The 66,329-nt window shown below is 42.7% G+C and overlaps 1 protein-coding gene and 1 pseudogene across 3 annotated transcripts; one reads left to right on the forward strand and one right to left on the reverse strand.

The window, feature by feature from the left end:
• Window positions 1–35,119: 35,119 nt before the first annotated feature.
• On the forward strand, window positions 35,120–37,895 carry pnpla4 (patatin-like phospholipase domain containing 4). 3 transcript variants are annotated; one of them, XM_023973030.2, is made up of 7 exons: window positions 35,120–35,268; window positions 35,596–35,796; window positions 35,912–36,006; window positions 36,740–36,875; window positions 37,136–37,201; window positions 37,324–37,476; window positions 37,665–37,895. In XM_023973030.2, the coding sequence occupies exons 2-7, from the start codon at window positions 35,611–35,613 to the stop codon at window positions 37,794–37,796; spliced, it is 768 nt and encodes a 255-aa protein (XP_023828798.1). In that variant the 5' UTR covers window positions 35,120–35,268; window positions 35,596–35,610; the 3' UTR covers window positions 37,797–37,895. The 3 variants fall into 3 exon arrangements, with proteins under 3 accessions (XP_023828798.1, XP_023828799.1, XP_023828800.1); XM_023973031.2 differs by having other exon boundaries at window positions 35,609–35,796; XM_023973032.2 differs by lacking the exon at window positions 35,120–35,268 and adding an exon at window positions 35,279–35,393 and having other exon boundaries at window positions 35,609–35,796.
• Window positions 37,896–39,332: 1,437 nt separating this feature from the next.
• LOC111953354 (steryl-sulfatase-like) lies at window positions 39,333–45,015 on the reverse strand (annotated as a pseudogene).
• Between the last annotated feature and the right edge of the window lie 21,314 nt (window positions 45,016–66,329).

Genomic DNA, 66,329 nt, shown 5'->3' on the forward strand with positions numbered 1-66,329 from the left:
CCGGGGCCTCAACGACATCACGGTGAAGAACCTCTACCCGCTACCACTAATTTTTTTGGCCTCCGAGCCGCTCCAGGGGACCACTGTGTTCTCCGAGCTGGACCTACAGAATGCCTACCACCTGGTGCAGATATGGGAGGGGGACGAGTGGAAGACTGCCTTCAACAAGGCCAAAGGTCACTACGAATATCTGGTCATGCCACTTGGCCTTAGCAATGCGCCAGCTGTCTTCCAGGCTCTGGTTAATGATGTTCTCCACGACATATTGAACCGGTTCGTATTTGACTACCTCGACGACATCCTCGTCTTCTCCCGCACCGCCCAAGAACACGTGCTCCCCGTTCGACAGGTTCTCCAACACCTCCTGGAGAACCAGCTTTTTGTGAAAGCGGAAAAGGGTGAATTCTATCGCTCCACCATTCGCTTCCTGGGTTACATAATCGCTGCAGGGAGTGTAAAGATGGATCCCGGGAAGGTGAGAGCGGTGGTGGATTGAACTCAGACTATGTCCAGGGTGCAGCGACAACGATTCCTGGGATTCGACAACTTTTATCACCGCTTTAACCCAGGTTTACCACACCCTGGCTTCCCTCCTGTCTGCACTCACCTCTCCCAAGGTTCCGTTCACGTGGTCCCCAGCTGCTGACCGGGCGTTCTGGGATCTCAAACACCGTTTCACCACAGCTCCCATCTTGGTTCATCCTGACCCGTCCCGTCAGTTCGTAGTGGAGGCCGATGCTTCGGATGTCAGAGTGGGGGCTGTCCTGTCCCAGCATTCTGCCCTGGACCTCAATTGACATCCCTGCGCCTTCTTCTCCCATCACCTCAACGGCATGGAGAGGAACTACGATGGCACTACGAGGCACTGGCCGGAGGGGGCAAAGCATAGTAAGCTAGGTGGGCCCTGCTCTTCACACGGTTCAACTTCTCCCTCTCCTACCGACCAAGATCCAAGAACATCAAGCCGGATGCGCTGTCACACCGCTATAGCCCCGTGGCTACACCCTCGGACCCCGAGACCATCCTTCCCACCTCGTGTCTGGTGACGGCACTCAGCTGGGGAATAGGGAAGCAGGTGCGTGAGGCACAGCGTTCTCAGCACGAAACCCAGGGGGCCCAGATAACCGGATGTTTGTTCCTGACACTGTCCGCTCCTCGGTCCTGGAGTGGACCCACTCCTCCAGGCTTGCCTGCCACCTGGGCTCCCGTTGGACCCTGGCCTTTTTGCGACATCGCTTTTGGTCGCTGCCTGCACAGTCTGTGCGCAGAACAAGACTCCTTGGCAAGCTCCGGCTGGTCTTCTTCAACCACTGCCTGTCCRTCACCGTCCCTGGTCTCACATATCCCTGGACATTGTCATGGGTCATCCCCCATCTGATGGCAACACCGCCATCCTGACAGTAGTGGACCGGTTTTCCAAAGCCGCCCACTTCATTCCTCTCCCCAAGCTACCCTCTGCCAAAGAGACCGCCCAGGTCATGGTGCAGCACGTCTTCCAGATCCATGGACTCCTGGTGGACATGGTCTCCGACTGGGTCCTTAGTTCTCGTCCCAGTTCTGGAAGGCATTCTACACGCTCATTGGGTAGTCGGCCAGCCTGTCGTCCGTGTTCCACCCCTAGTCCAACGGCCATTCGGAGCAAGCCAACCAAGACTTGGAAACAACTCTTCGCTGCCTGGTCTCCGCCAACCAATCACCTGGAGCCAGCAACTACTGTGGGTCGAATATGCCCGCAACACCCTTCCTTGCTCTGCCACGGGTCTCTTGCCCTTTGCGTGTTCCCTGGGCTATCAGCCCCCTCTCTTCCCAGATGTTTGTCCGCCGCTGTCATCGTACCTGGAAGAGAGCCCGGTCGGAAATTCTCAAGACCACCTCCAGGTATCAACGACAAGCGGACCGCCACCGGACCCTGTCTCCCCGGACAGTTTTGAAGTAACAAAAGTTTATTACAAAAACAGGGGGGCAGGCAAACGACAGGTCACGGGCAGGCAAAGGTCAGTAGTCCAGAGCAGAGTCCGAAAGGTACAGAACGGCAGGCAGGCTCAGGGTCAGGGCAGGCAGAGGCCAGTGATTCAGGGTGGTATGGCAAGGTACAGAACGACAGGCAGGCTTAGGGTCAGGCCAGGCAGAATGGTCAAACCCGGGAAAACTAGAAAACTGGAACTAGAGACAGACAGAAGCACGAGGGAAAAAAGCTGGTAGGCTTGACAAAACAAAACGAACTGGCAATAGACAAACAGAGAACACAGGTATAAGTACATTGTGGATAATGGGGAAGATGGGCAACACCTGAGGGGGGTGGAGACAAGTACAAAGACAGGTGAAACAGATCAGGGTGTGACAGTAAAGTAACAAAATGTGGAAAAGTCAAGGGATCTGCATACCTTCCTTAGGTACTATATAATGTATATACAACATATTGTCAATACAGTTGTAGTCAGAAGTTTACATACACCTTAGCCAAAGACATTTATACTCAGTTTTTCACAATTCCTGACATTTAATCCGAGTACAAATTCCCTGTCTGAGGTCAGTTAGGATCACCGCTTTATTTTAAGAATGTGAAATGTCAGAATAATATTAGAGAGAATGATTTATTTCAGCTTTTATTTCTTTCATCACATTCCCAGTGGGTCAGAAGTTTACATACACTCAATTAGTATTTGCTAGCATTGCCTTTAAATTGTTTAACTTGGGTCAAATGTTTCGGGTAGCCTTCCACATGCTTCCCACAATAAGTTGGGTGAATTTTGGCCCATTCCTCCTGACAGAGCTGGTGTAACTGAGTCAGGTTTGTAGGCCTCCTTGCTCGCACACGCTTTTTCAGTTCTGCCCACAAATTTTCTATAGGATTGAGGTCAGGGCTTTGTGATGGCCTCTCCAATACCTTGACTTTGTTGTCCTTAAGCCATTTTGCCACAACTTTGGAAGTATGCTTGGGGTCATTGTTCATTTGGAAGATCCTTTTGCGACCAAGCTTTAACTTCCTGACTGATGTCTTGAGATGTTGCTTCAAAATATCCACATAATTGTCAATCCTCATGATGCCATCTATTTTGTGAAGTGCACAAGTGTAAACTTCTGACTTCAACTGTATATATATGTATAGGGAGATATAGGGAGTGAGAGAGCAAAAGAGAGAGAGAGGGAAAGAGCGAATGAAAGACAGAGAGATATTAGTGAGACTGCAGGTCCTGCTCAATAATATCACTATCTCAGCCTGTGTGAATATGTAATCCGTTCAGTCAGTCAGTCAGTCAGTCAGTCAGTCAGTCAGTCACTCAGTCAGTCAGTCAGTCAGTGAGTGTAAGTGTGAGTGTGAGTGTGAGTGTGAGTGTGAGAGTGAGAGTGTGCAAGAGTGCGAGAGTGTGAGAGTGTGAGAGTGAGAGAGTGAGAGCGTGTGAGAGAGTGAGAGAGTGAGAGCGTGTGAGAGTGAGAGTAAGAGTGAGAGTGTGAGTGTGAGTGTGAGATGGAGGGAGGGAGAAAGGCGATATATTCAAGGCAACATAACAGAGTAAAATAAATCCACCCAATTATTCATGGTGTTTTTTTGGTCTCCAGATCCAACAAATACAGTTCTATGTGGACTCCAAAATAGTTACTAAACGAACACAGACCCATGATACATTGGTGAGATGAGAAATGCAACTTCAGGAATCAATATTCCCAACTGTGCATGCCATGTAGCCGAGATTGATATCCTGCTGATGTACTGTATATGAAATATGCATGCCTTTTCTAAATCTAATATCTCTGTGAAACCCATGCATCGTTCATTCCCAGCGCTACCTAATTTCTAGATTTGATTTTAGTAGCTAAGAATAAACATGCCTTCAGCTAGGCTAAAATCTCAATTTCTAACAGAGATCAGTGTCCTAGGCTAGAAACAAGCAAATATGAAAAGTGTAATGCATATCATTTCATCAAATCACCCTATGTCTTTCAGAAGCTTTCAAAGACGAACACATCCTTTCCCAACTTGTCATGCAAACATTTGTTGGGGAATACATGTTGTGATTAAATGTTCTATATATTCCTGGATTTAAAGGGCTGGTTTAAAAAGTATAATCAGAAGACACATTTAAATAGATGCCTGTTAATGTTTTTCCCAGGGGAGCCTATCCAAATGTAGATGAAAAGATTGTGCATAACCCTCATGCTATCTGTTTGTGTAACGGAGATAATGGTGAGTGCTGCACGGAGTCCAGTTAACAGCTTTGACACAGATGCACTACAACACATTACATAACAGGACTATCCATTCACTGTATACACTCAAGACGTTCACTACATCTATATTATGTGTCTCTCTCTTCTACACACACACACACACACACACACACACACACACACACCACACACAACACACACACACACACACACACACACACACACACACACACACACACACACACACACACACACACACACACACACACACACACACACACACACACACACACACACACTACATGACCAAAAAAGTATGTGTTATTTATGCTCGTCGAACATCTCATTCCAAAATCATGGGCATTCATATGGAGTTGGTCCCCKCTTTCCTGCTATAACAGCCTCCACTCTTCAGGGACGGCTTTCCACTAGATGTTGGAACATTGCTGCGGGGATTTGCTTCCATTTGGCCATGAGCATTAGTGAGGTCGGGCACTGATGTTGGGTGATTAGGCCTGGCTCGCAGTCGGCGTTCCAATTCATCATAAAGGTGTTGGATGGGGATGAGGTGCATCTCTGTGCAGGCCAGTCAAGTTCTTCTACACCGATCTCGACAAACCATTTCTGTATGGACCTCGCTTTGTACACTGGGGCATTATCATGCTGAAACAGGAAAGGACCTTCCCCAAACTGTTGCCACAAATTTGGAAGCTTTGCATTGGGGCAGGTTGTAACGATTCTCCTCTTCGTCTGAGGAGGAGTAGGAAAAGTCGGACCAATGTGCAGCGTGGTAAGTGTCCATTTTAATTTATTAAAACTGAACACAAAAAAATACAAAATAACAAAGTGAACGATACAAACGAAAATCGAAACAGTCCCGAAAGGTGCAAAGACAAAACAGGAACCAATCACCCACAAAACACAARAGAAAACAGGCTACCTAAATATGGCTCCCAATCAGAGACAACGACTGACACCTGCCTCTGATTGAGAACCATACTAGGCCAAACACATAGAAAATTACCTACAGAACAAAACATAGAAAAACAACATAGAATGCCCACCCCAACTCACGCCCTGACCAAACTAAAATAAAGACATAAAAAAGGAACTAAGGTCAGAACGTGACACAGGTAGCGTTCTTATGGCATCCACCAAACCCAAATTCGTCCGTCGGACTGCCAGATGGTGAAGCGTGATTCATCACTCCAGAGAACGCATTTCCATTGCTCCAGAGTCCAATGGCGTCGAGCTTTACACCACTCCAGGCGACGCTTGACATTACACATGGTGATCTTAGGCTTGTGTGCGGCTCCTCCACCATGGAAACCCATTTCATGAACCTTRTGATGAACAGTTATTGTGCTGAAGTTGCTTCAGAGGCAGTTTGGAACTTGGTAGTGAGTGTTGCGACCTGAGGACAGACGATTTTTACACATTATGCGCTTCAGCACTCAGCGGTCCCGTTCTGTGAGCTTTTGAGACCTACCATTTTGCGTCTGAGCCGTTGTTGCTCCTAAACATTTCCTCTTTACAATAACAGCACTTACAGTTGACCGGGGCAGCTCTGACTTGTTGGAAAGGTGGCATCCTATGACAGTGCCTGACCTCTTCAGTAAGGCCATTCTACTGCCAATGTTTGTCTATGGAGATTGCATGGCTGTGTGCTCGATTTTATACACCTGTCAGCAACGGGTGTGGCTGAAATAGCCGAATCCACTCATTTGAAGGGGTGTCCACATACGTTGGTATATATTGCATAAGTGTATCACTTCTCAGTGAGGCTTCCACTGTTGTCAAGTTGTTCTCTTCTAATGAAGATGAATAAACCCTAAAGCACAGTGATAAAGAGTGAGTGAGATTGAGAGAGAGAGAGAGTGTGACAGAGAGAGACAGAGAGAGAGCTTATTGAGACTGCAGCTCCTCTGCTACAAGATATCACGACACTATCACAGCCATGGGTAAATACGTCCTCCCTACAGTCTCTCACTTTTCCTTTACAAAGAATGTTATGCAGTCCTAACAACAACCGAATAGGTTCTTGAGAGCGATGCCACATGTGAAACGATTTTAGGGCCTCTGAAGAACCATATATGTGATGGTTCTTTGAAGAACCAGACAAAAACTGTAAACCAGAAKTGTTTTGGCCATCCAGGAAGGGATTTGTATATCCCTGCTGTAGGGTTTTAAACCTTGTCTGCATATTTCCCAGGGTGCCTTTCAAGTGAATTTTAGAGTTACCAGTACCACCCATGATTGTGTTTGCTAATGACAGAGAGATGGTTGCAGCATTCATTTATTTTCCATCCTGTGGCCTTTAGCAAGTGAGATTCCAAGTGAATGTATCGTCATTCAATTCTTTAAAACAATGCATATTTCATAAGGCATTTTTTTGAGGGCCTCATTTTACCCTAAGCGCATAGTCTACATGCCACATCAGGCCTGAGGGAAAAAGGTCTGTTGGGACAAAGCACGTTCCTTTGGTGAATTTGTTGAGGGAGGCCTGCATCTTCTCCCTTGATTTATGACAGGATGTGAGTTYTTAATCCCCACTAGTTCTTTCCTTCCCGCTCTACTGGTGAAAGGGGTCTGATTGAAGTTATTCATTGCATACCTGATCTGATTAATTGGATTCTTGTGGACATTCATGACAATGGCTACCACAGAATTCTGCAGCCATACACCATCCCATCTGGTTTGCACTCAGTGGGACTATAATTTGTTTTTCAACAGGACAATGACACAACACACCTCCAGGCTGTGTAAGGGCTATTTGACCAAGAAGGATAGTGATGGAGTGCTGCATCAGATGACCTCACCCGACCTCAACCAAATTGAGATGGATTGGGATAAATTTGACCGCTGAGTGAAGGCAAAGCAGRCAACAAGTGCTCAGCATATGTGGGAACTCCTTCAAGACTGTTGAGAGAATGCCAAGAGTGTGCAAAGCTGTCATTAAGGCAAAAGGTGGCTACTTTGAAGAATCTAACATATAAAATATATATATATTTTTTAAAACACTTTTATGGTTACTACATGATTCCATATGTGTTATTTCATAGTTTGATGTCTTCACTATTATTTCACAATGTAGAAAATAGCATAAATAAAGAAAACCATTGAAAGAGTAGGTGTGTCCAAACGTTTGACTGGTACTATATAAATATATATATATATATATATATATATATATATTTGAATATAACTATATAAATATATATATATATATATACAGTTGAAGTCGGAAGTTTACTTACACCTTAGCCATATACATTTAAACTCAGTTTTTCACAATTGATGACATTTAATCCCAGTAAAAAGTCCCTGTCTTAGGTCAGTTAGGAACACCACTTTATTTTAAGAATGTGAAATGTCAGAATAATGGTAGAGAGAATGATTTATTCCAGCTTTATTTTCTTTCATCACATTCTCAGTGGGTCAGAAGTTTACATACACTCAATTAGTATTTGGTAGCATTGCCTTTAAATTGTTTAACTTGGGTCAAATGTTTCGGGTAGCCTTCCACAAGCTTCCCACAATAAGTTGGATGAATTTTGGCCCATTCCTCCTGACAGAGCTGGTATAACCGAGTCAGGTTTGTAGGCCTCCTTCCTTACATGCACTTCTTCAGTTCTGCCCACAAATGTTCTATGGGATTAAGGTCAGGGCTTTGTGATGGCCACTCCAATACCTTGACTTTGTAGTCCTTAAGCCATGTTGCCACAACTTTGGAAGTATGCTTGGGGTCATTGTCCATTAGGAAGACCCATTTGCGATCAAGCTTTAACTTCCTGACTGATGTCTTGAGATGTTGCTTCAATTTATCCACATAATTGTCATTCCTCATGATGCCATCTATTTTGTAAAGTSCACCAGTCCCTCCTGCAGCAAAGCACCCCCACAACATGATGCTGCCACCCCCGTGCTTCATGGTTGGGATGGTGTTCTTCCCACTGGAATTGTGATACAGTGAATTATAAGTGAAATAATCAGTCTGTAAACAATTGTTGGAAAAATGACTTGTGTCATGTACAAAGTAGATGTCCTAACCGACTTGCCAAAACTATAGTTTGTTAACAAGATATTTTTGGAGTGGTTGAAAAACAAGTTTGAATGACTCAAAGTGTATGTAAACTTCCGACTTCAACAGTAGATGTGATAGGTAAAGTTTAAGTCGGGAGATGGTAACACTTTAAAGAACCGCTCACGTTGTGCCCCAGATCCTAATGAGTTAATTGTTACATGGTTAATTTAATCAGGTAACAATTGAACATAGTTAGTTAATTCAGATTAACGTCACGACACCATGCCGGTTAAGTGTGCCTTGATTTCTAAATAAATCACTGATAGTGTGACCAGCAAAGCACCCCCACACCATCACACCTCCTCCTCCATGCTTCACGGTGGGAACCACACATGTGGAGATCATCCGTTCACCTACTCTGCGTCTCACAAAGACACGGCGGTTGGAACCAAAAAGCGCAAATTTGGAGTTATCAGACCAAAGGACATATTTCTACCAGTCTAATGTCCATTGCTCATGTTTCTTGGCCTAAGTAAGTCTCTTCTTCTTTTTGATGTCCTTTAGTAGTGGTTTCATTGCAGCAATTCAACCATGAAAGCATGATTCACGCAGTCTCCTCTGAACAGTTGATGTTGAGATGTGTCTAGTACTTGAACTCTGTGAAGCATTTATTTGGGCTGCAATCTGAGTCTGGTAACTCTAATGAACATGGCCTCTGCAGCAGATGTAACTCTGGGTCTTCCTTTCCTGTTTGCAGTCCTCATGAGATCCAGTTTCATCATAGCATTTGATGGTTTTTGCAACTGCACTTTCAAAYTTCTTGACATTGTTCGGATTGACTGACCTTCATGTCTTAAAGTAATGATGGACTGTCGTTTCTATTTGCTTATTTGAGATGTTCTTGCCATAATATGTGACTCACCACCTGGATTCGGTCTTATGTAGCAACATTTTAAATTATGTTTTTTACATTGGATAAAAGTAGAGACTCAGATCTACAAAATGGTATATCATACACTGCATTTGAGGAGACAATGGGAAAGTAATTCTGCTTTGAAAGTTGATCAACTTGGAAACTGACTTTTGAGAAACCGTCTTTCAATGTTTTGGTACTACTATTGGAGAGCCCTTCTTTGTCTACACCCATTCAGCATTGTTCACACATTCTTAAGCCTTAGCCTCACCCATCTCCTTAATGGTTGATCCGAGCGTTCTGTAGTAACTTGCCAACTACTTCCAGACATCTAAGAGAGAGAGAACATCTCACTGAACAATACTCGCACTAGCAGAGCTGGTTAGGCTGTTACAGTATGTTATCCAGAGCGTTGATAACTGCAACTGTCTTGTCAGATTGTCCATTCGTAAATTCAGAGCGTTTCGCGTTCAGAGCGCACACTGGACGCTCTGGCCAATAAGTAGGGAGGTTCCGAAAGCTCTGACCTCACAACGACAGTCAAGCATCCAAGCTAACTGGCTAACATTGGCTAGCTACTTCCAGACACATAATGAGAGAACACCCCATTCTGACCATTTTACTCCCCCTTGCAGAGCTGGTTATCCAGAGTGTTGGTGACTGTAACTGTGCTGCAGGCAACAATTGAATTACGCTTTGTTGCCGATGTTTACTGACACCGAACATATTCAATGGGTATTGAGTGTTCAAAAATTAATCAGTTATTCTGTGCTCTGGCACACTAAGACGAGAGTCTTTTGTTTAGAAATGTAGCTATATAGCTAGCTAGGTAAACAATGAATCCCAACGCATGACGTAACGTTAGTTAGTGAGCCAGCCAGCTAACGTTAGCTAGCTAGCTAATAGTACACTAACTTGAAATGAAAATACTTTGTATAAATTAGAGTCTTTTGTTAAGACATGTAGCTAGCTAGCTAAACAATGGACCATAATCACAAATCATGATGTTACTACCCTGCATGAATCTGCAGATAGCTAACCAACCAGGTTCTATGGCTGTAACTAGTCAAGCAAATGTGTCTGAGATACGAAGAATAAGATCATACACATAACGTTTGCTAGCGACCCAGCCAGCTAACGTTAGCTAGCTAACAGTACACTTGAAATGAAACCCCTTTCTGTCAAAATTAGAAATGTGTAATATCTGAAAATGTAGCTAGCTATACCATCTTACCAGTATACATCATGGTTGGACGCATCTCCTGTCTGATGCCATGCATGATGTAATCCAGACTTGTGTTTTCTCCATCTCCTTAGCTATCARACTCGAATTCCATTGATGTCAAAACTCGGTCCTCCAGAAAGTGGAGAGCATACACATAACGTTAGCTAGCGAGCCAGCCAGCTAACATTAGCTAGCTAACAGTACACTTTGACTTGACATTAGGTTTATGTAGTTTTACTACACYATAAAAAAAWTTAAAAGCTGTGTTTGATACAATTAACTAGACATACTGACCAGCTCCAATAGATCGACTCATCCTATATGGCAGACCAATCCAAACTCATCTCTCGGCATGTCCAGCCCACTCATTATCTCAGCAAATCATGGCTAGCGGGAAGGTTGCTCCCTTTTTCTGTGGCTAAACCAACTAGGCTCATAATTGAACAATTMTATTCATATTTACAGATGGCATACAAGTTTGATATTAAGGCACATGAAAGTTCACATGTTCGAGAAGGCATTTTGATTAAAAAAATATTTTTGTGACTTGCGACATACGCCTAGTTTCCTGAATCGGGTCACATATGGACGTGGTCTTTTACCAAATAGGGCTATCTTCTGTATACCACCCCTACCTTGTCACAACACATCTGATTTACAGAAAGGTACTTTTAACAAGGCACACCTGTTAATTGAAATGCATTCCAGGTGACTACCTCATGAAGCTGGTTGAGAGAATGCCAAGAGTGTGCAAAGCTGTCATCAAGGCAAAGGGTGGCTACTTTGAAGAATCTCAAATATAAAATACATTTGTTTAACACTTTTTTGMTTACTACATGTGTTATTTGTAGAACAATGAAGAACATTTTTAAAATAAAGAAAAACCCTGGAATGAGTAGGTGTGTCCAAACTTTTGATTGGTACTGTATATCCTTCAAATCGAGTGCCCTGAGTATATCATTCTCAAGAGCCATTAGAGTCAAATGTTTCAGTCTTTCCTGTCCCATTGTTGATCTCAGTCTGTGTTTGACAAGAGCCAGCTTTGAAAAGGACCGTTRCCCTGATGCTTTGGTTTATTTTATCTTAATTTTATTTAACCTTTATTTAACCAGGTAAGCTAGTTGAGAACAAGTTCTCATTTACAACCATTTACAACAGGTAAAGTCAAGAATATTTACAAGGCAATGTCAACATTAGTAAACACTGCTTGTAGATTCCTGTCTCAACATGATAAGCAATGCCCTGGCAGATGTGTTTTTATCACTTTTTATAAATTCTTTAAACTGGACGACTTGTATGACTCGTACCTTCTTTTCAACTTGGCAAAAAGCGTGTCAATCACAACAGTGAACACACCGATGGCAGATTTCTGCTGACCTTCCAATGATATATGACCGTCAGGCTCTGCCTTTGACAACTCAACGCTTGGTGACATGCCCTTTGCTTTTGCCTCATAGCTATCAAACTGAACCCGGACCCCAGCCATAAAATCTTTCAAGGGAGCCACCAAACAAACAGCGTTAGACAGGTCCAGTTGGACTGCCTGAAGTGCTTCCATTCTGAAAAAGTATTGTGTTCCACAAGAGAAAAGCAATCTCAAGTTTATCCATTTGGGTATAGAGTGATGGAGCCTCATTACGATTGGCCAGAGTTTGATTGTCGTCCTCAGATATGTCCTTGAGCGTGAAAGTAGAAGAGACTGACTAACATTGGCATAATTGAGGCACAATGCTCAGAGATTTGAGGGTTTCAATTCGTCTGTTTTCATTTGGTTGTAAACCTGATGTAACAATCTGCCAACGCCAAGTGTATTTGGAGCAAAAGATAAATGCTGACTGCACAAACGTGAAAAACTCATTTGTCCCGAGGCAACAGTTCACAGTTTTTACCCCAACTAAATTCAGAATATATGCAGCACAAGGCACCCACTCTACCAATGGGTTGATCTCTCATATGTGCGATTGCAGACCTTTAGTTGTCCTTGTACTTTGTATCTTTGTGTTGCGCATAAAAAATAACCAGTCAGTTTGGGTATTTTTCATTTAAATTCTTGCTCCTGCTGTTGTTTTATTTTCTGGGCCCCACTCAGGACACTTTCACTTTTTCCCACCATTTTCAGTAGGCAGGCTAGCCAGCAATATTTCTGTAACCATGTTACACCTCATACATGTTAAATGCCATATTTGGTGACAGCTTTCTGATTGGATTATAAATGACACATGACCCACACAATTGACCAGTGGCATTTATTTATTATGCAGTTTTTTAAAATTGTTGTATTAATCAGTTATCCAATCAAGGCAGGGCCCCCCAGTTACCCACGTGGTCCCCCTATCTCCTCTCCTCCATCTGATGATTAGCAGAGTGGCAGCAGCAGGCTGTCTACGCTCATTGAGTTTGAGCTCCTGCGCCTTCCAGTGGTTGGCTCCTAGGCCCCCTTTTGCCCTCAGAACAGCCTCAACTCGTCGGGGCATGGACTCTACAAGGTGTCGAAAGCATTCCACAGGGATGCTGGCCCATTTTGACTCCAATGCCTCCCACAGATCTGTCAAGTTGGCTGGATGTCCTTTGGTTGGCGGACCATTCTTTATACACACGAGAAACTGTTGAGCGTGAAAAACCCAGCAGCATTGCCGTTCTTGACACACTAACCGGTGCACCCGGCACCTACTACCGTACCCTGTTCAAAGGCACTTAAATATTATTTCTTGCCCATTCACCCTCTGAATGGCACACATACACAATCCATATCTCAATTGTCTGAAGGCTTAAACCTGTCTCCTCCCCTTCTACACTGATTTACGTGGAATTAACGAGTGTAATCAATAAGGGATCATGGCTTTCACCTGGATTCAACTGGTCAATCTATGTAATGGAAATAGCAGGTAATCCTAATGTTTTGTTTTGTATACTGTATATATTTCCTTTTCCTTTTTTTGCTGCCTCTTGGGCCCCCCACGGGCCTGGGCCCAGGGGCTTCAGCCCCGGTAAGCCCCTGCATTAATCAGCCCCTGCCTGCAAGTCACATTATGCTGACTTGCAAAGTGATATGTAATTTGTATTGGAATCCAGCCAGAGTGGGGATATCCAACATTTGGAGAGAAAAAATCACCTGCAACCTGCATTTCGAATGACTGCCAGGGTTGGGAAGACAAAGATATGAGAGTACCTGAAACATTTAAACATCAACCTGCTATAGAGTATGCTGGGAAATATGTTAATGATGGGAGTGGTTTTCGTTCAACACTGGTTATTAACACCAACACTGGGGTTCTTTAACACCACTGATTGTTCATTTATCTCTTTACAGTGTTAATTTAACTCCTGAATCAATACTAGAAATGTTACACTGGAAAATCAACACCAGTTAACACTGGCCAATTTGCTGTGTGCTATGAAAGGTACACATCACATCGCAAGCTTCCATATATTACAAGAGCCTTTTAGAATTCTTAAGAACCATAGATGCCACATCAAGAACCATAGACTTAACTCAAAGGTTCTTTATCGMGCATGAGTTCTCCAAGGGACCTTAAGGAACCCACAGGACCATGTAAGAACCTTTATTTGGGTAGGATGCTTCCRAAATGGCACCATATTCCCTAAGGAGCCATACGAGCCGTGGTCAAAGGTAGTGCACTATATAGGGAATAGGGCACCATTTGGGACATACACATTTACACAGTACATTGYAAATAATTGGTTTGCATGAATCAGGTTCATTAATACAGGGCTTACACTCACAGCCAGTGAATAAAACATCCAACTTAACAGTACCATTGTGATTAGTAGCCTATACATGATCTATGAAGCATAGAGTTTTTTATTTACTGTGCAGAACAGTGATATGGGGTAGTGAGGTGGTGTGTTGGTGGGGGGAAGGCACAAATATAATGTGAAAGGCCATTGGATGTTATTGCCACATCATGCTGTCATCATGGGAAGCAGTAGGGGCATAAGCAGGGTGGACTGAAYACAACTGCCTGGAATGAAGGACTACATGCCTCCAAAGCCTCTCATGACATTTTGATTTATTTTGCCACCAAGGGAAACTGATAACTTGAACATTATTCCGTGTATTTTTGGGATGTGTCAAAAATCCTCCACTGCCCTGAAAGCCAGCAGAGTTTAAAGAAGACTAAAGTATGAGAGCAATTCTGATATTCTCTAAACATATAAAGCTGTTTTTCTTTTTGTTTAGGCTCGAAATGTCCAAAAACACCACTGTATGCATGAGGGATATTACAACCTATGAAAGAAAGATGGACACATCACRAGCACACTGTTGAATGCTCCCCACAGTTTTATTGAAAGCAACGCTTCGACCCGAAGGTCAAACCCACCAATACACCTACCCGGTTTTGCCTTCAGTAGGAGTTCAACATTCATCACTCAGTATGCGTCCCAAATAGCACCTTATTCCCTACATAGTGCACTACTTATGACCAGAGCCCTGGTCAAAAGTAGTGCTCTAAATAGTGAATAGGGTGTCATTTGGGACCAAACCCAATGTGTTGCCATGTTGAGCAGCTGTGTTCACTACAAACCAAACCCACCTCCTCTTTTCAGCGCCACGGACAGTTCAGCTCAGTGCCTCTGTTCATTTACATTCTGACAGTCAATTCAGGCCACAGGCAAATAGAGAGGAGTGATAACAAATAGAGAATTTAACTCAAAATAAATTGGTTGTTTATGTCTTGAATGAAATAGAGCTAATAAACCATCAGAAAGGAACTCAAATCAGTCAGTCAAGGTTAGTCTGGGTACCTCTAAAGTCCATGCTATCATTAATTTGTCTGTCTGTGGACGAAAGGTGTAGCAGACTCTTTGTACGTCTCAAATGGCACCCTTTTCACTATAAAGTGCAATACGTTTGACCAGAGCTCGATGAGCCTTGGTCAAAAGTAATGCACTGCACTGTGGAGGAAATATGCTGCCATTTGAATTCCATGTGAACGCTTCTCTTTTCCACCTGAAGGCTTCCCTGCAGAAGAGATGGAACAGCAAAACAGCACCAACCACAGGCTGTGATGACTGATCAAATATTTAACCGAGAGAGAGTGAGAGAGAGAGAGGTGGGGACACACACCTAGATAAGGTGTTCTCCAATTCTGCCAATTGGATACAGAAGAATCAATGGGATGAAGTCCATCTATTGTTACTTCTTTCATGGTCTGACTTGGAGTTCTCCAGTTCTCAACCCAAGGCCATGCCACCTCTTAGTGCAAAACTCCAAAGTCAATTTTTCTCTCCTTCTTCTTCCTTCACTCTGTTAACACACTGCTGCAGGCAGCTGTCGGCTGCAATCGCCCTCCGTGACGGGATGTATATGTCCATGGTTTAACAGAGGAATCCCTCCCTACCTACCTCCCATCCAAACATACACACTGTCAGGAGAGCACTTTAACCCACACACGTATGCAGGTACATGCAAACACATACACACACACACATACACATACATTATGCAGGTACACACAAACACGCACATGCACACATGCACACACACACACATATATGGAGGTACACTTAAACAAACCTACGCACACACATATTGAGGTTTGCGCAAACACACACACAAACATTGCCCTGGGGTGGCTAATGGAGCGTGTGTGTAGCTTTGGTTGGTGGGCAGCGGGCAGTGCCACTCTGTTCACTTCGTCGGTCAGGGGAGAGGAGTTCTAGTCCCGAGGGACGCTGCGTGAGTTAATGTCTCACATCCAGCAGATTAAGCTCCACACTACACTACACTACACTGCCAGGCCCAGGCAGAGTCCCAAATGTCAGAGGTAGTGCACTATGAAGGAGATAGGGCTCCATGTGTGGGATGCAGACCCAGACATCAAGTCTACCAGTCCACAAAAACATAAGGGAGAGGAAGGGGTAATGACTCAGAGAAATTACTTTTGGTTGGAAAGAGGAGGTGGAAAGACAATCAACCGAGCCGCCAGCCATCTCAAAGACAGAGCCTTTAACTGTCCATTCCTTCATTAGAGCTGCAGAGCTGTTCTATATAATGGTGGTTCACACTTGCTCCCTATAGGCCAGACCAATCTAAAGGAAATGAACATCAGCATGGGGAGAGGAGGTGTGAGAGAGGGAGAGAGAGGGAGAGAGGGAGAGAGAGAGAGAGTGTGTGACAATACTGGAGATTTGATATACAGGAGCCTGATGCGGCATTGGCAAAGCTGTTGATACAAAATCATTGATTAAGCTCCGGAGTCCAATAGAATCCCATGATGTTTGTTATTAAATTCCGGTAGTTACAGTAACTATGGAAAAAAATCTTGTTGTAATGGGCTGTTGGTAGAATGAGTATCGGTAGGGTTGGCCTACGACTCACTTATTAAGGATATGGAGAAGGAGAAGGATACTGTATAGTTAATGACTATCTTCTATTATGTTCCTACGCAGACAGTTCTTCCTCCAAGATAGTATCACAAGGTGCTAGTTTTGTTATTCGGTTAGGTATTTGATGTCTCTGAAATGAATCAAACTGCAACAGGAAATATATATTTTATTTATGTGTAGTTAGAAGTGTAGCGTACAGGCTTACAGTGACAAGATTGGAAGTGGTCTTTCACCATCCTCATCCATTCGTGGTAAATAATCATTAAGAAAAGAACTTGAATTCCCTTTGTCATGGCAAGAGCCCTTTGGTCACTGGTCAAAAGTAGTGCACTATATAGCTAATAAGGGGCCGTTTGGCATGCTGCCTGAGACACATCACTGCAGCTTTTCCTTTTCATGATCAAGATGTGATCAATGATTAAAAAATGTGAGAGAGCATGAGGGCTGCCTGGGGCTAAACACTCCAAGGATTTGACCTTTTCTTCTTTGGGACACATTCAGCCCTGACTGCGGTATTTCAATGGTGGGCACACACACACACACACAACACACACCACACACACACACACCACACACACACACACACACACACACACACACACACACACACACACACACACACACACACACACACACATGGTGGGACTCATTCGCCATGACACACACACACACACATTGGTTGTCTCGCTCGCCACATACACAACGTACCACACACTGGTGTGTTTCTCTAGACAGACAGAGAGACAGACAGAAAGTGCATTTTAAGAGTTCAGGCAGATGAAAAGGGAGATAGGGCAAAGCAGCATGCATTGTGAAAGAGCTAACATGTTTTCTAAATATCACCGTCAGCCGAAACACACCAATCTAGCCTTCCAGCGATTCTGCAGACATTGGTTGCCTCTCAAATGGTGTCCTATTCCCTTGAATAGTGCACTGCTTTTGACCAGGGCCCATATGGGGATCTGGCCAAAGTAGTGCACTTCATTGGGAAAAGGCTGCCATTTGGGACGCATACATGGATCAGGCCTATGAGGATAAAATGTGACTGTAGAATTGGAAGAGAAATTATTTAGAGGGAATATCATTTTCAACCATAGAACTTAGACACATTTAAAACATTATTACCATTGTTGGTGTTATGTTAGATTGTAGAGAGGTGTCTATTTTTCAAATGTATCCAGTCTCTAATTACCGTAGGTTTTGTAAATCAAGCGATGTTTTAATCACCAATACACAGACGTAATTATATTCTAATGGAAGCGGGATAGATTGAGATCAAAACTTCTTGGTCAAAAATTCATCTGATGCAATTGCACCAGACCTTTCCACAAGGACATTAAACATTCAAATGATTGTTTATTTTCCATTCTATTTATCAGGATTGGAAATGTTTTATTTCTAAAACAAATTCCTCATGCAGCACTCACAAGTGTGTGTGTGTGTGTGTGTGTGTGTGTGTGTGTGTGTGTGTGTGTGTGTGTGTGTGTGGTGTGTGTGTGTGTGTGTGTGTGTGTGTGTGTGTGTGTGTTGTGTTGTGTGGTGTGTGTGTGTTGTGTGTTGTGTGTGTGTTTGTTTGTTTGTTTGTTTGTTTGTTTGTTTGTTTGTTGTTTGTTGTTTGTTTGTTTGTGCATGGATGTGCGAGAGAGAGAGAGGCGAGCCAGAGACAGAGACAAAAAGGTAGCATGAAATCATTGATAAGGTGTTCTCCAAAACTGAGGAAACTAATGAAGTACACTGTACCACTGTACAGCGTAATACTATAAGATGCCTGAAGGTCCTCTGGTAGTATAGTCAGTTCCCCAGTCCCCCATTTGCAGACATTCAGGTAGAGAGGATGAGGCCACTGCAGAGGTAGAGAGGCTGAATATTTTAGCTGCCTGCCTCATCTAAATAACCCTATCCTGCTACTGAGAAGCTGACACTTATGAGAACAAACGTCCAATCAAGACGCATGTTACAGGGGCGTGATCACAACGAGGAAGTGAAGGTAGGAGAGCACATAGACTCCTCTTCTTCTGCTCATCCTCACTAAACACAGGTATTAGCATTAAGACACAACAAAGATAAAGATAGTACAGTATGTAGTAGAATGACAAGCTAGATATACACTAACCTTTCTCTGCTCGCCATAGACTCTTCTTCTTCTCCATCTAAACAAGGGATATACAGTAACCTTACTTTGCTTGCGATAGACTCCTCTTCTTTCTCCATCTACAACAGGAATATACAGTAACCTTCTCTGCTCGCAATAGACTGCCTCTTCTTCTCCATCTAAACAAGGGATATACAGTAACCTTCCTCTGCTTGCCATAGACTCTTCTTCTCCATCTAAACAAGGGATATACAGTCCCCTTTCTCTGCTGGCCAAAGATGGTTCAACAGAGAGGGCTGCCTCGCTTCTAGTTCTTAGGAAACTTTGCAGTATTTAGTTTGCTTATGAATTATTTCTTACATTGTTAGCACAGAAAATGTTATGTGTTATTACATACAGCCGGGAAGAACTGTTGGATATCAGAGCAGCGGTAACTCACCAGCATAACCAGCATTACGACCAGGAAGATGTTGTACCCACTGTGACTATTAAAACCTACCCTAACCAGAAAGATGGCAGTATTCGTGCAAAACTGAAAGCGCGAACCATCGCATTTAACCATGGCAAGGTGACTGGGAATATGGCAGAATACAAACAGAGTAGTCATTCTCTCCGCGAGGCAATCAAACAGGCAAAACGTCGGTATAGAGACAAAGTGGAGTCACAATTCAACAGCTCAGACACAAGACGTACTGTATGTGGCAGGGTCTACAGACAATCAAGGACAACAAAAGGAAAACCAGCCATGTCGCGGACACCGACGTCTTTCTTCCGGACAAGTTAAACACGTTTTTTGTCCGCTTTGAGGATAACACAGTGCCACAGATGTGGCCAGCTTCCAAGGACTGTGGGTTCTCCTTCTCCATGACCGACTTGAGTCGCAAGGCTGCCGGCCCAGACGGCATCCCTAGCCGCGTCCTCAGAGCATGCGCAGACCAGCTGGCTGGTGTGTTTACAGACATATTCAATCTCTTCCAATCCCAGTCTGCTGTCTCCACATGCTTCAAGATGGCCAKCATTGTTCKTATACACAAGAATGCAAAAGTAACTGAACTAAATGACTATCGCCCCYCAGCAATCACTTCTGTCATCATGAAGTGCTTTGAGAGACTAGTCAAGGATCATATCGACTCCACCTTACCTGTCACCCTAGACCCAATWAAATTTGCTTACCGCCCCAATAGGTGCACTGACGATGCAATCGCTATCATACTGCACACTGCCCTATCCCATCTGGACAAGAGGAATACCTCTGTAAGAATGCRGTTCATTGACTARAGCTCYGCATTRAACACCATAGTACCCTCCAAGCWCATCATTAAGCTTGAGGCCCTGGGTCTGAACACTGCCCTGTGCAATTGGGTCCTGGACTTCCTGACGGGCCGCCRCCAMGTGGTGAAAGTAGGAAATAACATCTCCACTTCGRTGATCCTCAAAACTGGGGCCCCACAAGGGTGCYTGCTCAGCCCCCTCCTGTACTCCCTGTTCACCCATGACAACATGGCAATGCACGCCAGCTCAATCATCAAGTTTGCAGACGACACAACAGTAGTAGGCTTGYTTACCAACAATGACGAGGCAGCCTACAGGGAGGAGATGAGGGCTCTGGAAGTGTGGTGTCAGGAAAATAACCTCTCACTCAATGTCAACAAAACAAGGGAGATGATTGTGGACTTCAGGAAACAGCAGATGGAGCACCCCTCTATCCACATCGACGGGACAGCAGTGGAGAAGATGGAATGTTTTAAGTTCCACGGTTTACATATCACTGACACACTGAAATGGTCCACCCACACAGACAGTGTGGTGAAGAAGACGCAACAGTGCCTCTTCAACCTCAGCAGACTGAAGAAATTTGACTTGTCACCTAAAACACTCACAAACTTTTACAGATGCACAATTGAGAGCATCCTGACAACGCATCACCTTGGGTAACRATCTGCCCTCCAGGACACCTACAGCACCCGATGTCACAGGAAGGCCAAAAWGATCKTCAAGGACAACAACCACCCGAGCCACTGTTTGTTCACCCCGCTATCATACAGAAGGCAAGGTCAGTACAGGTGCATCAAAGCTGGGACCGAGAGACTGAAAGACAGCTTCTATCTCAAGGCCATCAGACTGTTAAATAGGCATCCCTAGCACAGAGAGGCTGCTGCCTACATATACAGACTTGAAATCATTGGCCACTTTAATAAATGGAACACTAGTCACCTTAATAATGTCAGATTAATAATATTTACATATCTTGCATTAATCATCTCATATGTATATACTGTATTCTATACTATCTACTGTATCTTAGTCTATGCCGCTCTGACATTGCCGCTCTGACATTGCTCATCCATATTTATATATTCTTAATTCCATTCCTTTACTTAGATTTGTGTCTATTAGGTATTTGTTGTGAAATTGTTAGATATTACTTATTAGATATTGCTGCACTGTCGGAACTAGAAGCACAACCATTTCGCTACACCCGAAATAACGTCTGTTAAACGCGTGTATGTGACCAATAAAATTTTATTTGATTTAGACTCTTCTTCTCCATCTGAACAAGGGATACACATTAGAGTTCACATTGGCTGGGAGTTGGGTTCATAGACCACAACAGGAGAAAGATACAGTGTGTAGGATATTGTAGAACCAAAWTATGATACAGTAAACCTCTCTCTCTCTCCCTCCCAAACACACACTCACCCTTGTAGCGTGCAGTTTGCCTTTCGCTAAACCACTTAACTCCAATTGACCAGTGGCATATTACGATCGCTCTCTGTCCGGTGGAGAACGGGATAACTCCTCTGCGCTGTGCATTAGCATAGATAAAATCCCATGACACTTTGTTTGTGTCCCAAATGACACACTATCCTCWATATAGTGCACGTATGTATGGGCCCTGGTCAAAAGTAGTGCATTATATAGGGAATAAGGTGCCATTTGGGACGTATCCTTTGTCACTGGCAATTCGCTGGGAAAAACAAATTATGCTGAAACTTTAACACTAAAATGATCGGTCACAGAGATGGCTTCCTAGTAACTGACAATATTAGACAGTATCAGTCAGGGTCTAAAACCTGGTGGCTTTACGAACCATTTCCCCTTTTATAAAACACTAGCAAGATATTATGTCATGGAGAGATAGATCAATAACTGAGATTTGCGAATGTTTTACACTCACTGCAAAATCACCCTAAGAGCTGAGATGGATATCTGTAGCATCTCTCACGTAAGTGATTATATTACACCAGTTGAAGGGAGCAAAGCACATCTATTTCAGAGCAGTCCAAGGTTCTTTGGGTTATATATTGTAGGGGGGCTGCATATTAAAAAAATGCGCCAAAGCCAAAGCACACACACAGTATTGCGGACAGAGCTACTGCTCCCCCACATGTTAGAGATGGGTACTGACTCTGTCCACACTTCCATCTCAGCAGCTTCTTTGGAATCAACTGGAGGATATATCACAGGAATCACACACACACACACACACACACACACACACACACACACACACACACACACACACACACACATGTACACACACACATGTACACACATTGCACACACAGAAGCCAAACACACACTCACACGCATACAAACACTTCTTTGAAGAGAGGAGGTAAGAGCTCCATTTGACAAAATGCCTCTTTATAGAATTTCTGCAGTAGTAGACTCACGGTCAGAGAAAATCTTGAAAAGCCAAATGGTATTCCTTAAAAAAAGACTGTTACACAGAACAATTAAACATGGACATGACTAAATATCAGATTTGACCAAAAGTCAAGTTGCTGACTATTGTGCTATTACAATAGAATGGGTTGGTAGAGAGGCAGCATCCCAAATGGCACCCTATTCCCTATATAGTGRACTACTTTTGACCAGGGTTACCAGCTCAATTGCTATTTGGGACACATACAGTGATTTCCCTCTGCTCTGTTGACGAGTCTCGGATAAAAGCCTTATTAACATGCTGCTTAAAAATGACCTTGAGTTGAAGACAAGTGTAAATGCTGCTGCCCTAACCTTTCAACGCCATTAATGCCTCACTGCCAGAAATCTTTKAATAAAATATGCTCTCTGCCTAAACTGTTTTATACTTATAACAGAGTTCAATCCCATTGGCAGAGCCATACATTTTTTTTAACAAATAATCTGATTAAGAATGCTTTGGCTTTGTCATAAGATTGTCAACATAGTCAAGATGCAAAACCCCTGAGCCTCTATCAATTTCCATTATTTCAGACAATGCAAAGCAGGAAAAGTTATGAACTGGATACTTTAATGAGTTACTAAATGATAATGCTATTTCAGATGAGGCATCGCCAGAGAATGTAGCCAGAGGGATGTAGCCGGAGGGATGTAGCCGGAGGGATGTAGCCAGAGGGATGTAGCCAGAGGGATGTAGCCGGAGGGATGTAGCCGGAGGGATGTAGCCAGAGGGATGTAGCCGGAGGGATGTAGCCAGAGGGATGTAGCCAGAGGGATGTAGCCAGAGGGATGTAGCTACAACACAATCAGTTATCTGATTAGTGCCGCTCTTCTGTTTATAACTTGATTCTAAAATACTGTTCTCTGAAGACAACCTAAACTGAAGGACAAAGATGTTTAGAGGTGAAATACTTATATACGTTTCACCAAAGGTGCTTCTTGTTCACCTTCGTGTCGTGTTCTTGCCTTCTTTTAAACAGACGAAATGGATGAATATGGTCACGTGATCAGATTCAGATCTKAGGAAGTCATCTTAAACCTATTTCAGGAGCATGTCCCCATACAGAGACTTATACTGTATTGCAGAAATAGGAAAAGTGAGCAGAAGCTAAGACACACACATACCAATTGGATTACAAGCTATTCTACAGCGAGGACCCAAGGAGGATAAGCCTGTCTCTAATGTGCCGGTGTATAAATAGAAAGACATCAGAAGACAAAATGAGGCAGCTGTGTAGTTGACAGAATAATAAATCAGTTGTTCATTTTTAAATGGTAAATATGCTTAAGCACTTTAAATCAAASCTCTTAGTGTGTCCTTTGTTGAACCACCCCGGATGCAGTCAGTGTAAGTTAGGTTCAAGGTGCTAGAAGTCTAAACCGGTGTCCTCCTCTTGTGTACTAGGATATAACTAGGMTTCGGATTGTATTTCCTAGTGAGGTCACATGGTCAGGGAAAACGCATGGTCCTATGTCATATCAGAATGAGGAATGAATGTAGCTACTGACTTCACTTAAGACGGAGCACAATCTTTCAATTATGTGTATCCGTGTAATGTTGCTGAGCCTAAGCTACTAAGATATTTAGACAACAAACTGTTCCAACATATTTTTGTCCCAGGACTTGAGATGCRGAACTTTATATCTTCTGAATTTTGTAATGGATCCTGTTTTATTTTTGGAACAAAATATMAATATTTGATTAGYCCAAATACCACAGGGAGGACAGATACTTGCAAAAAGACTTGAGGTTTAAGTTATGCATAATTTAGTGGCATTTCTATTTGATGTTCATGAGTTCATCTTCAAAAAGCTAAGCCTGAAAAATACATTCTGAAAAACCTGTTAAATCAATCACAGGCTAAATTATGTATTTAAAGTATTGCTTTTTATTTTGTTGATAATAAGAGTAAAGTGAAAGGGGTTTATAGACAGACCAGAATGGGCATCTAATGATTGAAGTAAAAATCTGAGTTACTGAATTGCCTACTGAAATTTTTAGCTGGTTGTACTCCTCAATATCACGTCAGATACTGAAAGCCTTTCATTGAGCAATGTATTTTGTATAGAAACGGTCGACCTACAAAGATAAGGTCAAAATGTGGGTGAATTGCACATGATTCGACCGTGAACGGCAGTATACTTTAACAGCCAGTGTGTGACAGAAAAGCAAAATAAAAAATCAATCACAAAACACTAAGTTGACCACAGGTCAACGCCAACATGGTGCAGCTACAGCATTAGGAACAGAATAAAGTGTGTGTCTGTCTGTGTGTGTGGGTGTGTGGGTGTGTGGGTGTTAGTGTGTGTGGGTGTGAGCTTGTATGTGTGCGTGGAAAACTGAATCTTATGATAGTGTTCAGTATTGTATGTTTATGAACATGTTTATCAAATTCAATCTACTGAATGTATCTGTGTTTTTGATGGAATTTCAAAGTAAAGCACAAAAAAGAGCACAAGAAATTAATAAGTATACTGTATATATTTTTTTACAATGTTACATATTTCATATTTGTTCACAGGTCTGCACAAAAATGACAATAGCACACTTGATTCAGCACACAAACGTTTTATCCCCTTTTCTCCTTCCTTTCTTTCTTTGAAACTTTTCCGTTCCAGAGAGAGATCGAGTTTCAACTTGGCCCCGGCTTCAATGTGATATGGAACACTTTCTCCCAGACCGAGCATCCGTTCTCAGAATCACAACTACTGTTATTTCCCCCTCTCTTTTCTGAGGGATATCACATTTTTTTCACCTTTAAATAGTTTGTCATCATTTCATCTTGGGAAGGAACACAGTGAGTAGTCAGAAATTGTCTGAGATTTGTAACTGTTAGGCCTCTGTATCTTTCTTATTGTTGTCAATAGGGCTGTACTCTTGAAGTCGGAAGTTTACATACACTTAGGTTGGAGTCATTACAACTCGTTTTTCAATCACTCCACAKATTTATTGTTAACAAACTATAGTTTTGGCAAGTCAGTTAGGACATCCACTTTGTGCATGACACAAGTAATTTTCCAACAATTGTTTACAGACAGATTATTTCACTTATAATTTACTGTATCACAATTCCAGTGGGTCAGAAGTTTACATACACTAAGTTGACTATGCCTAAAATGATATAATGGCTTTAGAAGCTTCTGATAGGCTAATTGACATTATTTGAGTKAATTGGAGGTGTACCTGTGGATGTATTTCAAGGCCTACCTTCAAACTCAGTGCCTCTTTGCTTGACATCATGGGAAAATCTAAAGAAATCAGCCAAGACCTCAGAAAAAAAATTGTAGACCTCCACAAGTCTGGTTCATCCTTGGGAGCAATTTCCAAATGCCTAAAGATACCACGTTCATATGTACGAACAATAGTACGCAAGTATAAATACCATGGGACCACGCAGCCGTCATACCGCTCAGGAAGGAGACGCGTTCTGTCTCCTAGAGATGAACATACTTTGGTGCGAAAAGTGCAAATCAATCCCAGAAAAACAGCAAAGGACCTTGTGAAGATGCTGGAGGAAACAGGTACAAAAGTATCTATATCCACAGTATAACAAGTCCTATATCGACATAACCTGAAAGGCCGCTCAGCAAGGAAGAAGCCACGGCTCCAAAACCGCCATAAAAAAGACAGACTACGGTTTGAAACTGCACATGGGGACAAAGATCGTACTTTTTGGAGAAATGTCCTCTGGTCTGATGAAACAGCAATAGAACTGTTTGGCCATAATGACCATCGTTATGTTTGAAGGAAAAAGGGGGAGGCTTGCAAGCCGAAGAACACCATCCCAACCGTGAAGCACAGGGTGGCAGCATCATGTTGTGGGGGTGCTTTGCTGCAGGAGGAACTGGTGTACTTCATGAAGGAGGAAAATTCCGTGGATATGTTGAAGCAACATATCAAGACATCAGTCAGGAAGTTTAAAGTTTGGTCACAAATGGGTCTTCCAAATGGACAATGACCCCAAGCATACTTCCATAGTTGTGGCAAAATGGCTTAAGGACAACAAAGTCAAGGTATTGGAGTGGCGATCACAAAGCCCTGACATCAATTCTATAGAAAATTTGTGGGCAGAACTGAAAAAGCGTGTACGAGCAAGGAGGCCTACAAACCTGACCCAGTTACACCAGCTCTGTCAGGAGGAATGGGCCAAAATTCACCCAATTTATTGTGGGAAGCTTGTGGAAGGCTACCCAAAATGTTTGACCCAAATTAAACAATTTAAAGGCAATGCTACAAATACTCATTGAGTGTATGTAAACTTCTAACTCACTGGGAATGTGATGAAAGAAATAAAAGCTGAAATAAATTGTTCTCTCTAATATTATTCTGACATTTCACATTCTTAAAATAAAGTGGTGATCCTAACTGACCTAAGACAGGGAATTTTTACTAGGATTAAATGTCAGGAATTGTGAAAAACTGATTTTAAACGTATTTAGCTAAGGTGTATGTAAACTTCCAACTTCAACTGTATATAACGGCATATCTAAACACAACAAGCTCTCACAGTCTCACGTCAGAATTAGACATTCATCCATGTTTCTCAAATGTCAAATTTCAAAGTTGTTCCAAATGTCAAATTTCAAAGTGTTTGAGGTTAAGTTCAGGCAATAGCTCAGACTTTTGAAGGTTAGGGTTAAGTTTAGCCATTAACTCTGAAATCTTAAGCTTGGGCATTAAGTCTGAATGGGTTAAGGTAAGGGTTAAGGTTTGGGATAGGCTTCAAACAAAAATCTTAAAAACAACTTAATATTGCTGGATTTGTATATGCAACCTTTTGCACTAGAAGCAGACACTTACACATATTTACCACTGCCAACGCCCTAGCAAAATGCAAACCTTCTTGAAGGTAACAGCACTCACTGCTGCCCCTAGTGGCTAATACTGACTTGTATCACAGGTGACCTGGCTGTCTAAACAATATTGAGACAGGCCCTCTCTGTGCTATGTCTAATATAAGCCTAGCTTTCTGACATCATGATGCCATTCACAGTTCCACCCATAGCTTTGATCTTACCTTAAGTCTTGGTTGATTTAAAGGCTATATTTGTCAGATATTTTTACCCACATGCATCTCTAATTGGATCTGATGACGTTTACATTTGTGCTGTGGGTTGTAAACAAAGGCAAATTCCCGTTCTCTGCAAGTTAATGAAAAAATGAAGTATTCTTATTGTTCTTCTACAGTGTACAGTATTGTCGTTCATCTGATATATTGTTCAGTTCTACATGCTGAACAATCAAATCACTTCCATGTAAAATGAAATACATAAATAAGTGACGCAGCAGTCTTATTATGACAAAGCGATTTTAGCGAGTTGAATACCCACTCACGTCCTCTCTTCCTCCATGTGCAGACAGAGTTCTATTGATAGTGATATCCTTCAAATATTCATACTCTTTTTATACAGTGCAGATAGCTAATAGCGGCCTGTCTGAAAGGCGCATCACCTTTACCCCTTCATCTGTCTCATCTAATGGTCTTTTCTATAGGTCTGCCTGTTGTCCTTCCATCCCTCTATCCATCCCTGCACCCTGCCCTCCACTCCTCTTTCAATCCCCCTCTTTGATATCTCTTTCCATCCCCCCCAGCTCATGAATTGCATTTCCCCTTCGATCTACAGGAAGTATTTGATCTTTTAGCAGATTTATTTTATCAACATGACCTTGCTCTGTCTTTGCAGTGGCAGTTACACTCATGAGCAGCGGCCGGACGGGGAGAGAGAAATAATGCCCCCTCCCTCTCTCCCTCTTTCTCTCCCTCCCTCTTTCCCTCCATCTACCCCTCCCTACTGCCTCCCTCMCTCCCTCCCTCCCTCCGTCTATCCCTCTCTACTGCCTCCCTCTCTCCCTCTTTCCCTCCACTGCCTCCCTCACACCAAACAAAAAGCTCCTGGCTTTATCGGTAAGCACTAGCCCTGAGAACTCGAATTACATCTAGATTGCGTCCAAGTGGCAACCTATCCCCTATGTAGTACACAACTTTTGAACAGAGCCCCATTGGGCTTGGTCAAAAGCAGGGCGCCATCTAGACAATAGGGTGCCATTTGCGACAAAGTCCTGGTTTCAGTCTCAGCACCATTCAGCCATCATTCCATTTCACAGGACAGAGGAAGAGGATGCTCTTACAGCTTTTCTTTCCTCCACATAATACTTTTGTCGAGTAGTTTCTTGTCTTAATTATAATTATGTCCTCGTTCCATAAGCTTTATATCTGAAATTGGACGACTTAATTTCGCACGTTTTGTCCTTGAGAAAGATATTGCAATCATTTTACTGTAGGGGGTGATGAAACATGGGAGGAAAAATGAATACCACAATTGCACCATCTCAAATCAAATCAAATTTTATTGGTCACATACACATATTTAGTAGATGTTATTGCGGGTGTAGCGAAATGCTTGTGTTCCTAGCTCCAACAGTGCAGTGGTATCTAACAATTCACAACAATACACACAAATCTAAAAGTTTGTCCTTGATTATCTTTTTGGCCTTCTTGTGACATCGAGTGGTGTAGGTGTCCTAGAGGGCAGGCAGTGTGCCCCCGGTGTTGCGTTGGGCAGACCGCACCACCCTCTGGAGAGCCATGCGGTTGCGGGCGGTGCAGTTGCCGTACCAGGCGGTGATACAGCCCGACAGGATGCTCTCAATTTCGTGAGGGTCTTAGGGGCCAAGTCAAATTTCTTCAGTCTCCTGAGGTTAAAGAGGCTCTGTTGCGCCTTCTTCACCACACTGTTTGTGTGGGTGGACCACTTCAGATTATCAGTGTTGGGTACACTGAGGAACTTGAAGTTTTTTCACTTTCTTACTCTTACATTAGAACTTGTTATAATGTGTTGTAAGTGGATACACAGAGGCTATAATGCTTGAGGGGTTCATTTGATTCAGATGTTATGCAATTTACACTCATAGCTATATTGGTCTCATTGAATCTCCATGTAATCAAGAGTTATCATATTGTACATTGCCATGGGCAGTTATTGGTACCAGGCTGCTAACGTCTACCTTAAGATCATACAGTGGGCCATATTGAATAAGGGTATTTTGTAAAGTTGCATGTAGTCTCATAAGGAGAGTGTGTCTTGGAGTATTGATTGAATGAGACTCAACAACATTGGTTGGGCTTTCAAAGACATGGTCAGACCTGATTCTGTCTCTTCCGTGTTTAAACCATGAAGAAAAATGTTTACCCGCCTCACTCGTGTTATTACCGACATCTCCACATTTCACCCACCGCTAATACATTATCTCCACTTCATTATTTAAACAGTCCATCACACACCCACCCACCCACCCACACCTACACACACACACACACACCCACCCACACACACACCTACTTCTGAACGATACGATAGAGCCAGTGTTTTTCTCTAGAGAGCGTAACCCGTCTAATGCACATTATATATATAGAAAACCATAAGCAAGACTAAAGGAGCAGGGAATTTGTGCTGACAAGCCAGTAAGGAGGAGTATGTGTGAGACAAGGGAGAATTCCTATTGTTCTGGTATTCTGGGGCCTTGGGAAATAAGTGCTGACTGTTTGAAGTGGTTGCAAAGGAAGAATTGAACTCTGGGGACCAGGCTTAAAGCGTAGACAGATACAGACAAAGGCTATCTAGCTCTAGCTAATAATATAAGCGTATATACACAACAAGTTTATTATTAAAGTCACAACATGATAAGGTTATGTACGTGGATGGACCCTTAGGGGGGATAAACTGGGATCTCTTTTAGAATTCATTAGCTGGTTGAAAATACTGCTGTAAATTAGGATGTAGACATTATTAAAATAACTAATTGAAATAATTTTCTGCTTCAGACAAGAAAATATGCAATTCATCTGAAATAATTAAAACATACATTTTTGTCATTTCAGAGGACAATAGTCTTCATGGGGCACCCTGTGCTGTTTTAACTCAGTCCCAACAGAGTCCTCCATCCTACTACCTTACCTTGCAGGAGGCTCCACACGTGGGAATCATTGGCAGGGCAGCAGACAAGACAGACGATTAATCGGTCCAATGTGTTCTCCTTCTCCAGGATCCTGTCTGGCACGTTTATGATGTTGAGCCATCAAACTGCAATCTAGTCATGGCCACAACAATTAAACCACACATGCCCCATGCCCCATTCATCTAAATAGGGGACACTGGCTTCATTCTTTATAACACAAAATGACTTGTCACAGCTGGCTGAAGAACAATAATAACACAGGTGTTCATCTCTAAGGGTTTGTAGGCTCATCATTGTAATTAGTGAGAGTGTGTATAATATACAGTATACTGAACAAAAATATAAATGCAACATGTAAAGTGTTGGTTACACTTTATTATTTCTCTCAAATGTTGTGCACAACTTTGTTTACATCCCTGTTAGGGAGCATTTCTCCTTTGCCAAAATAATCCATCCACCTGGCTGATTAAACAGAATGATCATTACACAGGTGCACCTTGTTCTGTTGTCAATAAAAGGCCACTCTAAAATGTGCAGTTTTGTCACACAACACAATGCCAAAGATATTTCAAGTTCTGAGGGAGCGTGCAATTGGCATGCTGACTGCAGGAATGTCCACCAGAGCTGTTGCCAGATAATTTTAGGTTAATTTTTCTATCATAAGCCACCTCCAACGTCGTTTTAGATAATTTGGCAGTACGTCCAACTGGCCTCACAACTGTAGACCACGCCAGCCCAGGACCTCCACAACCCGGCTTCTTCACTGCGGAATTGTCTGGGAAAGAAGGGGGGGGCATTCTGATTGGCTAGGGCTGGCTCCCCAGTGGGTGGGCCTGGCACCCAAGTGGGTGGGTCTATGCCCACCCAGGCCCACCCATGGCTGCACTCGTGCCCAGTCATGTGAAATCAATAGATTAGGGCCTACTGAATTTATTTCAAGTTACTGATTTCCATATATGAACTGTAACTCAGTAAAATCTTTGAAACTGTTGCATGTTGCGTTTATATTTGTTTTCAGTATAGTTGGGTCAGTCAGTCCAATAATACAAAGGGGACTAGGTCTCCCTCAGCCTGTCCGCCCCTCTCACTCTCAGCGACTGACACACATGACCCGTACCCACATCCAGCAAAGAGAGTTCCTCCAGTCAGTGGCGGACTTATCATTAGACAAATATATATTATTAATTATTTTTTTAAATGTGTGAACTCAGTTGGGGTCTCAACTTACTGTTGCGAGTTAGAATAGTAGAATACACTATATACTGCATCAGCAGTTTTCCTCTTATTATGTCAGTCACTGACAGTCACTCAATTAGCCCATTTCAGCTACCATTTTACAGATTGGTAGGTAAATTAGTTTGGTAGGTGATAAGAGAATTTTGTTCTCCAGGTACATAACCCAATTTAATTATATTACTCAGTCTGCAAACCAGAATTTGTAAGATCCTGGTCGAATGAAAGAGACGGAGGCCCAGCTAAAATAGATAGTCAAAAAGGTTTATTCAGAGAATGTTCTAAAGTCAGGAATACAAAACAATTCATTTTATACTGACTTCTCACGCCCACACATTCACACAACCATATGCACACACACACACACACACACACACACACACACACACCACACATACAACAGACGCACACGCACACACATACACACACACACACACCACATGCATACAAACAGACGCACACACATGTCCTGCTACCCAGCCGCCAGGGATTAGTGACCTTGTCCTTGAGACATCTCCCTGTTCTCCCCAAATCTCTAGTCAGGTCGGCACCAAGCTCAGACAGTCTGTGTTTAAAATACCATAAAGACATATTGTCTTTACCCTAATTCTGACTAGACTATACATTTATTGATTATGATGTTATACTTCTAATCACTTCCATACAATTATATGTTTCAGGTGGAATATTCTAATCATTCAATTAACCGATAATTCTCACCTAACAGTAGGTAAACCAGCTTTCTAAACCTTGTAGTAATCATGGCTGAATTACTGACCGGGCCCGAAGGGAACCTCCAGGGGACCCCCTAAACGTTTAGGGGGGCCCTGACCTCAGGAGGCCACCATTGATTTTGTTAAATCAGATATCGTATGAACATACTGTACATTAAAAACGCAGTATCATATGATGCAAAATGCATCATACAGGGATGATTTCTGTATTTTGAAAGTTACATATCTTGAAAACTTGATTGCTGATAAGCAAAAGATTTTGGGAATATGTCAACAATGGGCTAATGAAACAATTATTAAAATATAAACCTCACAAAAAAAGAAACGTCCTCTCACTGTCAACTGTGTTTATTTTCAGTAAACTTAACATGTGTAAATATTTGTATGAACATAACAAGATTCAACAACTGAGACATGAACTGAACAAGTTCCAAAGACGGGACTAACAGAAATGMAATAATGTGTCCCTGAACAAAGGGCGGGTCAAAATCAAAAGTAATAGTCAGTTTATGGTGTGGCCACCAGCTGCATTAAGTGCTGCAGTGCATCTCCTCCTCATGGACTACACCAGATTTGCCAGTTCTTACTGTGAGATGTTACCCCACTCATCCACCAAGGCACCTGCAAGTTCCCGGACATTTCTGGGGGGAATCACCCTCRYATKKAACAGGTCCCAGAAGTGCTCAATGGGATTGAGATCCGGGCTCTTCGCTGGCCATGGCAGAACACTGACATTCCTGTTTTGCAGGAAATCACGCACAGAAAGAGGAGTATGGCTGGTGGCATTGTCATGCTGGAGGGTCATGTCAGGATGAGCCTGCAGGAATGGTACCACATGAGGGAGGAGGATGTCTTCCCTGTAACGCACAGCGTTGAGATTGRCMGRAATGACAACAAGCTTGGTCCGATGATGCTGTGACACACCGCCCCAGACCATGACGGACCCTCCACCTCCAAATCGATCCCACTCCAGTGCACAGGCCTCGGTGTAATGCTCATTCCCTCGACGATAAATGCGAATCCGACCATCACCTCTGGTGAGATAAAACCGCAACTCGTCAGTGAAAAGCACTTTTTTCCAGTCCTGTCTGGTCCAGCGACGGTGGGTTTGTTCCCATAGGCGACATTGTCGCCGGTGATGTCTGGTGAGGATCTGCCTTACAACAGGCCTACAAGCCCTCAGTCCGGCCTCTCTCAGCCTATTGCGGACAGTCTGAGCACTGATGGAGGGATTGTGCGTTCCTGGTGCAACTCGGGCAGTTGTTGTTGCCATCCTGTACCTGTCCCCCAGGTGTGATGCTCGGATGTACCGATCTTGTGCAGGTGTTGTTACACGTGGTGTGCCACTGCGAGGATGATAAGCTGTCCGTCCTGTCTCCCTGTAGCGCTGTCTTAGGTGTCTCACAGTACAGATATTGCAATTTATTGCACTGGCCACATCTGCAGTCCTCATGCCTCCTTGCAGCATGCCTAAGGCACGTTCATGCAGATGAGCAGGGACCCTGGGCATCTTTCTTTTGGTGGTTTTCAGAGTCAGTAGAAAGGCTTCTTTAGTGTGCATGTTCATTAATTGTTCATGGTTCATTGAACAAGCATGGGAAACAGTGTTTAAACCCTTTACAATGAAGATCTGTGAAGTTATTTGGATTTTTATGAATTATCTTTGAAAGACAGGGTCCTGGAAAAAGGGACATTTCTTTCTTTGCTGAGTTTAGTTTTTGGGTGGAGTTTTCCTTGTTGTTTGTATTGTGTATGGCTCAATCTGTGGAAATGCTGTGATTCACAGACACACGATGACCACAATTTGAATGCTGCAACTGAGACAGAATGATGTCGAATGATTCGCTGAGAACCCGAGTATGACTGGACAGGCAGAAAAAAATAGCCTAGTTTTCATGGCACATTGTAAATATCTGACTGCTACTAGGATAGTATTCTGTACAAGACACAAGACCAAATGCGTCACATGAGGTTGGTGCAACCTTAATTGGGGAGGAAGGGCTTGTGGTAATGGCTGGAGCATAATTAGTGGAATGGTATCAAATACATCAAACACATGGTTTCCATGTGTTTGATGCCGTTCCATTTGCTCCATTCCAGACATTATTATGAGCCTTCCTCCCCTCAGCAGCCTCCCCTGAAATGCATGTGCCGGATGTGCAGGAGCTTGGAGGGATTTGTAGTCTTGCATGTCCACTTTGATGCTAATAGCATTTTCGCGTCTGAGAGTAAATTGAGCCGAATATATTGATAAAAGTCACCTTGTCAGAGAGAGATTTACAGAGTTATCAAAACGTCACGCCAGGGAAAGCCTACATGAAACACATACCTTGTTTGAAGTGGTTCTAAAATCCCCTATGGGGGAAAAAAACTGTTTTTGCTAGGTTTTATGGGTATTATGACTTGTCCACTGTGGGGCTAGAGTTTTAGGAGTGTTTAACTTTTTAAAGTAATAAAGTGTAAATGCGTGGCTCGCAACGGCCCAAGACCGCAGCGTGTTTGCCTGAAGCCGGAACACATGGGCTGAAAGATACCGGGACAAATATGCATTATTGTAGCTCAGCTGCTGCTATAGATGTCAAAGTACAATTTGTTCAGTAGACATTTCACTTTTTATTGCACAAACACAAACCAGACAATGTATCCCAATGTTTTCTTACAGGTTTAGTCAATTTCACCGTATTTCAACGGATAGTTTTGTAAATCGTTGTAGGCTTTTATTTTGAAACACCGCGGAAAACCCGGAAGTAAAGCACGGATCCAGCACTTCTTTACATTGTCATCATATTTGTAAAGCAGTGCAGAACAAGCAGTTTTAGTTTACTGCAATTGTTTCTAAAACCGTAATGCAACCATAAACAGTAAGGAAGCTTTTTTATGTATGTGTAAATTAACCTTGAATGCTACGCTTGTTATTAACGTGCAGGGACTTGTAGTTTACAGTATTAGTTCGTCTGCCTCTGTAATGCGTGAATAAGCCTACTAGGTATGTTGTTCAGCCTTGCCTACTACAGTTTCCCACATCAGATTTAGTAGTGCTGCTTGCCACATGCAGTTATCTAGCTACAAAATTCCACTGTGCTAATATGGATTTGATTAGGCTTTAACACAATATTTCACTGGTGAAGTTACAGTAGCTATGTTTGTCAATTAACCTCATAGTTTATTCAATGAATAATGTTATCTAGGATCTCTTTATAGAGATGACAGTGCCAGTGGTGAACCTTTCTTTTGCTGCGTGTGGATTCCTGGGTATCTACCAACTGGGCGCATGTGGAGCCATCCTGAGACATGGAGACAAGCTGGTGAGCTCTCTCAGGGCATGTGCCGGGGCATCTGCTGGAGCTCTGGTGGCTGCAGTGATGGTCACTGCTCCAGACAAACTAGAGGTAAAATAGTAAGGTCTTCATCATCATCATCCTATTCTTCTTTCGTCTATTCCTTGTACATTTTTGTTGTGTTTAGGCCTACTGTTGGTTGATACATTTGGTCTTTTTCCAATAGAGTGTCAAAGAATTTACCTTCAGATTTGCAAAAGATGTCCGAAGCCAGAGGCTTGGAGCTGTGACTCCTGGATATAACTTCATGCTTACACTCAGGTAGTCACTTACTAACTCTGAGAGAGCTATACACTGAATATACCAAGATTAGGAACACCATAGTATTGAGTTGCTCCCCCCCTCTACAAGTTGTCGAAAGCATAGCCCATGTTGACTACAGTGCTTCTCACAGTTGTGTCAAGTTGGCTTGATGTCCTTTAGGTGAAGAAAATCCATCTTTAACCGGTCTCCTCCCCTTCATCTACACTCATCTACACTGACTGAAGTGGATTTAATAAGTGACATCAATAAGGGATCATAGCTTTCACCTGGATTCACCTGGTCAGTCTTATGTCATGGAAAGAGCAAGTGTCCTTAATGTGTTGTATACTCAGTGTATAGAACAGTCATATTCAGATGCATATGCACACATAGTTAGACAGGCAGAAACACAGAGAGACAGTTGGTTGGGTTGAATGGGAATAAGTGTTCATAATGTTTTGTACACTGTGTATTTCGTTGCGTTAAAGCCACGTCTAGATAACTGGGTATGTCAATCATTTTTCATTTGTAACACCTTTATAATAAATGTAGCTATTCATGTGTGGGATTAAATTAAACCTACGGCTATAGAACTGAACAATGGTTGCATTTGTACCTTCATTAAGTGCACGCATTACACAGCCAACAGATTGTGTAATAAGTGCATGTTTTTATTATAGAGCCGTACAGTTTTGTTAAATTCATTATTAAAAACATGACAAAAAAGCATCTGTCCTTTTGTTCTCCCCAGGGAGGGCATCGAGGAGTTTCTGCCTGGCGATGCCCACAGTAAAGCAGGCAATCGCCTTCACATCTCTATAACACATTCAAAAAGTGGCAAGAACACCATCGTGTCCAGCTTTGCCTCCAGGGAGGACCTCATAAAGGTAGCCCGCCACAAGCCTGAGCAGATTATATTACTGGAGCTTGGCTTTAACACAAAATGTTGTCGTAAATGTTTGAGGAGCATGGCCATTGTTTTCCCCCTGATACACTGCATTGTTGGGTCAGTTCTGTGTTTAAGCCAGTCAAGTGACAGAGCAATGCATATCTAACAATATGTGTGGGTCAAGGAACATTTACAAATCTCTTTCACTACATATTTTAGGATTAGGTCTGACCTGGCCTTTGCTTCTTTTAATTTAAGGCACTCTTGGCCAGTAGTTTTGTGCCTGTCTATGCAGGAATCAAACCGGTGGAATGGCAAGGACAGGTAATACATTTAACTGCATCTCAAACTCAACCAATGGATGTTGTCCATTACGAGCTTACTGTTACTTTTTGTTTCTTCATAACTGAAAATCTATAAACTTAACTGTAACACATATCCTTCAGAAATGGATTGACGGGGGATTCACGGATAGTCTGCCCATCCTGCCAGAGGGACGTACCATCACAGTCTCCCCCTTCGCAGGTCCCCAAGACATCTGCCCAAAACACAGAGGGCTCATGAACCTCCACCTCAAACTGGCCAACATGGACGTAATGGTGAGTATGATCACCGTTTGATTACATGTTCACAGGGATACAGACAGTACACATCTTCAACAAGTGTGTATTGCATTCATTGTATGGTTTTGCACATCATTTTGCCTGGACAGTCCTTTTGCAGTATTTAAATTGGTTCGATTTTGTAGATGTTTTTGTTGATGTTTTGTGTTGTTTTTATCCCTCAGTTTTCCAAGGAGAACATCATCAGGTTAAACCAGTCCTTATTCCCTCCATTAGAGGAAAGGATGAACCAGTATTGTAAAGAGGGTCATGACGATGCAGTGAGGTTTCTGAAGAACGAAAACTGGATCAAGTAGTGTTGTTTTTTTTATTATAGTGTTTTTACTTTTAAATATGGTGTGAATCACGTTATTTATTTTAGATTTTAAAGTGTGTCAAATAAAGAAAATACAATAATTTAAGTAAAATGTATAATTTGCTCTTTGCAAATCCACTGTAGCCCATAAAATCTACAGTAATAGCTACTCTATAATCCGAGGAGACGTTGGAATATCAGCCAACTGCATGTAACTATATCTCTCATGTGAGGTAACTAGGTGAAAATCGGTCTTTGAACACACCTCACCATCAATTTCCAGCAGCGATCCATTACCCCTGAGCCAGCAGTGGCAGGCGGTGGGGAAATCAGTAGGGCACTTCACGGAGGTACCTAATATATATAGGGCAGTGGCGTCACGCTAACCTAGCAGAGGTCCTTCAGCTCCTCCAGGACAAGAATGGAGTACCCCTTTGATGTTACCATAGAAATGGTTGTTTGAACTCTGCACGTTCTTCTCTCCACCTGAGGAACCGTTTAACTTCCTCCGGTCCTCGGGTATCGACGTGCACTGTGTTCAAGAGATCTTATTTTTCCCGGTGGTTGAACTCACACACACTCCCTACACACACCTTCCTCCAGATCTTCTGAGGATACTTCTTCATGCCTGCATAGAAACCAAGGCAAAATGTGCTCTGTTTAAATGACTCACGGTCTGCATATCCAGTAGCAATTGCTGAAATAGTCTAACCCCAAAACATCAAAGAACCATATCTGCATCTATTAACACGACAAGGCTGAATTATCATAACTACTTACCAAATGTGACTGATAAAAGCATAATTGTCCAAAAAGACTTGGATGAGTTTAAATAAATAACGTTTAGCACTGTACACTCATTAGCATGAGGGCAAAGAGCTGATCTGTACACTAAAGCTGAGATTTAGTTTGATCAGAAACCACATAATGACTATGTAAACATTTTTGTGCAATCATAAAAATATCTGTTTTGTCACAATCAGTGTTTCGATGAATTGTACATCAGTTGTACGTCACCAACTAGGCCATACAGTCCTGTAAGTAAACAGGACTTACCATCCACACACTAAAGTGAAGTAACCATGGTGTTTTCCTACCGCTATCCAGCCTCCCTGCTGTTGTTAATAATTAGCCTGATTTTTGTCCACAGTTGTAATTAACACCTGGGGACATAGATTCCCTAGCGTATGGTTTAATATTGTTTAGGTTTTCTCCTCTGAGGAAAACTCTGCTGCGCTCCACTTCTCTGGCGTCCGGGAGCAGAGAGGCTGTGCTGGATGTGACGGACGAGTGGCCAAGCCGACACACAGGGTTGCGTCCCAAATGGCACTCCAAATAGTGCACCACTTTTGACCAGAGCCCTGGCCACTGGTCAAAAGTGGTGCACAATGTAGGGAATAGGGTGCCATTTGGGTGCCATTTGGGACGCAGACCCGAGTCAAAGACGAGATAAACAGCTGGCTTCTATCACTGCCAAACTCTCTCTGTTGTGGATGGATCCAATAATGATCAGCCACCGTGATTTCAGGGCCATGGATGGAGGAAAATAATTAGATTTATACACAATGTCAGAATATCAGTCAAGTAGAATATCAGTCAAGTAGAATATCAATCCCAGTTCTAGTGATGGTGGCTGTCGTTCTGTAGTTGGTGCTGGTAGCCCACCTAAATCAGACCATTAATCATTCACATTAGAAAAATGTGTTGAAACAAATGAACACATGGTAATAACAAAATAACACATGGCATAAAATGCAACGGGTGTGTGGGAATGCGCAAAAATAAATCAGAATTCAGCATCCATCATATAAATGACTAAACAGGGGAGAGAGCACTCCTTAATATTCAGAGATTTGCTAATGGTAGTTGGTGACAAATAGACTGCTGGATATAGAGTTAACAAGAGACTAAGATACATATTAACTAAACGTCACTGAAATCTGAGATCAAATGAAGAGCTAAGCTTAAAGCTAGTCTGGGTGATGAAGTTTTGCTGCTGGCTGTGGCCACAGGGGGATGAGCCATGTGTGACTCAGGCTGACTCTGTACTGACTGCTGGCATTAGACACGGCAGCTCTACTGAACATCTTAATACAGCTCTATTTGTTAATACAGCCATGTCTTTTCATGTTGGTTGTCCACTCAGTTTCATTGCTTCTTGGATGTGCAGATGCCTTTTACAGAGACCCTGTAGTGTCTAAATGATGAACAGTGATTAAATGATCATCGGTAACCTACAAGGGTAACACAGGGTTATAGTAGCACCCCGGAGAATAAAACTAGACTTGAGTTGGACCTTGTGCTAATCAGTGCACTGAGTTGCTGGCCTCAACAATCACATCACACAAATACATTTGTCACAAATTGCTTTAAAATTACATGTTAGTCCAAATAGCAGCATCTGCATAAACCCCTCAGGGAGCAAGCGTAGGTGACACAATTTACTGTATATTTTACTGGAGGTGTTCCTGAGAGGACAAATACTAAAAAGTCTGTTATTATGGATCACCCAGAGAGGTCACCCACACATGTAAAGTAGATCCAGGTTACTTCTACCAACAAGTCCAGTTAAAATGGGGGTATTTTCCCTGCCGTTTGTCTCTCAGATTTTGTTTACATACATACTAAAAGATTGGTTCTGGGTTCCTACGTTACCCTCCCCGCAGTGTTAAGCAATGATGTGCTGGTCCTGTGGAGAGTCTGCCTCTGCCGCCGCAGTGCCCCGGTGGCCCTGTCTCCCACCATCTCTCTCACACCTGCAGAGCTGGGACAGGGAGGAGCAGCAGGGCTGCAGCCAAGGCTTCCTTAGGAGGTGTCCCGGGGCGAGCTGGTCCCTAACGGGGGTGATGGACTCCTTATGGACGGCCACTGCAACCCGGATCTCCTCCACGACCGAGTGGAAGGCGGGTTCCGTGTCTGGGGTCAGGGGCGTGGTCTCCGAGGGGGTCGCGGGAGAGGTCAAAGAGCAAAGGGGGGTCGTGGTAGGTCACGTAGGATGCGGTGCAGAAACAGGCATGGGTATGCATGCAGGCTGTCCCGTTCTCGGGGTAGAAGTCCGGAGTGAAAAAGAACACCTTCCATTTTGAATAACCTTAAAGATTTACAATGAATTACAACCACCATAGTAGTTTACGTTTCAAGTTAACTTGCTTACAAAAAACATTGGAATTCTTAATCATAATTAGCAGCACTGTTACAGTAATTCAATTGCATTCTTAAAACCATTACATTGGAAATGTGGACTTACTGTTGGGAGGCTGCCACCTGACAGCGTTGAGGTAGGCGTCACAGTAACGGAAGAGAAACTCGTGCTTTGATCTCTCAACTTTCCCCTGCAGCAGGGGCATGAGGTCATGACCGTTTATCACTCTAGGAAGAGAAGACGCACACAAACACACACACACACACAATAAATGATCTCCGAGACAGAAATGGAGCATGCTGTAGGAATGATCCTTTGCGTAGGCAGAGAGACCTCAAAGGCCCTTGAAAACCTTTGATCAAAGGTTTAGATCAGCCTGATCCGCTTTTTCATTAGCTGAGATTTTTTCTAGCAGGTCCCTTTTGACACCTATTGTGAATATAATGTCTCTAGTTAGGGGGTGATTCAGAGCACTGAGAGTGCATATCATTTCTATGGTGACCTAGATTCCAAACGCTGTAGTTTTGACTGACAGACGAGGCTGCTAGAAAACCCTTCTAGTGCTTTGGACTTAACCATAGGAATAGAAGTACTTGAACAAACAATGCCCCTCAGACCTCAGCAATTTCACAGCACTCACCTGTCCCCCAGTGCCGTCCCTCCGGCTAACTTCACCGCAGTAGGGAAGATGTCCATGTTGCTGGTGGGTTCATCAATGTCTTTCCCTGCAGGTAACATCCCAGTCCAACGAAGCAGCCCTAGAACTCGGATCCCCCCCTCCCAGTTGGTGGATTTCCCAGACAGATCGAGGCACTTTCTGAGGACTGAGAATAGGGGAAGTCCTTTATCACTCGACCCGAAATATAAGGCTTACCAGAACCTTTCATGGAAACGTCTCGTCTCTTAAGCATGAGGACATTTAGATAATCTGAGCAATTTATCTAGTAATCTATTATTCTATTCTATACATTGACTGGTTCTGACTTCCCATTTACATTCCTATTAATATACCCTACTAAACCACCGCAGATGCAAACTAAAGCCTCTCTGCACCTGCACTTCTAGGTTGAGTACTTTTACTCCTAACCGAAAATTCGACATCTGGCTGTTCGGCCTCTGTTGACCTGTTCTTTTGAAGCTGTTACAGACTGTACCTTTCTATATGCCATTCCAGCCTCTGTGCACCTCCCCCCGGACTGAGATCTCCTCAAGGTGCGCCAGCTGGTCTGAGGTCAGGTAAACCAGTGTGTTCTCCCTCAGGTTCAACCGGTACAGAGTCTGCATGAGCTGACCTACGAATAGATGTTATGAAACAGGACATAATAGGTAAAATCCAATCAAATCTTCCAACCTTTCAAATATAATTAGTGTGGACATTTCAAATCTTCCAACCTTATGGACATAAAAAAGAAAACCATACAGCAATATAGAGTAAATATCAAGTCTTACCTACACTCCAGTCTACTTCCTGGATGGCGTTTCCATAGATACCGTGCTGACTGGTCCCCTGGAAGGCTGGTTAATGCAAACATGGCCTTGTGCACTTGGATGAAGGAGAAGAACAACAGGAAGTGTAGTGCAGAGTTCCTGTCAAAATAGTCAACACACACAGTGTAAATGGAAGATAATAATTGTATGACAACAATGGAAACTACCGTGTACAGTATGCTCTCATTTTACAGACACAATCACCTAGGTCACCAAATATAAATAAAAAATATAAATAAAAAAACTCAACACACCTTTCTCAAAAGTTCAGTGCTTCATCTGTCATTCTCTGGGTCAGGTTCTCTGAGACATACGGCTGCTCGACCACCTCCCGGTTCCTCATTAGAAAGCAGCTGAAGTCGGGGAACGTGGCAACGAACGTACCAAAGATGGCCGCCGCGGCGCCCACCAACGCCGCCACACTCAGCACCAGCTTCCTCCACACGGTGACCACGCCCCGCGCATGCAGGAGGGTCACTGTAGCCACACCCACTCCCAGGGTCTTGTAGGGTAGAGTTGAGAATATTTACTATCCTATATCCCTGAGGGACAATTTTCTTTATTAGCTAAAAGGTCAAACAAAGTACATACAACAAACAACATTAAAACTAGTCTGGTTACCAGTCTGTTTATGCCATCATGCCAACTCCTTATCACTTTGTTTGGCTTGACAATGACAGCAATGGAGTTGGCAAGAGCATAAACAGATCCGGGACCGCATGCTACATCAGGATACATAAATAAAAGTTAAAATACTCAACGCAACACTGTAGTAAAAAGCACGAGCTGAAGCACACCCCAAAACGGCTGTAGAGGTGCTGGCGAATGGAGAGTAAACTGTAGACAAATCTAATGTATTTAGAAAGCCCTTTTTACATCAGCAGATGTCACAAAGTGCCATTGCAGAAACCCAGCTTAAAACCCCAAACAGCAAGCAATGCAGATGGAGAAGACACTCTATACACGCTCCCAACAATTTAAAAGGTTAAACCAAAATAGTGTACGTCATAAACATGTGTTGTACACTGTACATCACCTTGAAGGGTATGTGTGCTTGGACATTGGTAAAGACGGAGCCGTGGCCGGGCTGACAGTCACGTAGGTTGGTCAGGGTTATACCGTAGAAGGGGTCGAAGCCGTGCGCACTGGCGTGGTGACAGTAGTCGTCGTTCCTCTCACAGTTAAGACCAAGGTGCCATTTTTCTACAGTGGAGAGAAGGGGCCAGGTGACGGACCATATAAACTGGCAAATTCAGGCATCTTCAAAGCACAACGACCTTGGAAGACAACACATAAAGTGTTTTCAGCAGTGGAGAAAAAAGGCTGATGACGAAAATGATTCCATTTAATAATACGTCAACATGGGTTACTGAAAAGCCTGTGAGGCATGTTGCATATCAAAGAACAAGACCTTGAATGTCAACTCACATGTAAATGTACTTTGTCTGTACAACCATTGAAAAGCCAATAATGAGTATGAAAGCTATTATACAGTTCAAATCAATCATGTCAGAATTGAAAAAAAACCTTCAAACAACAAAACAGACACATCGCTGCAACCAATCAAATTAACTGCCACTGCTTCTGCGTGTTCCCTATTCCCAAAGTGTATTGATACGTACTCATGACGATAATAAATGGGTTATACGTAGAGTTTTCCATGGACCTAAAGACGCTTGACATAGTAGCAAAGGAGAGGACTTTGGCTCACCTATGAGAGCAGTCTCGTAGCCCTGTCGTTTGGCGACCTTGGCAAAGGTGACTTCTTCACTGGGAAGACCGCCAGACGCAGCAGAGATGATATACACCCCCTAACTGTCCAAGACAAAAATAGGATCAAAAACTGATGTGAAATCACAAAGTGGGGAGAGTAACAAAGTATAACATTATACAGTGGAATGATGATGTACTTTTCATCCTGCTGCATTGTGGTCAACATGCTATTTATTCTGTTCTACGAACTGTCCTCTCCACATAGCCTAACTAATGCATCCATAACACCACATAATACTAGTTAGGCCTATCAATACTACCTAGTGATCTGTTAAGTGATTATAGTACTAGGCAAAGCTTTGTGTCAAACCGCAGGAGGATAGGCTACACATTGAGCTCTTGTTGTTGTTGTGTAGTATATTTTATTGCTATTGTGTTACTATTTTTACCATTTCACAGTAAAGTCTACGCCCGTTCGGCGCATGTGACTTATAACATTTGATTTTATGTTTATGACTCGCCTCACCAGATCGTATCGGGTATCGGCCCATCAGGAAGGCTGCCCTGCTGGGCGTACAGAGGGGGGGGCAGCAACGATGTGCTGCGTCAGCCTCACCTCCCCCTGAGCCAGCATGTCGATGTTGGGGGTCCTGTAGACACAACAACACAACACATTACCACCCAGCTGGGCTCATCATCTGGAAGGATACGTTTTAGTCGTGTTTTAAAAGGTGAGCAGAGAGCACAGCAAGAATTAGAAGTCAGAATAAAAAGAACAGAATAGAATGTTGTCTTCCGAGGATGTACATTTTTGTCATCATTCAAGGCATAGCACACGTCAAACAACAACAGTAGACCTAGACAGCATGGGATCCATGGGGACTTCATTTTGATGGTGATGCACGCACACACACACACACACACACACACACACACACACACACACACACACACACACACACACACACACACACACACACACACACACACACACACACACAGAACCACTGGTCACTTCCCATTTCACACTGTCTATTTAAATACTTTATCACCGACGAAGCACATCATAATATGAATTTCTCCTACTGTACATTGTATTTCAGTTACACTGTCTATACACTGGATTCTTGACAGAGCTTACTCATATATATATACACATTCAATTCGGAAAGTATTCAGACTGCTTATTCTAAAATTGGTTAAATATTTTTTTTCCTGATCAATCTACACACAATACATCATAATGCACATAGTTTTTTTTAAATATATATTTTTTAAATATATAAAAAATAAAATACAAAAATATCACATAAGTATTCAGACCCTTTACTCAGTACTTTGTTGAAGCACCTTTGTCAGCGATTACAGCCTCGAGTCTTCTTGGGTATGATGCTACAAGCTTGGCACACCTGTATTTAGGGAGTTTCTCCCATTCTTCTCTACAGATCCTCTCAACCTCTGTCAAGTTGGATGGGGAGTGTCGCTGCTCAGCTATTTTCAGATCCCTCCAGAGATGTTAGATCAGGTTAAAGTCCGGGCTCTGGCTGGGCCACTCAAGGACATTCAAGACTTGTCCCGAAGCCACTCCTGCATTGTCTTGGCTATGTGCTTAGGGTCGCTGTCCTGTTGGAAGGTGAGGTCCTGAGAGCAGGTTTTCATTAAGGATCTCTCTGTACTTTGCTCCGTTAATCTTTCCCTCAATCCTGACTAGACTCTCAGTCCCTGCTGCTGAAAAACATCCCCACAGCATGATGCTGTCACCACCATGCTTCACCGTAGGGGTGCCAGGTTTCCTTGTTTCTTGTTTCTCATGGTCTGATAGTCTTTAGGTGCCTTTTGGCAAACTCCAAGCTGGCTGTCATGTGCCTTTTACTGAGGAGTGGCTTCCATCTGGCCACTCTACCATAAAGGCCTGATTGGTGGAGTGCTGCAGAAATGGTTGTCCTTCTGGAAGATTCTCCCATCTCCACAGAGGAACTCCGGAGCTCTGTTAGAGTGACCATCGGGTTCTTGGTCACCTCCCTGACCAAGGCCCTTCTCCCCCGATTGCTCAGTTTGGTCGGGCGGCCAGCTTTAGGAAGAGTCTTGGTGGTTCCAAACTTCTTCCAATTAAGAATGATGGAGGCCACTGTGTTCTTGGGGACCTTCAATACTGCAGAAATGTTTTGGTACCCTTCCCCAGAATTGTGCCTCGACACAATCCTGTCTTGGATTACTTCGACCTCATGGCTTGTTTTCTTCTCTGACATGCACTGTCAACTGTGGGACCTTACAGGTGTGTACCTTTCCAAATCATGTCCAATCAATTGAATTTTCCAAAGGTGGATTCCAATCAAGTTGAGGAAACATATCAAGGAAGATCAATGGAAAAAGGATGCACCTGAGCTACATTTCGAGTCGCATAGCAAAGGGTCTGTATACTTATGTAAATAAGGTATCTGTTTTTTATTTTTAACAAATTTGCAAACATTTCTAAAAACCTGTTTTCCCTTTGTCATTATGGGATATTGTGTGTAGATTGACGAGGAAAACAATTCATTTAATCAATTTTAGAAAATGGCTGTAATGTAACAAACTGTTGAAAAAGTCAAGGGGTCTGACTACTTTCGAATGCACTTCATAAGGAAAGGGGGATACCTAGTCAGTGGTACAACTGAATGCCTTCAACTGAAATGTGTCTTCCGCATTTAAACCAACCCCTCTGAATCAGAGAGATGCGGGGGGCTGCATATACTGCTGTACATATCAGTTGACCTGTAAATCAGGTGTACATACGTATAGATTTCATTTGATTACTGCTACAGGACTATTTGGCTTGCTAAGATAAGATTTGCCCCGCGGTTCTTGTCTCCTTACATTTTAATTGTTTGAAATTTTACTGCATTTCTAAGAGCTAGTAACATAAGCATTTCGCTGCATCCGCTAATCTGTGTACGCAATAAACTTTGCTTTGAAGAGAGCTAGAGCAAATGTTACTAAAGATTTACACCCAAATGGCAACCTATACCCTATATAGTGTACTACTTTTGAACATTTTAGAGCCCTACTGGAGTGTCTGTAGAGCGCCTGCGAAACCATAGATCGCTACGTTACAGTTTAGGCCAGGGTTCTCCAACTGGCGGAACGCTGCTCCGAAGCACAGTATTCCCACCCATAATAGTAGAGATATTTATGTGATTGTATACAATTGTAAGCAAGGCTTGAAAGTATTATGTTTGAGACAAATGTTATATCTGTTTTGGGCTTCTTGCTATCAATCTACAGTATACAAATGATCAACTAGCAAGCAAGTCGCAGCAATGAAGAACGCGAAGGGCGAGGGAATTCTGACAGGGGGGAGATTTTCGGCACAACACCGGCAACTTGACCATCCACTCAAGAAAAAAAATCGGCTGAATCTAGTTGATGATCCCTGGTGAAGGCTATATTGTTGCCAAGTCGTTTAAATCCTACCTTTGTGGATATGCATGTCTCGAAATGTTTACGCTAGAAACAAGAAGTACGTTTTTTGTCAACTATCATGTGACTAAGAATGAAGCAGTCTCATTGGATTATGGTTTTTCCAAATATTTTAGCTGACCTGTGTGCTGCCTAAATGTAGTGCAATCAAGACTAAAATACTGTAGATTTCAACCCTCTACCCTCTATAGTGCAATCATACAATCCTGCAGCCTTAATCCCTGCCAATATTTATTCAACATGTTTAGATACCCCTTGTGTCAGGAACATACGGAAGCCTACACTAGTGGATCATATTAATAAGGTAAGACGATATTCTTCAAAAAAATCTATAATTCTATTTCACTAGTTAAAATGACAAATTCACAGGCTGGTATATTACAGATTGCACCTTTACAAAAAAATCTTATTTACTCCGGCATAGGCCTACAGTAGAACACTGCAAACAAGAGGTTCCATCATAGCTCTATGAGTAGGCCTACAATTTGTGTATTTAACTAGGCAAGTCAGTTAAGAACAAATTCTTATTTACAATGACATCCTACCCCAGCTGACGCTGGGCCAATTGTGCACCACCCTATGGGACTCCCAATCACAGCCAGATGTGATACAGCCTGGATTTGAACCAGGGATTGTAGTGACAGCACTTGCACAGAGGTGCAGTGCCTTAGACCGCTGCACCACCCAGGAGCCCTACAACCACAATATTCACTCTTCACTTTCTGACCAATGCTATTGTCTCTGCCTTGAATGCAAAGTTCCCGGCCATGTGTTCTTGATGCTCTTGACTTGACCCTCTCTACCCCTCTAGGAGAATAGGACATGACTGTTTCATACATCAATAGGAGGCACAGAATAGGAATGCCCTAGATGTGCTGTAGAACCAGATGATGTTATCATTGTCCGTGGTTGGATGAACTGAACTGGTCTACAGGCATTGACCAGTTATCTTATAGATACTGTCGAAAAAGGAAACGGTGACGGTACAGTAGGTCAAGTCTGGTTCACACACTGGTCAGAGGATTGACCATAGAATTAGAATGACTTCTAAATTCTATTACTTCTAGAATGACTTCCCATTCTAATTATACGTGGTCGACTCTCAGAACAGACTCTTTGATCACGCTGTGATATGAGTAATGATGAATATTCACACTTGTGCTGTTTTTGTCTGTCAAATATGAATTTTTCACACAGTAAATCCCTCAGAAAAGGGGTTAACTAGTATGCATGGTTGCAGATGAGTGTCCCTGAAGTCTAAATACTCATGACAAAATGTAGAGCTTTCGGGTGAGATTTTTGTATTGATGCTGGCAAGCTGATTAGTCTTTTGATGTTGAGCTGCATTCCACAGGAGAAGCACATAACTGACTGAAAAGAAGAGAGGGGTGAAATCCTACAAACACACCAATTGCTTTTCATGGAAGTATTCCAACCATGTGAAATTGGCAATTGAGGAAATGGTAATACAATATTTCCATTGGAATACATACCCTTATGAAAAGCTAGCTGAGATTCAGATGGTGGGGGTGTTTGTTTGTTACACGGCTTTTCGTTTCTTACAGCCGTTTGTAATACAAATCTGTTAAGGGATTTTCCATTTATCCCTTAATTTTCTCTGTATTTCTGAAACCTATTCCTAGGAGAGAACTGTCTCTGTTTCGCCTCTCTCCCAGGTCTGGTCTCATATGGATAAATACTGTCATCTGTTGTCTAAGCCATATATTGCAGAACAGGGGGCCGAGTTGGGCTCTACAGTGGGGAGAACAAGTATTTGATACACTGCCGATTTTGCAGGTTTTCCTACTTACAAAGCATGTAGAGGTCTGTAATTTTTAATCGATAGTACACTTCAACTGTGAGAGACGGAATCTAAAACAAAAAATCCAGAAAATCACATTGTATGATTTTTAAGTAATTATTTGCATTTTATTGCATGACATAAGTATTTTGATCACTACAACCAGTAAGAATTCCGGCTCTCACAGACCTGGTTAGTTTTTCTTTAAGAAGCCCTCCTGTTCTCCACTTCATTACCTGTATTAACTGCACCTGTTTGAACTCGTTACCTGTATAAAAGACACCTGTCACACACACTCAATCAAACAGACTCACCTCTCCACAATGGCCAAGACCAGAGAGCTTGTAAGGACATCAGGGATAAAATTGTAGACCTGCACAAGGCTGGGATGGGCCTACAGGACAATAGGCAAGCAGCTTGGTGAGAAGGCAACAACTGTTGGCGCAATTATTAGAAAATAGAAGAAAATAAAAGAAGTTCAAGATGATGGTCAATCACCTCGGCTCTGGGCTCCATGCAAGATCTCACCTCGTGGGGCATCAATGATCATGAGGAAGGTGAGGGATCAGCCCAGAACTACACGGCAGGACCTGGTCAATGACCGTAAGAGAGCTGGGGCACCACAGTCTCAAAGAAACCATTAGTAACACACTACGCCGTCATGGATTTAAATCTGCAGCGCACACAAGGTCCCCCTGCTCAAGCAGGCGCATGTCCAGGCCCGTCTGAAGTTTGCCAATGACCATCTGGATGATCCAGAGGAGGAATGGGAGAAGTCATGTGGTCTGATGATTCAAAAATAGAGCTTTTTGGTCTAAACTCCACTCGCCGTGTTTGGAGGAAGAAGAAGGATGAGTACAACCCCAAGAACACCATCCCAACCGTGAAGCATGGAGGTGGAAACATCATTCTTTGGGGATGCTTTTCTGCAAAAGGGACAGGACGACTGCACCGTATTGAGGGAGGATGGATGGGGCCATGTATTGTCGAGATCTTAGCCAACAACCTCCTTCCCTCAGTAAGAGCATTGATGATGGGTCGTGGCTGGGTCTTCCAGCATGACAACGACCGAAACACCACAGGCCAGGGCAACTAAGAGTGGCTCCGTAAGAAGTATCTCAAGGTCCTGGAGTGGCCTAGCCAGTCTCCAGACCTGAACCCAATAGAAAATCTTTGGAGGGAGCTGAAAGTCCGTATTGCCAGCGACAGCCCCGAAACCTGAAGGATCTGGAGAGGTCTGTATGGAGGAGTTGGCCAAAATCCCTGCTGCAGTGTGTGCAAACCTGGTCAAGAACTACAGGAAACGTATGATCTCTGTAATTGCAAACAAAGGATTCTGTAACAAATATTAAGTTCTGCTTTTCTGATGTATCAAATACTTATGTCATGCAATAAAATGCTAATTAATTACTTAAAAATCATACAATGTGATTTTTGGGATTTTTGTTTTAGATTCCGTCTCTCACAGTTGAAGTGTACCTATGATAAAAATTACAGACCTCTACATGCTTTGTAAGTAGGACAATCGGCAAAATCGGCAGTGTATCAAATACTTGTTCTCCCCACTGTATATGCGTGATAGGCATGTTTACACTAGGTGAAGTTTGAAACGATTAACTGATCATTTAATAGGCCTGTCCTACCCACTACTCAGTAAAACCCTACATTTTCCTGACCACTTAGATATTGAACTGCAACAGATATGTTATTTAGTCCATGCAGTCAAACTTCTGTGAAGGTTGTTGGACCATCTTTCAACTACTTTTCCTATAAATATTCAAGTGCAACGCTTGTATAAATTACAAGGCGTGTGTGGCGTGTCATAAATCAGTCTGTATGCCATGCATACGTGAACTAGGCCCTGACAGGTTTGAGATAGAGAGAGAGAGTCTCTTCTGAATGTGTGTCCATTGTACGTTGTTCACAGAATGTGCATCCAATAGAGATGAAACCAGTTCTATCTATGGTGTATCCATTGTACTATAATTCACAGAATCACAGGCCTGATGGTGACAAGACAGCACCACGGGGAATCGAGTTCCAGCCCAGAAAAAGTGTCTGTAATTAGGCTGATTATACACTAGCTGTCTGACAACACAGTAAATCAGGAGAGTGATGAACCTGAACAGTCATTCCACATTCACTACAGCATCACTTTGATGCTGTGCTAATTAGGGATTGGAGCATTTGTATCGGTTCTTATTGAGTTTGTGTAAACAACAGTAATATTGATGATATTATATTTTTTTATATATTAAAAAATGCACATTGTGCGCTTTGCACTGTAGTCTTTTATTTTGAAATTCAACGTGGTATGGATATGTCTCCAGCAGGGAGCAGCATTGCACAGCAGATCTTCCAGTTCAAGACGTCTTACAATGAGAGCTGTGTAAAAACAACTTCAACACAGTATGCAGTGATTTATTTAGTGTTTGATTTTGAGTCAGCTTATGTCTTCTGATGGAGCTCTGTCGGCTTCACCGGCCTCTTTCAAAGACAAACTCTCCTCTACGTGCTTCTACATCTGCATTGCTTGCTGTTTGGGGTTTTAGGCTGCGTTTCTGTATAGCACTTTGTGACGTCTGCTGAAAAAGGGCTTTATAAATAAATGTGATTGATTGATACTCAAAGACAAACTCGTCATAATGTGGCTGGTAGACATTCTCCTCCCCACAAGATCCCCCCAATATGCAGCTCAATTTCTTTGGGTCTGGGACACATTCACTCATCACCCTGTGAGGTCCAGGGCTTCCCCAGGCCTCCCCCTATCAGCCTGGGCCAGATTTCGTTTGATATGTGATATGTGAATGGTTCATGACTGGTTCTCAGTGGCAACAGATGACCTGTAAGAGTGTCCATAGCCCCTGAGGCCCTCTCCTCCTGGCTCTGGGGTCCTTCCTGCCCACCCAGAGGGATAACAGACTAAGGGTATGGTTAGGGTCATGCATCTCTCTCTCTCTCTCTCTCTCTCTCTCTCTCTCTCTCTCTCTCTCTCTCTCTCTCTCTCTCTCTCTCTCTCTCTCTCTCTCTCTCTGTGTCTCTCTCTCCATGTAGTCTCTCTCTCTTTCTGTGTGTGTGTGTCTCTCTCTCTCCATGTAGTCTCTCTCTCTCTCTCTCTACCCCCATCGAGATCTTATCATACTGGTCATTGACAGCACACCTGGATAGGGACAGCTCAGGCATCCCTCACTCACGGTGGTGACAGACCGAGAGGTGGGGTAGAGTGTTTGTGGTCATCTCTTACGGTACACCTCCATGACTCAGAAACATTTGCGCGAATCCTCATTGTTGGCATCCTCACATGTTGCCATATTGAAAACATACGATCTTGTCATGCATGCTCTCTCTTTGATCACAAATAGAGGAAGCAGGAGCAATAGGCAGAGATCTCTTTCAAATTGTCCCTCGTGTCAGGAGAGGGAAAAATAACTAATAGGGTGGAGTAATTTCTAAAAACTAAATTCAATGATTTATATCTGATTCTATTTCTATAATGATCCTTCATTTATGTTGCCTGCAATTCCACTGACTATACTGTTCCACTGACAGTCATTTCCATACTTCTGTGGCATACTGGGGCATTCATACTGGAGCTATCAAAATAAATTGGGTATCCGATGCTCTTAAGTTTCTCTGCCTTTGGTTGACCCTGAAGCAATAACAAGACTATAATGTTTTTGAGGGTTTATCATACATTTTCCAAAATGGATTGCAACTGAAAACAATTGTCTTTCTGTTTACATGTACATGACTATAAGAATACAAGTCAGGGACAAACTGTTCAAGTGGTTTCACAGTGCAGTCAAAAGGGTCTGTTTCACTTGATGTTCAAGCCAGCGAAAAGCTTTTGACTTGATGCATTCATTTGTCTGCAGCCCTCCGGTCATGCCGCAACCACAACAGATGGTTAGAGTGTTTGATTTTGTTCACAGTTATGCCATATTTGAACTGGAATCAGACAGCCTCTATAAAACCTAATTGGAATTATGAGTACTTACATCACTATAAAGAACAAAAGCATTAAAAAAAATGTAAAAGCATGATTGGGTGCGGGCAGATAAAAAATGCCAGATATGTGGACAGCAAACAACTATCGATGTGCCATTTGAAGCCATTTATTTTGGAGCGTTGTTTTTTGTGCTGTCCCGTCAAATATCTGAGGGTGTTTTGTGGTTTTCCCAGTGGGGTGGCTAAACCTCATCGCTCACAAGCAGGGTTTAGGTCGAAGCCGGGAAAGACACACAAGGCCTTAAGCTGTTTGTCAGAGCCGTGTGTGTGTGATAAACTGTCAACAAAATTAGCACTGAAGCACAGACCAGGCTTGTGCATGAGGATCACAGCAGTACTACATACAATCACAGACACACACACACATACACACACACACACACACACGTAATGCATGCACAACTGTTAAATATTGAACATTGTAACAGTTTGGTGGTTTAACATTAAGTACCTCAACAACAAAGTTAACAAAATACTCCCTTGATTGGCAGCGGTTAGAATGTTGGACCAGTAAACAAAAGGTTTCGATTTTGAATCCCCGAAATGACAAGTTGTAAAAAATCAGTCGATCAATCCTTAAGCAAGGCACTTAGCCCGAGGGTCGCGGTCAATAATTGCTGATCCCTGGCAATGACCCCACTCTCCGAGGGTGTCTCAGGGGAAGTTGGGATATGCAAAAATACACATTTCCATTTCACACCTCACACTCGTACAGGTTATCCACTTGCACATGCAGTGAAGCAGGACAAATATAAGCACACCCTATTTGACCTTTGGCACACAGAGCCTGAACTAACCACTGAACGCGAAGACTGATTTCCCAGTCTTACTTCCATTTGAAAACAAGTAGTTTGATTTCCATCTCCAATACCTCAACAGCCTGCACACTGTAAAAAACATTTTTTAAATCCCACAAATCTAATCGTTTCAACCAAGTATTATTAAGTAACTGGTTCCACAGCCTTTTTTTTGGTATACACAATTTTTTCAGTCCAAGTGTTACCTGAAGGAAAAAAAAGGTCGGCCCAAACTTATAGTGCCTTCAGAAAGTATTCACACCCCTTTTTCCAAAATTTGTTGTGTTACAAAGTGGGATTAAAATGGATTTAATTGTCATTTTTTGGTCAACGATCTACATAAAATACTCTGTAATGTCAAAGTGGAAGAAAAAATCTAATGTCTGTTGGAAAGCAGAATGAACCAGGTTTTCCTCTAGGACTTTGCTGTGCTTAGCTCTATTTCATGTATTTTTATCCTAAAAAAACTCCCTAGTCCTTTCCGATGACAAGCATACCCATAACATGATGCAGCCACCACCATGCTTGAACATATGAAGAGTGGTACTCAGTGATGTGTTGTCTTGGATTTTCTCCAAACATAATGCTTTGTATTGAGGATTTCTTTGCCAAATGTTTTGCAGTTTTACTTTAGTTCCTTGTTGCAATCAGGATGCATGTTTTGGAGTATTTTTGTTATTTTGTACAGGTTTCCTTCTTGTCATTTAGGTTAGTATTGTGGAGTAACTACAATGTTGTTGATCCATCTTCAGTTTTCTCCTATCACAGCCATTTAACTCTGTAACTGGTTTAAAATCACCATTGGCCTCATGCTGACATCCCTGAGTGGTTTCCTTCCTCTCTGTCAACTGAGTTAGGATGGACGCCTGTATCTTTGTAGTGACTGGGTATATTGATACCCCATCCAAAGTGTAATTAATTAATAACTTCACCATGCTCTAAGGGATATTCAATGTATGCTTAAAAAATGTTTTAAGTGTCTACCAATAGGTGCCCTTATTTGCGAGGCGTTGGAAAATCTCCCTGGTCTTTGTTGTTGAATCTATACTTGAAATTCACTGCTTGACTGAGGGACCTTACAGATAATTGTATGTGTGGTGTACAGAGATGGGGTAGTCATTTAAAAATCGTGTTAAACACCATTATTGCACTTATTATCTGACTTGTTAAGCAAATCTTTACTCCTGAAGTTATTTAGGCTTGCCATAACAACAGGGTTGAATACTTATTGACTAAAGACATTAAGTAGGCTGCCTTAATCAACTTCATCAGCACCCGGGGAGCAGTTGTCGTTGAAGGTTAACATCCTTGCTCAAGGACATAATAGCAGGTTTTTCCAACTTAGCAGCTCAGGGATTTGAACCAGCAATCTTTTGGTTACTGGCCCAATGTTCTTAACCGCTACCTGGGGTATTGTGTGCAGATCACTGACACACAATCTGAATGTTGTAACACATCAAAACTTGGAAAAAGCCAAGAGGTGTGAATACTTTTTGAAAGCACTGTAGCTCTCCTTAATCACTATGATGAATAAAATAGTTTTTCTTGATTGTACTTTTAACAGAACTGATATTTACTTTGAAGTGCAAAGTGTAGCAATACAGGTGAAATCAGTTATTGACACAGACATGGTGGCGTAGCAGGAAGCTTGCTGTGCTGTGAAACAAGAGGGTGTGAATTCAAATCCCAGCTGAGGATATGTTGAGTATAAATTACTCTAAATGAATGTGCCCCATGTAATCATGTGTGTAAAATATTTAAGTTGGAAGCATTGTTATTACGTGTAACTAATTCCACAGCCTTTTTTCTGGTAAGATGCCCAAATAATAATTTCTAGTTGAATTAACATATGAGACAGTTTGAGCAAACACGTCACTTTAAGTTATTGCCTATAGTTTTCTCATGTTGGAGCTAAGTTTGCGTAAACAAAAAAGGCTGTGGAACCAAGTTACTTAATAATATTTCATTGAAACAACTAGATTTTTTTTACAGTGTGGTCTGCAGTCCCAGTACTTAAATCTCACACAAATGCAGGACTTCACTAAAACAGCAGGCAGACACATTTCTGATCTTCCTCTCCATCTAGAACAATCTGTCTGACACAGCTAGTCACACTGTGGAATCCTGAGACAGTGTTCTCATGTTATAGTATATTCTCAAAATGCATCACCTTTGTCTGAAAGACCCTGTGGGCTGCCCACTTTCCTAGATTAACCAATATACATGTTTATTAGACCACTGCATACTGAACTAAAACTAACAGCAGCACTCTACTGTTAGTAGGTTAATAATTAATTATAACTGTGACTAACTATGACTTTGTGATCCATTCGTCATTTACTGAGCTGGCCAGGCTTCGGATCCCTGACAGCACATCATGTAGAAATCGATGAACACACACGCCTCCGGTGCTGACGTATAGCCAGTGGTGCTTGACATATCTATCAATAACTCATAATTAACTGTATTTAGGACCGTCTAACAAGAGTGATATTATTACTGTAAAACAAAGCTTCTGAGCAGTGACAAAATGAACAATTATAAAAATAGACAAAAAATAAATACATCTGTCAAATCTACGGTAGCTAACATGAAGTTCTCGGCATGTATGTACTGTAGGATGCATTTTATTTTTGGCAGTGAAACGAGGCTACTCAGGCGAGAGAAACTCACCCAAATGTATAGCCCAGTTGGAAAATAAAATTGACTTTTTGGAGAAAAAAAATAATAATAATGTAAAAAACATTTATTAAATGTGAATCACATTTTTATTTGGCGTACCCCCGACGGCATTGGTATGCGTACCCCAGTTTGGGAATACCTGATCTAGAGTAAAGTACAGTGGCTTGCGAAAGTATTCACCCCCCTTGGCATTTTTCCTATTTTATTGCCTTACAACCTGGAATTAAAATAGATTTTTGGGGGGTTTGTGTCATTTGATTTACACAACACTTTGAAGATGGAAAATATTTTTTATTGTGAAATAAGACCAAAAAACTGAAAACTTGAGCATGCGTAACTATTCACCCCCCCCCCCCACCAAAGTAAATACTTTGTAGAGCCACCTTTTGCAGCAATTGCAGCTGCACGTCTCTTGGGGTATGTCTCTATAAGCTTGGTACATCTAGCCCCTGGGATTGTTGCCCATTCTTCAAGGCAAAACCTCTCCAGCTCCTTCAAGTTGGATGGGTTCCACTGGTGTACAGCAATCTTTAAGTCATACCACAGATTCTCAATTGGATTGATGTCTGGGCTTTGACTAGGCCATTCCAAGACATTTAAATGTTCCCCTTAAACCACTCAAGTGTTGCTTCAGCAGTATGCTTAGGGTCATTGTCCTGCTGGAAGGTGAACCTCCGTCCCAGTCTCAAATCTCTGTAAGACTGAAACAAGTTTCCCTCAAGAATTTCCTTGTATTTAGCGCCATCCATCATTCCTTCAATTCTGACCATTTTCTCAGTCCCTGCCGATGGAAAACATCCCCACAGAATGATGCTGTTATGTGACTTCTGAAGGTAATTGGTTGCACCAGATCTTATTTAGGGGCTTCATAGCAAAGGGGTGAATATATATGCACACACCACTTTTCCGTTTTTTATTCTTTAGAAGTTTTTTAAACATGTTATTTTTTTTCATTTCACTTCACCAATTTGGACAATTTTTGTATGTCCATTACATGAAATCCAAAATAAAAATCAATTTAAATTACAGGTTGTAATGCAACAAAATAGGAAAAACGCCAAGGGGGATGAATACTTTTGCAAGGCACTGTAGCCTAGTGTTTAATTAGGTAACTGGCAGTGGATCACAAGCCTTGTACAAATCTGATGTGTATGACCACATCATTAGCGTTATTGGAAGGAGAGGGGAAAGAAACCAGGTACCCAGCTCTTTCATCATTCATCTCTATTGAGGACAGCTCTGACTCTATTCCACTATGCTTGCAAAAAACTCCATTTGTTTCCTTATTGATGTGAAACGCTGGTTGTGGCACGTAAACAACGACCATTGAGGCCATGGCAGAGACTCAAGTTTGTCATTATATTGTCAATACCGTAACAGGTCCCGGTTTGTTTATATGAACTAATGAATGATTCTCTGAAGATGCCATCAGATAGGAGGCAGAGAGAGTTGGATCCATAATTCATAACAATCAGCAACTAATTCAGTGATTATTACACATGTAAAGTGTCTCTGCCAATTTAGTTTCAATACCTACCATATTATAAGCACCTAAACATTGATAGGCGTAATGGAAATGCAGAGGAGAGGCCAGAGATCATGCGATACTATGTGATATTAAAGTCTATCAATATCTGTGGGTCAGGCTGCCCTCTCTTCGGAAACCTACTCTTCTGAGACCCCATCCCAAATGGCACCCTATTCCCTATAGAGTGCACTACTTTTAACCAGGAGTGCCATTTGGGAGGCAGCTTGAATCTATCAGCGTTAGAAGCAGCTCTTCCAATGGGAATATCCTCTGCTAGGCCTCTTCCTTACTGTTGGAAGCGTCCAAGTTATAGATCCCTGAAGATCACATGCAGTAGATCTGCCATGAAGCACAAATCAGAATTATGAAACTGCCAAATTCTCTTTTCAAAGAGACTGTGGATATTCTGAGGGGAATTGTTGCACGCAATCGTGTATGTGTGTGGGGGGGTGAGGGTTAGAGTGTGTGTGTGTGAGTGAGTGAGAGCCTGTATGCGTGCAAGTGTGTCTGAATTTTGATATCACTTCAACACTCAAGCTGATGTTTTCTCAGTCCTACTCCTATATCACTTTTAATAGTTCACTAATGAGGAAGGTGGAAAATACGGTATAGAATGTCATGCTCTTTGATTCATCTCCTCCTTGGTTAGGGTACAGTAACAGGGTCTGTGTTGATGGAAACCCTAAGTCAGGTCATACTTTCATTCTCAAGTATTCATTTTCCACATCAAAAACTCTGTCATCTCCTCAGAAATGCAGTCACAGGCTCACAGCCACAGAATTATTCAAATTTCTATGGTCTATTCTCTAATTCTACAGTCACAGTGAGTACGCTTTACACATACTGTGCTGACACTTTACTCAAAGACATGTTAATCTCCATAAACGTGACAATTGGAGCTCAGATACCCCTTATGTGCAACAGACCCTATCAATCAATATCCATGTTTATTTAATGAGTTGGCGAGTTAGAACATTGGTGTGCAGCGTTGTTGGCTTGTTGCTAAGTGTATAGGAATGCAGATCAATGCGGCCAAGGTTGTGTGGTTGGACCCCAGCACTGTAGACTTCTGTAGTGGTGACCTAGCTCTCACTATCACCGTCACGAGGACATTCACGACTGGCTTAATACACATAGCAGACCAAAGAGAATGAGGACATTTGGTTTAAGCTAGTCTCGCGATGCCATCCTTCCAAGTCTCATTGTTGATGAAGCCCGGGAATCAAGGCTAGGTTTAATCGTGCAGAGTATACATACTTCTACATACAGATTTGATTATTTAGTTGTTTGGCATCTTGCGTTGTAAGATGAACCATCCCTATGTGATATTGATTTATTGTTCCAATTTACTTTGCTCTATTTTTGCATACACTTTTCCCTCTCTTACACACCTGTGTTAAACCTTGCTTTTGGCATAACAGCTTTGGAAAAACGTCCATTTGTAATGTATTACCTTGATTCCTCATCACTTCTAACTGCTGCTGCCAGCCCCTCTGGTCTAGATTAAGTGTCAATGCGTGCTTTATCAACCTATCAGAGCTGCCATCACCCCCCCCCCCCTCTCTCTCTCTCTCTCCCTCTCTGTCTCTTTCTCTCTCGCTTTCTATCCCTCTCTCTCTCAAACTCTCTTTCTCAAGCCATCTCTCTCTAATCCTCTCTCGTTCTCTCTCTCTATAACTATCTCTCTCCATCTATCTCTCTTTCTTTATGAGATAATTCATCTCTCTCATTCTCTCTCTTTTGGCTGATCGCAGTGCCCATTGTTCGAAAAGAAGAAAACCCCGTCAGGATGGAAGATACAGCGCAAGTGAGTTGAGTGAGTTGACGACCTTCAACACAGCGTTTCGAAAACAATGGGAGACAGAGAGCGCCTCGAGGTGAAGTCTGCTGTTTCATTGTCTTGTAGGTCCAATGAAGAATGAAGGTGAAGTATTTTACTCCCAGCCCACTTAATCAACCCAGCCAGGGTTTACAGAAAGCACAGCATCTCCAACACCAACAACTGTTATACAGGGTGTTGCCATTGCCCTGTAGTTCCTAACCGCATACATATTCCATAACAACACGGTACATACACCTTTTCAAGCTACTATTCATTCTACAGGTAATAAATGCAGTTACCATGCTGAGCTTGTAAAAACGTGATCATAGACAATGGTTTAAACCCTATACGTTATGCATGAGTCCACACCAGTACTTTAAAAAAAAAAGTGCTTCTCCTGCATGTACAATAAATCATTGTTGCCCTATTGCTGAGTTTAAAAACAATTAGCTATAAACCACGCCATAAATTACACACAATGCATTTCTCGTCCATAACCACCTCCCTGACATAACTCACAGTATCATCTCTGCTTTTATTAGAGGGATATTCTGTCTGGACCTTGGACTGTCCCCCTTACTGACATGCTGTGTCTCTAGATTCGAATTTCCAGCATTTCAATAGTGTGCACACATCACAACAGATCATGCATGTCCCCTAAGAGAGAGGGAGAGAGCAAGAAAGAGGAGAGCGGGAGAGAAGGGGGGTGAAGAGAGAGGGGGGAGAGAAACAGAGAGAGAAAGGGAGAGACAGAGAGAGAGGTCCCCCTTTACAATCCAGAGCACATCATATTAGGTTACATTGGAAATCACACTTCCATTTCYGGGACTTTTTATTCATTAGAATAAACAGGAACATTCCTAATTAAATCTGCTAGTCCTGCTTGACCTTGTACATTTTGCTGCTCACTACTCAACAAGCAAGGCAATCACTCACTCACTCAGAAACCACTTGGATAGCATACTTGCTGCCTATATGTGTTGTGCGATCAATATTGCACACTATATGATTTGTAGTTACATGAAAGGTTCTAGTGTATAGTGTGTTGGATAAAATATAACCAATATACACACTACAGCAAGTATACAAGCAAAAACAAAAACAGGAAGTACCAGTGACTCGCTCAATACAGAAGTGGTCAGATGACGCAGATGTTAAGCTACAGGACTGTTTTTCTATCACAGACTGGAATATGTTCCGGGATTCTTCCGATGGCATTGAGGAGTACACCACATCAGTCACTGGCTTCATCAATAAGTGCATCGATGACGATGTCCCCACAGTGACCGTACGTACATACCCCAACCAGAAGCCGCTTTCATTTCAAGGAGCGGGACTCTTTTATTTTTATTTAACCTTTATTTAACTAGGCAAGTCAGTTAAGAACAAATTATTATTTACAATGACGGCCTACCCCTGCCAAACCCTAACCAGGACAGCGCAGGGCCAATTGTGCACCGCCCTATGGGACTCACAATCACAGCCGTTTGTGATACAGCCTGGAATTGAACCAGGGTCTGTAGTGACGCCTCTAGCACTGAGATGCAGTGCCTTAAACCTCTGCGCCACTCACTCTAACCCAGATGCTTATAAGAAATCCCGCTGTGCCCTCCGACGAACCATCAAACAGGCAAAGCGTCAATACAGGAATAAGATTCAATCCTACTACACCAGCTCCGATGCTCGTCGGATGTGGCAGGGCTTGCAAACTACTACGGAAGCACAGTTGCAAGCTGTCCCGTGACACGAGCATACCAGACGAGCTAAATAACTTCTATGCACGCTTTGAAGCAAGCATCACTGAAGCATGCATGAGAGCATCAGCTGTTCCGGATGACTGTGTGATCATGCTCTCCGTAGCCGATGTGAGTAAGATCTTTAAACAGGTCAACATTCACAAGGCCGCAGGGCCAGACGAATTACCAGGACGTGTACTCTGTGCATGCACTGACCAATTGGCAAGGGTCTTCACTGACATTTTCAACCTCTCTCTGTCTGAGTCTGTAATACCAACATGTTTCAAGCAGACTACCATAGTCCCTGTGCCCAAAAACACCAAGGTAACCTGCCTAAATGACTACCGACCCGTAGCACTCACGTCTGTAGCCATGAAGTGCTTTGAAATGCTGGCTCACATCAACACCATTATCCCAGAAACCCTAGACCCACTCCAATTTGCATACCGCCCCAACAGATCCACAGATTGCGCAATCTCTATTGCACTCCACACTGCCCTTACCCACCTGGACAAAAGGAACACCTACGTGAGAATGTTATTCATTGACTACCTGTCTCTTATACACATCTAGATGTGTATAAGAGACAGCTCTTACACACCTGTGTTAAACCTTGCTTTTGGCATAACAGCTTTGGAAAAACGTCCATTTGTAATGTATTACCTTGATTCCTCATCACTTCTAACTGCTGCTGCCAGCCCCTCTGGTCTAGATTAAGTGTCAATGCGTGCTTTATCAACCTATCAGAGCTGCCATCACCCCCTGTGCCCTACGACGAACCATCAAACAGCAAAGAGCGTCAAGACAGAATAAAGATTCAAATCCTACTACAACCAGCTCCGATGCTCGTCGTATGTGGCAGGGCTTGCAAACTGATCTACGGAAGCACAGTTGCAGCTGTCCCCGTGACACGGCATACCAGACGAGCTAAATAACTTCTATATGCACGCTTTGAAGCAAAGCATCACACTGAAGCATCGCTATTGAGGCATCATGGCTTTCCGGAATGACTGTGTGATCATGCCCTCTCCGTACCGATGTGAGTAAGATCTTTAAAACAGGTCAACTTCACAAGGCCGCAGGGCCAGAACGAATTACCACAGGACGTGTACTACTGTGCCATGCACCTGACCAAATTGGCAAAGGTCTTCACTGCACATTTTCAACCTCTCTCCTGCTGAGTCTGTAATACCCAACATTTTCAAGCAGACTACCATAGTCCCTGTGCCCAAAAACACCAACGTAACCTGCCAAATGAATACCGACCGCTAGCACTCAACGTCTGTACCATAAGTGCTTTGAAATGCTGGCTCACATCACAACCAATTATCCCAGAAACCCTAAGACCACTCCAAATTTGCATACCGCCCCAACAGATCCACAGATGCGCAATCTCTATTGCACTCCACGACTGCCCTTACCCACCTGGACAAAAAGGAAACACCTACGTGAGAATGTTATCTATTGACTACAGCTCAAGCGTTCAACACCATAGTGCCCTTAAAGCTTATCACTAAGCTAAGGACCCTGGGACTAAATCACCTTCCCTCTGCAACGGGATCCGGACTTCCTGGATCCTGGACGGGCAAAGTCTTTATATAAGTTATATAAGCCTTACCACCTGCCGCCCGCAGGTGGTAAAGGGTAGGTAAGCATCACATCTGCCACGCTGATCCTCAAACGCGTGGGCCTGTCATGCCAAATAATGTCCCCCTGGCCAAATAGTGTCCGACCGCACTCTAACGTCAAAATGGGATTTCAATAAATATCAGCGTCCGTTGCTAATATCAACAGATGTGATGACCTAATGATAAAAATGTTGGAGATCATTATAGCCCTAAATAAACGTTCTTCTTCATACGCTATGCCAAACAAGGCGATGTCCGTGACAATTCGCCTTTTAACAAATTTTGTTTAGCTATTAAAATGAAAAACATTTATTCTAACTATTTTTTGGTTCCTTGGGTATCATTACAACACGAATCATGTGTAAATGTGTAATCTGCTTGACAACATTTAAAGCAGGGGTGAAAGTCAAATGGACGGAGGGCCAAATAAAAAATTTAGCTACAAAGCCGAGGCCGGACTGTTCGAATGTTCATTGAAAAAATTTTAAATGACGCATATAGTCTAGTGAACCTAATTGAACCTAGTGAAAACCTAACAAATATATTCCAATATGATCAGATAAATAAAGCAATATTTTCTTATGGCTCTGTCAGTAATCTTTAATTTTCAACAGACACAAAAGACAAATTTCCTTTTATATAAAAATCCCCATAACATGAACATTAAATGAAAGAAAACCGGTATTCAAGCACCATCAGTAGCCTATATTTTCTATTTTAGCAAAAGTGGGCTAAATTTACTTCAAAGAAAAAAACAATAATAGCAATTTTCTATCATCCACTCAACTGAAATATTTTTAAAATATAATTGGATTGAAATACAATAAATAGAAGTGGAAAAATCTATTAATCAAAACAACACTTTGTTTAAAGGAGAGTAACATGCAGTGAAAACAAATATTAAACTTTAACTTTTAACTTGAACTGAGTAAAAAACTCAAAATAATTGATTGCACAGTAATGTTCACTTGTTTTGAGGTGAGGGTGATTACTTGGTGTGTCCCATCTTTTCCACAAAGTTCATCAATGTTCGGGGTAAGGCTCTGAGCTGAGGAAATCCTCAGAATGAGTGGAGTGTTCAGCAGTAAGTCGACTTCTGTGATATGTTTTGTTCAGGTTCATCAAAGAAAACAGTTGTTCACACAGGTATGTGCTGCCAAACATAGACAACGTTTGAGCAGCCTGGATGCGCAGCTGGGGCATTGTGTCGGGAGAGGAAACGGCGAACTCCGCAGCACCGACTGCCGCATATTTCCCTCAGTGCATCATTGCATGGAAGGTCAATCAAACTCCATTTGGAGGTTTGTGTGAGCTTTCCCACGTCAACAAGCAAAGTGGGTTACGGAGGCAGTTCCAACCTGCTTTTTTGTGCTTCAAAGTCAGCAAATCGCGTCGAAAGTCAGCGGCAAGCATACCTATTTTTATCAGCCAACTGTTGCCGCTCGGGAACGCACTGGTAGAGAGATTCTCTTTCATGGTCTGGCAGCTGGAAAGTGGCTCAAATTTTCTTTCGCATCTGCGTCTCCCACAGAGTTCAGTTTGGTTTTAAAATGCCTTCACTGTAACTGTACATATCAGAGTGACATGATCCCGACCCTGCAGCTGCAAGTTCATTGATTCAGATGACTCGTAATGGTCACAACAGAAAGCCATTTCACACAGAACATTTCGTCTCGGAGTTTGTTGTGTCTTTCCCCTTGCTGTCCAAGAACAGACAAATCTCCTCACGAAGCTCGAAACATCTTTGAAGCACCTTTCCCTGGCTTTAGCCATCGCACCTCTGTGTGATAAGGCAAATCACCATGCTCCGTTTCTAACTCGCGCAGAAATGCCTTGAACTGGCGGGATCAAAACCTTTGGCTCTGATAAAGTTAACTGTGCGCGTGATGATGCTCATTACATGCTCCATTTTCAAGGCTTTACGCACAACGCTTTCCTGGTGTATGATACAATGATAAGCTGTCAGCTCACCTGTCGCGTTTCCTTTGCATCTTTTCGTATCTTCGCCACCAGTCCGCTCCTGTGTCCACACATCGCAGGTGCTCCGTCGGTTGTCAAACCCACGAGTTTTTCCCAAGGCAGCTCCATCTCATTTACACATCTTGACACCTCTTCATACAAATCATGCCCCGTAGTTGTGCCATGCATAGGACGTAAAGCCAAAAACTCCTCTGTCACGCTTAGGCTGGAGTCCACTCGCGGATGAAAATTGACAACTGGGCAATGTCAGAAATGTCGGTGCTCTCATCCACAGCCAAGGAATATGCAATGAAATCTTTTCCCTTTTTCACAAGCTGCTCTTTTTAGATTGATGGACAACTGGTCTACTCTCTCGGCAATGGTGTTTCTGCTCAGACTCACATTTAAAAAGAGTTGCCTTTTTTCTGGGCAAACTTCGTCACAAACTTTAATCATGCAGTTTTTGATGAAACCCCCTCCGTAAATGGCCGGGCTGATTTAGCGATCTCTTCTGCCAAAATAAAACTGGCCTTGACAGCAGCCTGGCCTTGTGATTTGGCTTTTTTGAACAGAGCCTGTCGAGATTTGAGGCCTCGTTTTAATTCCTCTGCCTTTTGTAGCCTTTGTTCCATGTCCATATTCTTGTTTTTGTCCGCGTGTTTCGTTTCATAATGTCGTCTCAGATTATACTCTTTCAGTACCGCCACACTTTCTCCACACAGAAGACACACAGGTTTTCCAGCTACCTCCGTGAACATATAACTGCGACTC

This window comes from Salvelinus sp. IW2-2015, linkage group LG27, assembly GCF_002910315.2.
Source record: "Salvelinus sp. IW2-2015 linkage group LG27, ASM291031v2, whole genome shotgun sequence".
Taxonomy (NCBI): Eukaryota; Metazoa; Chordata; class Actinopteri; order Salmoniformes; family Salmonidae; genus Salvelinus; species Salvelinus sp. IW2-2015.

Coding starts and splice junctions, on each gene's coding strand:
- pnpla4 (XM_023973030.2), top strand. CDS start 35,611: ATGACAGTGCCAGTGGTGAACCTTTCTTTTGCTGCGTGTGGATTCCTG. Junction 36,007..36,739: donor AACTTCATGCTTACACTCAG/GTAGTCACTTAC, acceptor TGTTCTCCCCAG/GGAGGGCATCGAGGAGTTTC. Junction 36,876..37,135: donor CCAGGGAGGACCTCATAAAG/GTAGCCCGCCAC, acceptor TTTTAATTTAAG/GCACTCTTGGCCAGTAGTTT.